Source organism: Macaca fascicularis, chromosome 9, assembly GCF_037993035.2.
Source record: "Macaca fascicularis isolate 582-1 chromosome 9, T2T-MFA8v1.1".
NCBI lineage: Eukaryota > Metazoa > Chordata > Mammalia > Primates > Cercopithecidae > Macaca > Macaca fascicularis.
Genome location: NC_088383.1, coordinates 66,678,603 through 66,739,550, shown reverse-complemented (window position 1 = coordinate 66,739,550; position 60,948 = coordinate 66,678,603). Strand labels below are relative to the sequence as shown.

At 43.7% G+C, this 60,948-nt stretch overlaps 1 protein-coding gene across 19 annotated transcripts; it reads left to right on the top strand.

Moving 5' to 3' along the window:
- The first annotated feature begins 10,418 nt into the window (after positions 1-10,418).
- TMEM254 (transmembrane protein 254) lies at positions 10,419-32,189 on the top strand. Of its 19 annotated transcripts, none has more exons than XR_012417748.1 (6): positions 10,419-10,539; positions 11,091-11,167; positions 13,601-13,704; positions 13,905-13,964; positions 24,164-24,274; positions 24,831-25,935. XR_012417748.1 is itself a non-coding variant. In XM_074001677.1 (5 exons), the coding sequence occupies exons 1-4, from the start codon at positions 10,450-10,452 to the stop codon at positions 24,276-24,278; spliced, it is 369 nt and encodes a 122-aa protein (XP_073857778.1). In that variant the 5' UTR covers positions 10,419-10,449; the 3' UTR covers positions 24,279-24,296; positions 31,051-32,189. The 19 variants fall into 19 exon arrangements, 15 of the variants coding, with proteins under 15 accessions (XP_073857778.1, XP_005565359.1, XP_073857777.1 ...); XR_012417747.1 differs by having other exon boundaries at positions 24,164-24,296; XR_012417749.1 differs by lacking the exon at positions 24,831-25,935 and adding an exon at positions 23,420-23,471 and having other exon boundaries at positions 24,164-24,334.
- Positions 32,190-60,948: the final 28,759 nt, after the last annotated feature.

Genomic DNA, 60,948 nt, shown 5'->3' with positions numbered 1-60,948 from the left:
GAGATCGAGACCATCCTGGCTAACACGGTGAAACCCCGTCTCTACTAAAAATACAAAAAAAAATTAGCCGGGCGAGGTGGCGGGCGCCTGTACTCCCAGCTACTCGGGAGGCTGAGGCAGGAGAATGGCGTGAACCCGGGAGGCGGGGCTTGCAGTGAGCTGAGATCCAGCCACTGCACTCCAGCCTGGGCAACAGAGCCAGACTCCGTCTCAAAAAAAAAAAAAAAAAAAAAAAGACCAAGAGTTCAAGACCAGCCTGGCCAACATGGCAAAACCCTGTCTCTCCTAAAAATACAAAAATTAGCTGGGCATGGTGGCATGCGTCTGTGATCCCAGCTACTCAGGAGGCTGAGGCACGAGAATTGATTGAACCCAGGAGGCGGAGGTTGCAATGAGCCAAGATTGCGCCACTGCACTCCAACCTGGGCGACAGAGCAAGATTCTGGTCAAAAAAAGAAAGAAAGAAAGAAAGAAAGAAAAGAAAAAAGAAAAAGAAGAAAATACATTGGTTTGGTCCAGAAAGGTGAGACAATTTGAAGCTGCAGGTGGCTGGGGGGGAGGGGGGAGGGGGGCGCTTCCAGCTTATAGATAGATTTAAAATTTTCCTGGTTAACAATTGGTTGAGTTTATCTAAAAACCTGGGATCAACAGAAAGGAATGCCTAGGTTAAGACAAAGGATTGTGGAGACCCACATTCTTATTTACAGAGGAAGCCTTAGGTAGTAGGTTTCAGAGAGAATAGCTTGTAAAATGTTTTTTATCAGACTTAAAGTCTGTGTTGATGTTAATGGCAGAGATGTACAGTGAGGCATGTCTCACTGCCACTTCCCATCATGGTCTGAAACAGTCTCTCAGGTTAAATTTCAAAAGAGCCATGGCTGAGGAGGAAGTACATTCAGATGGTTGGAGGGCCTTAGAATTTTATTTTTGGTTTACAGTCTCCCCCTTCTGGCCAATATTTACCAGGGGAAACATCAAAGGCCATCAAATTTTTTTTTTTTTTTTTTTTTTTTTTTGAGACGGAGTTTCGCTCTTGTTGCCCAGGCTGGAGTGCAGTGGCACGATCTCTGGCTCACCGCAACTTCCACCTGCTGAGTTCCAGCAATTCTCCTGCCTCAGCCTCCCGAGCAGCTGGGATTACAGGCATGTGCCACCACACCTGGCTAATTTTGTATTTTAGTAGAGACGGGGTTTCTCCATGTTGGTCAGGCTGATCTTGCACTCCCAACCTCAGGTGATCTGCTCGCCTCGGCCTCCCAAAGTGCTGGGATTACAGGCGTGAGCCACTGCGCCGGCTGCCATCAAATCTTTGTTTTGTCTCATAGCATTGCCAGGGTGGCATGGCTGCCTGCCCCCCATCCATCCTGTCCCTTGGTGGGACTTCCTATGGCTGAGGGCCTTAAGAGTCAAAAGACTGCACAAGCGCGGTGGCTTACACCTGTAATCCCAGCACTTTGGAAGGATGAGGTGGGCAGATCACCTGAGGTCAGGAATTCAACACCAGCCTGACCAACATGGAGAAACCCCGTCTCTACTTGAAATACAAAATAAGCTGGGTGTGGTGGTGCATCCCTGTAATCCCAACTACTTGGGAAGCTGAGGCAGGAGAATCGCTTGAACTCAGGAGGCAGAGGTTGCGGTGGGCAGAGATTGTGCCATTGCATTCCAGCCTGGGCAACAAGAGTGAAACTCTGTCTCAAAAAAAAAAAAGGTCAAAAGACTTATAGCCAATTAATTGTTCTAGGCCAGATAGGAAGGATGTGGACAGGCATTCATTACCTCTTAAATTATTATTTTAAGTAAAACGCCAACAAACAAAAAACCAAAAGGCAGGCCGGGCGCGGTGGCTCAAGCCTGTAATCCCAGCACTTTGGGAGGCCGAGATGGGCGGATCACGAGGTCAGGAGATCGAGACCATCCTGGCTAACACGGTGAAACCCCGTCTCTACTAAGAAATACAAAAAAAAAATAGCCGGGCGAGGTGGCAGCGCCTGTAGTCCCAGCTACTTGGGAGGCTGAGGCCGGAGAATGGCGTGAACCCGGGAGGCGGAGCTTGCAGTGAGCTGAGATCCGGCCACTGCACTCCAGCCTGGGCTACAGAGCGAGACTCCGTCTCAAAAAAAAAAAAAAAAAAAAACCAAAAGGCAAAGTTACAACACTGACTTATTTCAACTTCTATATGTTGAGCTACTGTAAGCTTGGTTTTATATACTTATAGCAATTAGCCATATATAACATTGGCATTGTTCTGAAAGAAATATTTTAAATGTGTGTGTGTGTGTGTGTGTGTATGTATATATGAGAGACAGAGAGATTTATGTTCTCAACTCATAAGTGGGATAATTATACCCAGGAGGCTTTGTTATAAGGTATCTTTATCCTGTTAGTAAATATTTTCCTTTAATTTTACAGGAAGCAAAAAATTATTGGCCAGGTGCGGTGGCTCATGCCTGTAATCCCAAAACTTTGGGAGGCCAAGGTGGGTGGATCATCTGAGGTCAGGAGTTTCAGACCAGCCTGACCAACATGGTGAAACCCCATCTCTACTAAAAATACAAAATTAGCCGGGTGAGGTGGTGCATGCCTGTAATCCCAGCTACTTAGGAGGCTAAGCCAAGATCACGATGCCATTGCACTCCAGCCCAGGTGACAGTGCAAGACTCTGTCTCAAAACAAACAAACAAACAAACAAAAATTATTTGTGGTTGGGGTGGATGCAACAGTGACACATAATAGTTTAGAAGGCAAAGTTCCTTGTTTTACCAGCTGTTTAGGCATCTTTGTACCCCTCCTTGATTTGGAGGGTTTGACCTTGACCTAATTTTAGCCCTCAAAACCAGCTCTTACAGTCTCATGTGCCCAATTCTTCCACAACCCTGGGTCTAGAGGGAGGGTGCTTGTACAGTTTTAGCAGCAGGGCATTTGCAGTGAAAAACACACTGGGGTCCAGTGAGATGCCAAATGAGGGAGATTCACACCTCTGGTTTTCAGAATACCATGATTTTGGTTTCCTTGGAAATAAAACAAGGAGAAATAAATAACGCTCATAGTTTCTGTCAGGCCTCTGAGCCCAAGCTAAGCCATCATATCCCCTGTGACCTGTACAGATACATCCAGATGGCCTGAAGCAATTGAAGATCCACAAAAGAAGTGAAAATAGCCTTAACTGATGACATTCCACCATTGTGATTTGTTTCTGCCCCACCCTAACTGATCAATGTACTTTGTAATCTCCCCCACTCTTAAGAAGGTTCTTTGGGCCGGGCGCGGTGGCTCAAGCCTGTAATCCCAGCACTTTGGGAGGCCGAGACGGGTGGATCACGAGGTCAGGAGATCGAGACCATCCTGGCTAACACGGTGAAACCCTGTCTCTACTACAAAATACAAAAAAAAACTAGCTGGGCGAGGTGGCAGGCGCCTGTAGTCCCAGCTACTCCGGAGCCTGAGGCAGGAGAATGGCATAAACCCGGGAGGCGGAGCTTGCAGTGAGCTGAGATACATCCAGCCTGGGCGACAGAGCGAGACTCCAACTCAAAAAAAAAAAAAAAGCTTCTTTGTAATTAATTCTCCCCACCCTTGAGAATGTACTTTGTGAGATCCACCCCCTGCCTGCAAAACACTGCTCCTAACTCCACCGCCTATCCCGAAACCTATAAGAACTAACGATAACCCCACCATCCTTTGCTGACTCTCTTTTCAGACTCGGCCCGCCTGCACCCAGGTGAAATAAACAGCCATATTACTCACACAGAGCCTATTTGGTGGTCTCTTCACACGGATGCGTGAGACAGTTTCACAATCAAAAGAGTATTTGTGTGTCAGAACAGAAAAAGAAACTTACTCTATTAGGACACCAGCTAAAAATATGAAGAAAAATTATCATCTGGTATGCTCTAGAGGATTATTGTAGCCAATAAATAATAATTCAGTCTGAACTCAAAAAAGCAAGGCGTTAGGCCTGAAATCTAGTATTAACTGTTACACTTTTCCTTTGAAACAATTTATCCAGCCTCTTTTTTCTATTAAGAATTTATAGTACAACCAAATTTGTGTGCAAAGTAAGTTTTAGGCTTCCTATACTAGCCTGATTATTTGCATAAAATGCAGCAACAATTGATTGGCCATATAGGCTCCTTTTAAGTTCGCTTTGATGGAAATTTATTTAAAAATATGCTACTTTGGGCACACTGTTTCACACCTGTAATCCCAGCACTTTGGGAGGCCAAGGTGGGTGGATCGCGAGGTCAGGAGTTCGAGACCAGCCTGGCCAATATGGTAAAACCCCGTCTCTGCTAAAAATACAAAAATTATTCAGGCATGGTGGCGCACACCTGTAAGCTCAGCTACTCAGGAGGCTGAGGCAGGAGAATCGCTCGAATCCGGGAGGCAGAGGTTGTGGTTGCTGAGCTGAGATTGCACCACTGCACTCCAGCCCAGGTGACAGAGCAAGACTCTGTCTCAAAAAAAAAAAGCTACTTTAGTTAAAGTCTTGGTAAGAAAATGAGTGTCTTCAATTGTTCTGTTTCAAAAGACTTACTGAACTTATCCAAATAACTATACTGTAATAAAATTACAATCCAAATTTTGAAGAACCTAGATAGAAAGGTAAATTTGCTTACAAAAACATACTTCTCCTGGCCAGGGGCAGTGGCTCATGCCTGTAATCCCAGCAGTTTGGGAGACTGAGGCAGGAGGATTGCTTGAGTACAGCCTGAGCAACATGGCAAAACCCCATCTCTACAGAAAATATAAAAATTATGCTGGGTGTGCTAATTTTTGTATTTTTGGTAAAGACAGGGTTTCACAATTTTGGCCAGGATGGTCTCGATCTCTTGACTTCATGATTCGCCCGCCTCAGCCTCCCAAAGTCCTGGGGTTACAGGAGTGAGCCACTGCACCCGGCCGGTCTTCAGAAATATTTCTTGACTATTTGAGTGAATGATTCCTTGGTTTCCCTACCTAAAAAATGTAGCATTTTCCTTCTCCATTCTCATTATACTGTTTCAATGATGTTTCCTCTTCTCCTTCCTTGCTTCCAATTTTACCTCCATTCAATGTACACAGATATTTTCACTCCACTGATTAAAATAAACAGACCAGGCGTGGTGGCTCATGCCTGTAATCCCAGCATTTTGGGAGGCCAAGGTGGGAAGATAGCTTGAGCCCAGGAGTTCAAAACCAGCATGGGCTACATAGTGAGACTCCATCTCTATTAATAATAATAATAATAATAATAATAGTTAGCTCAGCACGGTGGCCCAAGCCTGACCTGTAGTCCCAGTAGTTTGTGAGGCTGAGGCAGGAGGATAACTTGAGTCCAGGAGTTCAAGACCAGCTGGGCAACATAGAGAGACCCCATGTCTACAAATAATACATTAATTAAATAAACAATTTCGCTGACTCACCTTGGCTAAGGGATCAAATCAAAACCCCTCAGTTTGATAACAAATGCCATTCATGATCAGGACTCCGTCTTTGCAGCCTCAACTTCCTTCACTCAATTTCTTCACGTTGTTTTTTTCTAGCAACAAAAATCTTCTCCTAATTCCCTGGACACACAATATTCTATTCATATTTCTGTAAATTTGTTTAGGTCGCCCTTCCCCCATCCTATAATCCTGGGAAGGTGTGGGAGTTTTTGCTGTATCTCAGCACATGTCCATCCTATAGCCATCTCATCATAACTCCCCAAGGAGGACTACTTATTAATACCTCTGCATCTCTCAATACTGCATTACTTGTGTATGTGTGTTTGGGAGTGGGGAATATTATTTTAAATATTTTTTCTGGAATAGATAACTAATTGCCACAAAGTAATTTGCTGAATAATCCATTATTCCTTCCTTAATATGAAATGCTACCTTTATTATAAAATAAACGCTTGGATACGTATATACGAGATCCATGTCTAGAGTCTGCATTATTCTTTCATTGATCCATTTGTTGATTTCTGCATGTCAAATGCCAAATTTTTGAAATTATTACAGCTCTTTACAATGTGTCTGGATATCTAATAGGTCAAGCTTATGGGGAAAAACAATGTTATTTTTGCTTTATTTTACGTATCCCATAGGGCCATTAAAATTGAACCATCCTTTCATTTTTCTTGGCCTCAAGTTTTCTCTTCTGAGGATGCCCAATTCATATCCTTTAATCATTTGTCGATTACATATATTGGAGAATTCCTTCTTCCAGGTCTTTCAACTTTATTTATGGTGTCATTCATATGAATGAAGCTTTTCGTTTAGATGCAGTTAAATTTTCAATCTTTCTTTCTATGGCTTTTAATTTTAATAACATGCTAAAAGGTTACTTTCCCCTCTCTCAAAAGCTGTAAAACTATTCTCCCAGACTTTCTTCATTGTTTTTCATATGTAGGTCATTAATCCATCTAGAGAGGGGAAAAAAATGTCCAGGGATATTTCTCTGCTGATTCAGATGGGATGGCAGTGGAGGGTGCCTGGACATTAGAGAATTCAGTCACCCCTGCCATGTGTGAAGGGTGACTTTAATGAAGAAAGGAATCCCTTCTGAACATCCAGTGGACTGTAGGTTCTTCATGAATTGACATAAACTACTCACATTTGATTAAAGATCTTCTGGCACTGTCTTCTGGATTCCTTATCTGTGCGTGAGGCGCTAACAGTAAGATGTTTAGTGCTGTTGGTGGCCAGGTACGGCCTCTAACTATAATCCCAGCACTTTGGGAGGCTGAGGTGGAAGGATTACTTAAGCCTGGGAGTTTGAGATCTGCATGGGCAACATAGTGAAACCCCGTCTCTATTAAAAAAAAAAAGTGTGGAGTTGGAAGACACAGGACACTAAGTAACAAGCTGGGCTTCAAGCAGGGTTGTAGAAGACATGAAACTAAAACCTGGCTCCATGTAGTCTGTTGACCCAAGCCATTTTGCCTCTCCAACATTTATTGTAGCATGAATTATTTCTCCAATATCTCCCTCATTGCAGATTTAATACCTAAATAGAAATAATGAAAAACAGTAGCCTAAAATTAAGGAAGTTTTTGAAAAGTTTTGGTAGGGTAGGCTGGGCATGGTGGCTCACACCTGTAATCCCAGCACTTGGGGAAGCCAAGGCGGGCGGATAACCTGAGGTCAGGAGTTTGAGACCAGCCTGGTCAACACAGTGAAACCCCATCTCTATTAAAAATACAAAAAATTAGACAGGCGTGGTGGTGCTCGACTGTAGTCCCAGCTACTAGAGAGGGTATGGCAGGAGAATCACTGCCCATAAACCCAGAAGGCCAAGGTTGCAGTGAGTTGAGACTGCACTACTGCACTACAATCTGAGCAATAGAGTGAGACTCCGTCTCAAAAAAAAAAAAAAAAAAAAAAAAAATTTGGTATGGTAAAGGCTTGATCAGAACTGTACTTGAAAAAGATCCTGTCATTTGTCAGACAGATTCAATAAAGGGACTGCATGTGGGCTGAAGTGGCAGGAAATAGGAAGGAGTGACTGACTCATTGAGACAGTGGGGATTAAACCATGATTTAATCCAGAAGGATTAGATATTGTATTACCCAATCAGTAGAACTCTTGACAGCTGATTAGTCTGCAATCTTTGTATGATATGGGGGAAGTCAAAGCAAGGAATCTGGGTACAAGGTAGAAGGAAAGTGCTGTGAACATAGACAGGGTAGGCCAAGAGAGTTGGCTCATGCCTGTAATCCCAGCACTTTGGGAGGCCAAGGTGGGCAGATCACCTCAGGTCAGGAGTTCAAGACCAGCCTGGCCAACATGGTGAAACCCGTCTCTACAATTAGCCAGGCAAGGTGGCACACGCCTGTAATCCAAGCTACTCAGGAGGCTGAGGCAGGCGAATCACTTGAACCCGGGAGACGGAGGTTGCAGTGAGCCAAGATCACAACACTGCACTCCAGCCTGGGCAACAAGAGCAAAACTCCGTCTCAAAAAAAAAAAACCAAAAAACATAGGGTAGCCTTGGTGAGGATGGACTCTGTGGATAATGATAATGGACTTCTTGTCTTTGAGGTGTAATCCTTGGTAAAGGTGACCAACTGGGAAGAGGTAAGGGCTGAAGAGATTGTTTTAGTCATCTGAAGGTGAAAATTGAATCTGAAAGGTACTGAAAACACAAAGAAGATAATAAACAAAACTTATTCTAGGAGAGAAGAAATAAAAGAAAAGCTGAGAAAACGAGTTATTCAGAGGGAGGAGAAGAATAAAGAGGGTAGTGTGATCAAGGACGATAAGGACTAAGAAAACAGCAATTGTTACTGTTAATCTTTATATTCAAGGGCACTGTGGTCTACCTGGGAAACGGATTTCCTCACATATTCTGAAATTCATTCTTTAAGACTTTATATCCCAAGATACTTAGGTAAAAAATGAGGAAAGAGAACCTTGGCTGGTTTCAGAGTGCCCTCTCTGGAACTGGAACGCTCAGCTGCCACTTGGTTTCCAGTATTCCTCACCTACTTGGGCATGACGGGACCCTGTGCTGTTTCTTCTTCTTTGAAATAAGGACAATAGTTTACTGCCTAGGATTGTTTTAAGAATTAAATGAATTAATTCTTGTATAGTACTTAGAACAATGCCTTGAACATAGTAGGTGTTCAATAAATACCAGCTATAGTATAGTAACTTTTTTTTTTTTTTTTTTTTAAGAGAGTCTCACTCTATAGCCCAAGCCGAAGTGCAGTGACGGATCTTGGCTCACTGCAACCTCTGCCTCCAGGGCTCAAGCAATTCTCGTGCCTCAGCCTCCCAAGTAGTTGGGACTACAGGCACGCGCCACCACCCCCGGCTAATTTTTTGTATTTTAGTAGAGATGGGGTTTCACTATATTCCCCAGGGTGGTCTCAAACTTCTGAGCGATCCACCCATCTTTGGCCTCCAAAAGTGCCAGGATTATAGGCGTGAGCCACCGCGCTCGGTCAGTAACCCTTTTTTTTTTTTTTTTTTTTTTTGAGACGGAGTCTTGCTTTGTCACCCAGGCTAGAGTGCAGTGGCCGGATCTCAGCTCACTGCAAGCTCCGCCTCCCAGGTTCACGCCATTCTCCTGCCTCAGCCTCCCACGTAGCTGGGACTACAGGCGCCCGCCACCTCGCCCGGCTAGTTTTTTGTATGTTTTTAGTAGAGACGGTGTTTCACCGTGTTAGCCAGGATGGTCTCGATCTCCTGACCTTGTGATCCGCCCGTCTCGGCCTCCCAAAGTGCTGGGATTACAGGCTTGAGCCACCGCGCCCGGCCCAGTAACCCATTTTTAAGGCCCAGGTGAAATAGTCTTTCTCTCACGTTTCATCAGACACTTCAGCTCCATATGCCTCCCACAGTTCATTGATGATACAACAGTTCGCATAGGGCCTGGCACACATCCTAAAGGCTCAGCAGTATTGATATTGACCCACACTTACAAAGCACTGTGGGCCAGACACTGCTGTGCTTTCTTTACAGATATCAACTCATTTCACCCACCCTAAAAACCTCGAGGTTCCAGAAACTGGCATATCCTCATTTTACAGATACAGAAACTAAGACACAGCCGGGCTAATTAAACTAAGCTTACACAAAAAGCCAAGACAGAGCCAGGACTTAAATCTAGGCAGCCTGTTTCACAGTCCCTGCTCATAACCATGGTGCCGTATAGTTCCAAACATCTTAACTAATGAGGACAGCATTATTTCTCAACATGCACAGCACAGAAAACCTCAAAACTTAGACTCTCAGTAAAACACCATCTATTCTTTTTTTTTCTTTTCTTTTTTTTGGAGACAGGGTCTTGCTTGTTGCCCAGGCTGGAGTGCAGTGACGTGATCTCGGCCCACTGCAACCTTCACCTCCCAGGTTCAAGAGGAGGTGCAGCCTCTGGAGTGGCTGGGACTATAGGTGCACGGCACCGCTACCACCTAATTTTTTGTGTTTTTAGTAGAGACGGGATTTCACCGTGTTGGCCACGCCGGTCTCAAACTCCTGACCTAAAGTGATCCACCAGTGTCGGCCTCCCAAAGTGCTGGAATTTATTCCAACATATCATTCATTCATTCATTGCTGGAATTTATTTAAACACCTCATTCATTCATTCATTCGAGACAGAATCTCGCTGTGGTGCCCAGGCTGGTCTCAAACTCCGGGGCTCAAGCGATCCTTCCGCCTCAGCCTCCCAACGTGCTGAGATTACAGGGGCACATCACCGCGCCGGCCCCAACATCTTTATCTCAAACCCAGAAAAGTGACAGAGGAGAGTCTCCCCTACAAGATGATGACCAGCCCTCCAGACCTGAGCCCAGGTGGGATTCCAAGGCCCCTGTACTGGGGCCAGACAGGGAGACTCGCTCTCCAGAGAGTTCCGAAACCGCACCACCTTCTCCCTGCGGGGATGGCGGGAGGAGCGCGGGCCCGCCCCGGCCCTGCCTCCTCTCTCGCGCTGGACGGAGTCCAGACGCGCGCTCCCGGGGAGGTGTTGCAACCATGGCGCCGGCAGCAGGCGCGGCGGCCTACTTTCAGCGAGGAAGTCTGTTCTGGTTCACAGTCATCACCCTCAGCTTTGGCTACTACACAGTAAGGGCAGCCGCTGGAGGGCTACGGTCTGGCGAGGGAGCAAGCGCTCGGTTCACCCCAGGACCTAGGCCCACAGGCGAGGAGCCGGGGGAAGTCGTGCAAGCACAATCCCTACTCCCGCGCGCTCGGAACGCCAGACTCCGGAATGAGACGCAGGCATATCGGTCCGCCAGGGTCTTGGGCCGGCGCCCAGCGCCGTGAGAAACCGGCTAGTCAGGCTTTTCTTATATGGGGGCGGGGACGGCTGGAGAGCTCCCGGTTAACTCTGTGTCTGGGTTTTTCAAGAGGATGGCGAAGTCGGAGGCTAGCAATGCCGCTACCGCCTATTTCCGTCCAGCCAGACCCTTGCCCTCTCTGGTCACAGTCCTGGGGCTGGGGTACTTCGCGGTGAGGCGTAGGGCAGGGCGGGCTTCTGTTTTGGCCCACCGGGCCCTCGTAGGGCGAGGGGCGCTGTGGGAACGAGGCCTGTGCGCACGCGCCTCTGACGGTTGTCTAGGTTACTCATGTAAGCGGAAGTTTGGTGGGCTGTTAGGATGGTTTCTGCTTTGCAGTGTTCCTGTCTTTGGGTCCTCACCTCTGCACGGTTACTAACGGATTTTCCGAGCTTAAGCCTCTCACGAAGCGGGAAGTAAGTTGACCGACTGCCATAGGCCTGCCAAGTCAGAATAGGGCTTCCGAAGCAGAATGTTTGAGCCAATAGGAATTGTTTGGAAAACGAGGATAAACCTAACGGATGGGTAGGATTTAAGTGTTAAGGGGGGATAAAGAGGATATCACTGTTGTGACATAGGTGTGGAAGCAAGAAGAAAGCTGTACCTAGAAAAAGAGCGACGTTTGTTTGGCTGAGAAATAATCTGTTTAAAGGATAACGAGAAAGATGCGTGGAAAAGTAGGTTGGGGGCTAAGGTGGTAATTTTGGTTTTTTTTGTTTGAGACGGAGGCTGGCTCTGTCACCCAGGCTGGAGTGCAGTGGCGCGATCTCGGCTCGCTGCAACCTCTGCCTCCCAGGTTTAAGTGATTCGCATGCCTCAACCTGTAGCTGGGATTACACCACGCCCGGCTAATTTTTTGTATTTTTAGTGGAGACGGGGTTTCACCACGTTGGTCAGGCTAGTCTCGAACTTCTAACCTCAAGTGATAAGGTGGTAAAATTTTGAAGGAAGGCGAAGCTATTTGGATATACCAGTAGATCCTGGAGATTGGGAATGGGAGATTATGTCCACGGTGTTGCTTGTTGTTGTCAAATCTGACCGACTCTGTCCTGATTTCATCATGTGTACAATGAAGGCGTTGAATTGAAAGTTTTCAAAGGTGCATTTCTATTCTACGATTTTGTGTCTGTGACTAGTTAGAATATAGTTGGAGGAAAGCTTTGGGGACTTCAAATTGGGATCTTGTGGAGCTGGCAGATGCTCCCCTTCCCCTTGGTTTGGGAGGATGCAGTGATATTTGTGCATTATTTAAATTTCAGATGTGAAACAACATCGTGAAAGAGATAGTACTGCTCTTTACAAAGATTTGAATGGGACAATACATTTTGAAACTGTTGGCAGTCATTCTCAGAAAAGTCTAAGCTGGCAGAAGTTACAATACAGAGGCTGAGAAAAAGTTAAGATTACGAAAAATTTATGTAATTAAGCAGTTGCTATTAATATGTCACAAACCTTATCTCACTTATTTTCCATCTCAATGCAGTGGATCATTCTCAGTTTTAGAGGTACAAAAAGGGAAAGCCAAGAAAGGAATTCTAAATTAAACAGAGGTTTGGCTGGAGCCAGTTTCTGCAGTAAAGACACTAGCCAAAGCACATAAACTCAAACTTTGCTAATATCTTTTATAAAATAATGGTTTTGGTGGAATGTATTAATAGGAGTCAGCCAGGCATGGTGGTTCTGTAATCCCAGCACTTCGGGAGGCCAAAGTGGGCAGATTGCATGAGCCCAGGAGTCCAGGAGTTCGAGACTAACCTGGGCAACATGGCAAAACCTCATCTCTACAAAAAAAAAAAAAATTAGCCGTGGGCGGTGGTTCACGCCTGTAATCCCAGCACTTTGGGAAGCTGAGGAGGGCAGATCACCTGACGTCGGGAGTTGGAGACCAGCCTGGCCAACATGGTGAAACTCCGTCTGTACTAAAAATACAAAAATTAGCCAGGCGTGGTGGCATGCACCTGTAGTCCCAGCTACTCTGGAGGCTGAAGCAGGAGAATCACGTGAACCCGGGAGGCAGAGGTTGCAGAGAGCCAAGATCGTGCCACTGCACTCCAGCCTGAGCAACAGAGTGAAACTCCGTCTAAAAAATAAATAAATAAATAAAAATTAGTCAGTCGTGGTAGCCCATGCCTGTATTCCCAGCTACTTGGGGGAGCTGAGTTGGGAGGATCACTTGAGCCCGGTAAGTTGAGGCTGCAGTGAGCCGTGATCGTGCCACTACACTCCAGCCTGGGTGACAAAGTGAGATCCCTTCTCTACAAAGAAAACAAAAGAAGAAAAGGAAGAATAAAAGACTAGGAGTCATCCACCATGAGCACTGAGTCTGATAACCACATATTTGCCTCAGCATAAATCTCCCAGTAGAGTTGCTTTTAGAAAATAGAAGTCATCCTGGCACAGTGGGTCATGCCTGTAATCCCAGCACTTTGGGAGGCCAAGGTGGGAGAATTGCTTGAGCCCTGGAGTTGGAGACCGTCCTGAGCAACACAGTGAGACCCCATCTCTATATACAATTTTTAAAAGTAGCTAGGTATGGTGGCACCCATGTGTAGTCCCAACTACTTGGGAGGCTGAGGTGGGAGGATGGATTGAGCCCAGATGGTGGAGGCTGCAGTGAGTCATGATCATGCCACTGCACTCCAGCCCCAGCAGCGGCATGAGACCCTGTCAAAAAGAAAAGAAAAGAGAAGAAAAAGAAAGAAAATAGAAGTCAAGAATGGAGGCCCAAATGACTGTTGAGAGTTTCTTTGGTCTGTAGTTACTTTTGTATCGTTTCACAGCCTTTCTCAAAAAAACAAACAGGTTTTAAGTGGCCTAATAGGTATTCTGTGTCTCTGGTTCTCTTTCAGTGGGTTGTCTTCTGGCCTCAGAGTATCCCTTATCAGAGCCTTGGGCCCCTGGGCCCCTTCACTCAGTACTTGGTGGACCACCATCACACCCTCCTGCACAATGGGTAAGGAGAGCTGCACAAATGGATTGTGGACACTGGAGCTGTGGTCTCACGGGAGACCTGGTAGGCCTGCAGCTGCCTTTTGGTATCTAAGAGTAGTGTTAGTTCACATTAAGGCACTTTTCTTTTTGAGATTGCTGTGTTAGATTTCATCAGCAGGTAACTATCACCTTAAAAAATATTCACTTTTTTTTTGGTTTCAGTTATTGGCTTGCCTGGCTGATTCATGTGGGAGAGTCCTTGTATGCCTTAGTATTGTGCAAGTAAGTCTTTGAAGTATCTGCTTCTTGCCTTTCTCTTAGTAGCTAATATAAATTGAGAGTAGCCACATTTAAATAATTCACACACTTGTAGGCTGAGAACATTCTCAGGGTGGAGCAGAATCCCCATGCCTGATACTGAGCCTGGTGCAGAGGGAGTACCCAGTAAATGTTTGATGAATGCATTCATTTTATGTTGGTTAACCAATTACTTAGTTATCTAATTCAGATGACTTTTGTTATTTTATTTTATTTTATTTTTTTGATACAGAGTCTCGCTGTGTCTCCCAGACTGGAGTGCAGTGGCGGGATCTCGGCTCACTGCAAGCTCCGCCTCCCAGGTTCACGCCATTCTCCTGCCTCAGCCTCCCGAGTAGCCAGGACTACAAGCGCCTGCCACCTCGCCCGGCTAATTTTTTGTATTTTTAGTAGAGACGGGGTTTCACCGTGTTAGCCAGGATGGTCTCGATCTCCTGACCTCAAGATCCACCTGCCTCAGCCTCCCAAAGTGCTGGGATTACAGGCGTGAGCCACCACGCCCGGCCGACTTTTGTTATTTTTTAACAAATTTTCTGGGTAGCCCCAACTAGACCAAAAGACTAGGAGCCTGGCTTCCAGTTTATAGAAGAGCTAAGTGACTGACCTAGGCCGATGACTCACAGTCCTCGTTTTACAATTGAGCCACCTGAGGAGCTTTTTCAAAATACACACATCTGGTTTCCAGACCCAGAGATTCTGATTGGGTAAGTCTTGCCTCAGAGATAGGAATGTGTTCTTTTTAAAAGCTCCACAGATAATTCTAGGATGCAGTGCTAGTTAAAAGCCCCCAAACCAGACCCCACTCGGCAGATGCTAGTGTAGCTTAATACTGTATGAGAATACTAGAAAAAATTATCTTTATATTTGTACTAAAGTATATACAGAAAGTATGGTACAATGAAAAAACACGATTATAGAAATGCCAAATTGCTTTCCAATTAATTTCTGGTCAAGATATTAATTGAATTAATTTCTGGTCAAGATATACTGTCTCCTCTATTATTTTTCTATTCTAAAAGTGGAAAATAAGATACTCTATTACTATTACTATGTTTCAATCATAAAAATAATCAATATTGATTGGGCACTACTATGTCAGAGACTGCTAAGTATGTTAAATAGAATTATCTTACTCTGTTTTCTTGTTTATTAAACAAAGAGGCTAGACCTTTTTTTTTTTTTTTTTTTTTTTGAGACAGAATCTTGCTTTGTCACCCAGGCTGGAGTGCAGGGGCACAATCTTGGCTCACTGCAATCTCTGCGTCCTGGGTTCAAGCGATTCTCCTGCCTCGGCTTCCCCAGTAGCTAGGATTACAGAAGCCCACCACCATGCCCGGCTAATTTTTGTATTTTTAGTAGAGACAGCGTTTCACCATGCTGGCCATGCTAGTCCCAAACTCTGACCTCTCAGGTGATCCACGTGCCTCGGCCTCCCAAAGTGCTGGGATTATAGGCATGAGCCATTGTGCCCGGCCACAAGCTAGACTTTCTATGAAGAGGGGCAGAAAGTAACTTTATTATTTCTTTTTTTTTTTTTTTTTTTTTTTTTTTTGAGACGGAGTCTCGCTCTGTCGCCCAGGCTGGAGTACAGTGGCCGGATCTCAGCTCACTGCAAGCTCTGCCTCCCGGGTTCACGCCATTCTCCTGCCTCAGCCTCCGGAATAGCTGGGACTACAGGCGCCCGCCACCTTGCCCGGCTAGTTTTTTGTATTTTTTAGTAGAGACGGGGTTTCACCGTGTTAGCCAGGATGGTCTCGATCTCCTGACCTCGTGATCCACCCGTCTCGGCCTCCCAAAGTGCTGGGATTACAGGCTTGAGCCACCGCGCCCGGCCAACTTTATTATTTCTTTCTCACCCCTCTCCAAGTAAATTTGTTTTGTAGATTGTTTCCCACCTTCCAACTGTATCTCTGGATGGAATTTCAAGCAGATCATAGGCTTTCCAGTCACCATCTGATATTATCCATTCTAGCTCAGTCTATTTGTTAAAACTATAAACTTTCTTCTAATTCAAAATGTCTGTTCTCATCCAGCTGGGGCTCAGGAGCCTGCAATGGGGAGAAGGGTACAGTTGATGTCTTCTCTTGCACTTCACCTTCTCCTGTATTCACTAATAATCGCTGCTTGCAGTCCCTTGGGATAGTGGGAATAGTTAGGGAGAAGGAGGCTTAGCCTTAAATAGCTGCTGCTGGCTGGGCTCAGTGGCTCACACCTATAATCCCAGCACTTTAGGAGGCCGAGGTGGGCGGATCATTTGAGGCCAGGAGTTTGAAACCATCCTGGCCAATATGACAAAACCCCATCTCTACTAAAGATAAAAAAAATATTTTAAAAGCCAGGCATGGTGGTGTGTGCCTGCAGTCCCAGCTGCTCAAGAGGCTGAAGCACGAGAATCACTTGAAGCCAGGAGGCAGAGGCTGCAGTGAGCCGAGATCGTGCCACTGCACTCCAGCCTGGGTGTCAGAGCAAGACCCTGTCTCAAAAAAAATAAAAATTAAAAAAATAACAGCTGCCGCCTTGTGATCAGGCAGCTGGGTGCTGTGTGTATTGCATATCCAGTATTGGCTCTTTCTCTCTAGAGGGGATGTGGTAGATTTTTGAGACACTGTTCCTCACCTGGATCTCCCTTCTGCAGTTTCCTTGATGATTCGTTTAGATACCTCCTCCAGAGTGCCACTTGCAGTTTCACCCTCAGAGTCTGTTTGCTGCGGAGAATTACCCTTTTATTGAGATCACTTCCATCTTTCAGGTGGGCCTGTGGTACAGGGTCCCTTTTAAAACTACTCGTGTCCAGTGCCTTCTTTAAGATCTGTATGGCTCACAGTAAACAACTGCCATATCCCTCCAGTGGGATAATCTGCAAGTGCATGCAGTTCTTAGTGTGGCAGTGCTTCCTTCTCTCCCAGCAAGCAGGCCAAACAGTGTTTACTCTTTGGAATCAGAGATTAAACCCTTCCCCAAATTCCAGAGGACTCATGTCAAGCTCTACAAATGATTCTGTTGAAGCCGTTCTCTGGGCTTGACTTGTGGGAAATGCCACAGTCCACTAGGACCTCTTTCCAATGGCCTCTGCAGCGTCCCAGTGAAATCTCAGATTGGAAGTGTGCGGTCCAGCCCCTCAACTTGGAATGTAGGAGTGCCTGACACCTATTTTGTTGTTAGCATTTGGAGTATCTGATGAAAACCAAAATACTCAAATTTTTATTTTTATTTGTTTATTTTTTTCTTTTTTGAGACAGAGTCTCACTCTGTTGCCAGGCCGGAGTGCAGTAGCGCGATCTCGACTCACTGCAACCTCCACCTCCCAGGTTCAAGCGATTCTCCTGCCTCAGCCTCCCGACTAGCTGAGATTACAGGTGCCTGCCACCAAGTCTAACTAATTTTTGTACTTTTAGTAGAGACAGGGTTTCACCATGTTGGCCAGGATGGTCTTGATCTCTTGACCTTGTGATCTGCCCACCTCCGCCTCCCAAAGTGCTAGGATTACAGATGTGAGCCACCGTGCCCGGCCTTCAAATTTAATATAGAATTTTTTTGAAGGGCAGAGGGAGAACAGGCATAGAGGTTAGGTCACTATTATTATGTTCTTGAAATCATTTCTTTATAGTCTAACATGTTAGAATGTATCATTAGTCACTAGAAATCAGAATAAATACTCCTTTTGAACTATGAGATGATGACTGGGCATGGTGGCTCCCACCTGTAATCTCAGCACTCTGGGAGGCTGAGGCGGGTGGATCATCTGAGGTCAGGAGTTTGAGACCAGCCTGGCCAACATGATTGAAACCCCGTCTCTACTAAAAATACAAAAAAAAAAAAAAAAGATTAGCTGGACATGGTGGCACATGGCTGTTATCCTAGCTACTCAGGAGGCTGAGGCAGGAAAATCGCTTGAACCTGGGAGGCGGAGGTTGCAGTGAGCTGAGATCACACCACTGCACTTTAGTCTGGGCGACAAAGTGAGACTCTGTCTCAAAACAAAAAAAGAAAAAGAAAGTACCATTTTTGGTGGGGGGGGGTGGGAGGCAAAAACCCTTTGCTATTTTGGTAGATTAAAAAGGGTATCTAGCCATTTTAACTTGTATTTATTTGATTACAAAGTGAGGTTCAACTCTTCTTTGAAAGGTGCTGGTAGTTCTTGTTACATAATAATATTTTAACAAGAAAAATAGAACCGTTTTTCCTTAGGGATAAATAAATTAGAATCTCTTTGAGGCCAACATTCATGTTCATTGTTACCATTTTACAGTCTGGAGTTTTCCATTCAGAATATATAACTTATTCTCTTAGTTCAGAAATTAGATTCTTGCTGCTTGCATACCTCGGTTGGCTCTGCAGCCCTTAGAAAGGTTTTTCAGGTTTTGCAAAAATTTATATGTACAGTAGATTTTATTACAATGGAGAAACAGAAGTTCTTGACAAGTGGAAGTACTCTGTGACAGGGCAGCCTCGAGTGACCAAAACAGATAAATTGTGAAATTTTTCAAGTGTCAGAGGTAACATTTTTTCCTAAGGCAGGAAAAATGTACTCACAAAGATATTTTTACATGTGCCTGGGTCTTGGTGGAATCGTTAAGGGACATGTGAATTAAATTAAGAAAACTCTTAAAAGGGTTTTGTCTTTTAAATAGGCAAAATGAGCTAAGAATACAGATAAAGGTGTGTGAATGAGAACAAGTTACGAAGACCCCGGGAAAACCCTTCTCTGGGTTACCTAGCCACCAACTGTGACCCCTCTGAAGGAGGAGGAAACAAGCACTGCTGTTCAGTGAGCCTGCTCTTCCAAGATGGCAACTCTTCTTTATTTTTCTTTCCTAAGTATCTTACACATTACAGGATCATATAAATTTACTTTCCACAACAAAATATTTTTGTTGTTTTGCCTATTTCAAAACAAACATGTTTGTTTTTAAAAGTTGATAATGTTCGGCCGGGCGCGGTGGCTCAAGCCTGTAATCCCAGCACTTTGGGAGGCCGAGACTGGTGGATCACGAGGTCAGGAGATCGAGACCATCCTGGCTAACACGGTGAAACCCCGTCTCTACCAAAAAAAAAAATACAAAAAACTAGCTGGGCGAGGTGGCGGGCGCCTGTAGTCCCAGCTACTCGGGAGGCTGAGGCAGGAGAATGGCGTAAACCCGGGAGGCGGAGCTTGCAGTGAGCTGAGATCCGGCCACTAGGCTCCAGCCTGGGCGACAGAGCGAGACTCCGTCTCAAAAAAAAAAAAAAAAAAAAAGTTAATAATGTTGTGCTAAAAACTCAGCTAATAAAATTGAAAGTTGGCCAGGTTCAGTGGCTCACGCCTGTAATCCCAGCGCTTTGGGAGGCCGAGGCAGGTGGATCACGAGGTAAGGAGTTTGAGACCAGCCTGGCCAATGTGGTGAAACCCTGTCTCTACTAAAATACAAAAATTAGCCAGGCGTGGTGGTGGGAGCCTGTAGTCTCAGCTACTCAGGAGGCTGAGGCAGGAGAATCACTTGAACCTGGGAGGCGGAGGTTGCAGTGAGCCGAGATTGTGCCACTGCACTCCAGCCTGGTCGACAGAGTGAGACTCCATCTCAAAAAAAAAAAAAACAAAAGAATTGATAGTTGCTGGGCGTGGTAGCTGACGCCTATAATCCAATTTTATATATACATATAGTTATCATCTCTTTTATAATTGGTTTCCATGGTCATCTGTGCCTATTTTAAATTTTATTTTATTTTTTTAGAGATGGGTCTTACTGTGTTGCCCAGGCTGACCTTGAGCACCTGTGCTCAAGTGATCCTCCTGCCTCAGCCTCCCAAGTAGCTGGGACTGTAGGTGTGCCACTGCACTGGGCTAACATATCCCTATTTGTCTATGTCTATACATATAAACCTACCCATCCATTAATAATAGTGCATAGCATTCTATTATACAGATGTGCCTTAACGTATTTTTAAAATCCCCCTTCTGATGGGCTTTTAAGTCTCTACTTTTTTACTATTATAAGCAATACAGCAATGAACATGAATTGCATGCATTTGTCCCACTTTGGTATTTGTTCTCTTAGAAAAAATTCCAAGATCTGGAATTTGAAGATTAAAGAATGAATACTTTTGGCTGGGCGTGGTGACTCACGCCTGTAATTCCAGCACTTTGGGAGGCTGAGGCTGGTGAATCACCTGAGATTAGGAGTGTGAGACCAGCCTGGCCAACATGGTGAAACCCTGTCTCCACTAAAAATGCAAAAAAAAAAAAAAAATTAGCAGGCCATGGTAGCAGGTGTAATCCCAGCTATTCAGGAGGCTAAGGCAAGAGAATCACTTGAATCTGGGAGGCAGAGGTTGCAGTGAGCCGAGAACACATGACTGCACTCTGGCCTGGGCGACAGAGCAAGACTCTGCCTAAGAATAAAACAAATGAATGAATACTTTAAATTATGATATGTATTGCCATATTGCCTTCAAAACTATGGGACTAATTTATGCTTCTAACATAAGTAAATGATAGTGCCCATTTCCCCACAATCTCACCGATACTTTTCAAATGGGCTGGCTTTTCTTACCTGTTTATAGGCACTCCTTGTTTTTTCTGATCTTGAGTACTTTGTCCTTTAGGTATCTTGCAAATATCCTTTCTCACGGTCTTTTTGTTCTGTTAGGTCTTTTGATAAACAGAAGTTTATCAATGTAGTGAATTTTATTATTTATATTAAAGTTATATTCGTTTACAGCATCTTCTAACAGTTTTAGAATTTTTTTCTTTCACATTAAAATTTTCAGTCTACCTAGAGCTTATTTTTTGTAAGAGAGAAGTTTCCAACTTTACCTTTTCCATCTGGATGCTCAGTTATCCCAGAGCTATTTATTGAGACATTCAGTCTTCACTGATGTGCCCTACTTATATCATACATACTTATATGTATAGATCTGTTCCTGAACACTATTCTGTTCCATTGGCCTGTTTATCCTTGGGCTAACACAAGACTGTCTTAATAGCAGCAGTTTTATAATCATTGTTATCTGACAAAGCATGTCCTCTCATCTTGTTCAATAGGATTGCCTTTTCTTACACCTTTCCATATTCTATGCATTGTCTTGTGCTACAAAAACAAAAAGTAAAGATGTTGAGATTTTCATTGGATTGACCATGTGAACGAATTTGGAGAACATTGGCATATTTCCGTTATGTTTTTTTTTTCTTTTTTTTTCTTTAAGGTCAGGAAAGCATCAAATATTTCTATTATTGAGTCTTCTAAATGATGAAATGGTCTGTTTCCATTTATTTAGATCTCCTTTAATATATATATAATTTTAAGAGGTTTTGTTACATTAATTTCCAGCTACTTCTACTTTGAGATGTTATTATAAGTGCCTTTAAAAAAAAAAAAAAAAAAAAGATGGGGTCTCCCAGAGGCTGAGGCAGGAGAATGGCGTGAACCCGGGAGGCCCCAGAGCTTGCAGGGAGCCAAGATCGTGCCACTGCACTCCAGCCTAGGCGACAGAGCGAGACTCCGTCTCAAAACAAAACAAAACAAAAGATGGGGTCTCGCCGGGCGCGGTGGCTCACGCCTGTAATCCCAGCACTTTGGGAGGCCGAGGCGGGCGGATCACAAGGTCAGGAGATCGAGACCACGGTGAAACCCCGTCTCTACTAAAAATACAAAAAATTAGCCGGGCGCGGTGGCGGGCGCCTGTAGTCCCAGCTACTCAGGAGGCTGAGGCAGGAGAATGGCGTAAACCCAGGAGGCGGAGCTTGCAGTGAGCCGAGATCGCGCCACTGCACTCCAGCCTGGGCGACAGAGCGAGACTCCGTCTCAAAAAAAAAAAAAAAAAAAAAAGATGGGGTCTCACTATGTTGCCTAGGCTGATGTCAAACTCCTGGGCTCAAGCAATCCACCTGTGCCGGTCTCCCAAAGTGCTGGAATTATAGGCCCGAGCCACCACACCTGGTCAACTTTTGTTGTTGTTGTTTTTGTTTTTTGAGATGGAGTCTAGCTCTGTTGCCCAGGCTGGAGTTCAGTGGCATGATCTTGGCTCACTTTTTTTCATTTTCTAACTGTTTGGTGGTAGTTTGTATGAATATAGTCAATTTTTTATATTGACCTTATACCCAGCACCTTGCTAAATACATTTATTAATTGTAAGTTTATAGATTATTTTCAATTTTTCAGGTATAAAACTGTCCAGAAATACAGTTTTATTTCTTTCTTTCAATTCTGTCTACCTTTTATTTATGTTTCTTCCCTTATTCTACTGGCCAGAACTTCCAGCAGTGCTGACTAGAAGTGTGCCTTCTTCTTGACCTCAAAGGAGAACTTTCAACATTTTGCATCATGTTTGTTATAGAGTTTTGTAGATCTCTTCTATCAAAATTAGGAAGTACCATTGTATTTCTAACTTTGCTGAGAACTTTTATTAAAAATGGATGTTGGGTGTGGACGTAGGTGGCTCACACCTGTAATCCCAGCACTTTGGGAGGCTGAGGCGGGAGAATTGGTTGAAGCCAGGAGTTCAAGACCAGCCTGGGCAACAAAGCAAGACACTGTGCCTACAAAAAGCAAATAAACAAAAAACCTAGCCAGGCATGGTGGTGCATGCCTGTGATGATCCCAGCTACTTGGGAGGCTAAGGTAGGGGGATAGCTTTAGCCCAGGAGTTTGAAGCTGCGGTGAGCTATAATTGTACAGTACACTCCACTATAGGGGACAGAGTGAGACCCCATCTCTGGGGAGGGGGGGGGCGGTGGAAAAGGAACGGATGTTGAAATTTGTCGAATGCCACTTCTGTATTTATTAAGATATTCGTATGATCTTTCCCTTTTAATCTGTTACTATAGAAAATTATATCATTTTGCCGGGCGCGGTGGCTCAAGCCTGTAATCCCAGCACTTTGGGAGGCCGAGACGGGCGGATCACTAGGTCAGGAGATCGAGACCATCCTGGCGAACACGGTGAAACCCCGTCTCTACTAAAAAATACAAAAAACTAGCCGGGCGAGGCGGCGGGCGCCTGTAGTCCCAGCTACTCGGGAGGCTGAGGCAGGAGAATGGCGTAAACCCGGGGGGCGGAGCTTGCAGTGAGCTGAGATCCGGCCACTGCACTCCAGCCCGGGCGACAGAGCCAGACTCCGTCTCAAAAAAAAAAAAAAAAAAAAAAAAAAAAAAAAAAAAGAAAATTATATCATTTTTACATATATGGTTTTTAAAGTTTATTTTAAATAAAAGTCATCCAAGTGAGACTTATTTATATACAGATGAGACTGTAGCAAGACATTCACTTCCATTGGGTCATCTTTTTTTTACACTTCGTTTTAGGCAGTTGAATTTGAATGACGATATAAGCAGGTGTTTATCATGACTGTGTGCCAGGCTCCTTCCTGAGCATGTTGTGTGTATTATCCCATAAATCATCTCAACACACAGTGAGATAGCTACTGCTATTCCTGTTTTTCAGATGAGAAAACTGATTTTGAGAGATACTGAGTGATTTGCCCAGGTCATAGCCGGTAGGTAGCCACACTAGGATTTATATCTGGTCTATTTTCAAAACATTTGCTCTGAAGCCATACCAGTGCTTTTTACTCCATCCACTCATCAGAATCACATGAGAAACAGTCTTATAATACTGTGCCCTAGACAGTAGCCTGACTAGTTCTCAGGGAATAGTGTACCATCCAAAATACATTTATTAGAAAACAAGAAAGATGAAAAATAAACGAATCATCCAAGATAAGAAGCCAGAGAAAAGCAGCAAAATAAATCCAAAGAAAGTAGTGGAAGGTATAATTTAAAAAAAAAAAAACTATATAGAAAAGGCCGGGCGCGGTGGCTCAAGCCTGTAATTCCAGCACTTTGGGAGGCCGAGACGGGCAGATCACGAGGTCAGGAGATCGAGACCAGCCTGGCTAACATGGTGAAACCCCATCTCTACTAAAAAAATACAAAAAACTAGCTGGGCAAGGTGGCGGGCACCTGTAGTCCCAGCTACTCGGGAGGCTGAGGCAGGAGAATGGCGTAGACCCGGGAAGCGGAGTTTGCAGTGAGTTGAGATCTGGCCACTGCACTCCTGGGTGACAGAACGAGACTCCGCCTCAAAAAAAACAAAAACAAAAACAAAAAAAACTATATAGAAGACAATAACTCCCATGAAACTGTAAGATTAACATCTGGTGTTTAAATTTTGTTTTTTCTTTTTTAGGCATAAAGGCATCACAAGTGGTCAGGCTCAGCTACTCTGGTTCCTACAGACTTTCTTCTTTGGGATAGCATCTCTCACCATCTTGATTGCTTACAAACAGAAGCACCAAAAGTAAACTTGAAGATGTCTGAAAGTTTGTTCTACACTTTTACTTTCATTCTCACCTTTTTTTTTTTTTTTTTTTTTTTGTGGGCTAGAGAAGGTGCAGTAGTTACTCAGTGATCTTTCTACTTTCTAGAAACTGTCTGTCCTTCGGAGCTATTTAAGACCCCCTCATTAGTCATTTTTTTCTCCTATATGCTCTTGTTGAGCTTGAATAGACCAGTTGTTACTTAAGAAACAGAGAAAGATTTTAGCTTTTCAGTCCTATTTGGCAGAGGACTTCAGCTACCTTCCTAAGGTCTTTAGCTGTGTTGGCGCCCTTGTGTGCTCTGAGCTAAGTCACATACTAAATTGACTTTTTGATTTGTATACCCTTGTTCCCGCCTTCTGATGAAAACACCTTACCCTCACAACCACCATCTTTCCTCTCCTTTCCCAAAGCTCTTTCCGCCTTGCTGCACTAAGATAAAGTGACACTTCCACTATATGTCAATTCCACACACATTTATTAGACACCTGTGAGGTAGGATCCTATCCTCTCAAACTTCCATTTCTCACGCTACAGAGAAAGATAAGGAAGATGAGCAAGTGCCTGGAATGGGGCAGGCTGAGCGGTCACACAGGCATAGAGGCACGCTGAGAACCTGGAGGCGAGACTGCAGAGTGCCTTCCCGGATGCTGCAGCCAGAAGTGATCCTTCCCTCCACCTGGCCCCTGGGACACTGTGCTTCGTAGTGTGCAGGGTCTGATGGCACTGCTAGATTGCTCCTTCAGCTCAGGGCCACGGCTTAAACAGCTTCACCTTTCCCCTCAGCACCTGTCCCACTACCTTGCACACAGGTGCTCTAACCATGTTTATTGAACAAAGGAGGGAAACTGATTTCACTTTCACCTGTTCAATTATCATTCCAATTTTTATGTGAAAATGGCACAACCCATTTGGGGTACCCTCATCCCAAAAGAAAAGTCCAAGTCTACCTTTGACTCATACCACCTTTTTTGTGGGTTCCTTGGTGAGAAACCTGTATCTTTTTCATACCTTTCTATTATCAATCACTTCTCCAAAAGTGTCTCTTTCCAGCTCTGATTTATTCAAAAACACACAAGCATTCCTGTTTAGAGATTCTAGCCTATGGGTTATCTGGCTAGTTACTACCGCTCCTGTTCACTTAGTTATACTTTATTATTGCTCACAGGTTGGGGAGGCAGAATGACTCTGTCACCACTAGGAGCCGTTAGGGCTTCTTCCCTGGAGGACTGCCTGCGTGCTCTCTGGGGACTAGCCCTCATTTCCCTTCTGTGGTACAGTGGGGCAAGTTATTTGTATTAAACAAACATTTATGAGAAACAACCTCCTCCCCAAAATGGAACCCCCAAGTAAAGCACAAGCCTGAAAGATTATGAACTATGAATTGTCTCTAATGGAGATAAATTTTTGCAAATATATCTCAGTCTTTCCTTGTGTTTTTCTGGTGATTAAGAAGTTGCTTTTTGGTAAGGAAAAGGATTTTTGACCATAGAGTTAGGCATCATGGAAATTCAAACCAGATTTCTTAATACCTGATCTTCCTCAAAGAGAAATAATAACAGTAATAGTGGTGCTGGGAACAATACGGCAGATTATTGAATGAAATGGATTAACTTGAATAAAATGCTGTGAATTATCTCCAGCTGAATGCTTTTCTTGTATTTGTCAGTTTTGACATATTTGATTCTTCTTCTCAAATAAACTGTACTAGGGAACTGTTTATACACTTCAGATATGTTTGTTTTTCACTGATAAAGAAATGCAAAACACAGTGGTTGTTGGGTATATACGTATTATATTTTAGAACTGTCCATGCCCCACTTACCTCCTCCACATACAAGGAATCACTAGGGTAGACATGAGTGTCTCCTTTTCATTGTAGGATTGTCTCCTTTTTGTTTCTGTTTTTATTCAACATTTGATTAAGTCTATGCACTAAGTAAGGAGTGTTCTGGCATTTTTTTAAATGCACGAAGTCCAGTATGCATCATTTAACAATGGGGATGCATTCTGAGAAATGCACTATTAGGTGAGTGCATCGTTGTGCAGATGTCATAGGGTGTACTCACAAACCAAATGGTAGAGCCGAGTACACACCTAGGCTATATGTTACAGTCTGTTGCCCCTAGCTACAAACCTGCATGGCATGTAGAGTACTACTGAATACTGAAGGTAATGGTAACACAGTGGTAAGCATTTGTGTACCTAGCTTTTCTTTAGGATGGGATTAAATATATCCCCGTCTCTACTAAAAATACAAAAATTAGCCAGGCGTAGTGGCGGGTGCCTGTAATCCCAGCTACTCGGGAGGCTGAGGCAGGAGAATTGCTTGAACCCGGGAGGCGGAGGTTGTAGTGAGCCGAGATTGCAGCATTTCACTCCAGCCTGGGCAATAGAGTGAGACTCCATCTCAAAAAGCAAAACGAAAAACAATAGCTAAACATAGAAAAGATACTATAAAAATGTTTTGTTCTAATCCTATGGGACCAGCATCATGTGTGCTGTCTGTCATTGATCAAAACATCAGTATGCAGGCACGCCTGTATAAAATCCTATCATCTTATTTGGGGTATTATCATGGCTTAGACGCAAAGCGGGATCTAGTGAGCAAATGGTGCAGATCATTCCTTTCATAGACCCATAAACATCTCAGCGAGGTGAAGTAACTTGCTCAATATCACACAGAGAGGTATGATTCTGGGCCTTGTGTTGCCCACCTTCCCCATCACCTCTGAGTAAAAGTAAGTCTGTGAAGCAAAAAAAAAATTAAAAATGGAGACAGCCGGGCGCGGTGGCTCACGCCTGTAATCCCAGCACTTTGGGAGGCCGAGGCGGGCGGATCACAAGGTCAGGAGATCGAGACCACGGTGAAACCCCGTCTCTACTAAAAATACAAAAAATTAGCCGGGCGCAGTTGTGGGCGCCTGTAGTCCCAGCTACTCGGGAGGCTGAGGCAGGAGAATGGCGTGAACCCGGGAGGCGGAGCTTGCAGCGAGCCGAGATCGCGCCACTGCACTCCAGCCTGGGCGACAGAGCGAGACTCCGTCTCAAAAAAAAAAAAAAAAAAAAAAATGGAGACATACTGGCTTTGTGTGGTAGTCATGGTGGTGATATGGGAGAAACAGCTTTATGTTGAGTTTGGATGCGAAAAGACCAGAGAGGCATCTCGGTGGAAGCAACCATGGAAAAAAAAAAAGACTAAACTTTTCTTACCCACCCCTTAGATTTCCAAAGCACATATAGTTTGGAAAAATAAGAAAGGACAAAAAAAAAAAAAAAAAAAAACCCTCAAATTAATGACCTCAGAAATTAATAGCAGGCCCAATTTATAAACTAACGGTGTTTCCTACATTCAACATGTTTATGATTCCACGCAATCTAAGCATAGTTTATGAGCCACGTTGTTAACATAAACCTGGGTTAGGTTTAAGAGGTTACATTCCGGATATGTGTAAAGAGGCTTCTTAGAAAAACAACTTGCTATCTCAGAGAGTCCTTATATCTTTACACTGAAGGTCTAAGAACACAAAAGAGAAGTCAGATAACCTGCACTTGAGGTCAGAGAACACAGTGCAATCACATTTTTATCTTGCTAGGTCCCTTTCTGGTGTCTCATTAATTAAAGCTCTTAGTTTAGCAACTTGGTTGTGAATATTTTTCCTTTCCTTTCTTGTCAGCACGGTGAAAAAAATGCTGGTGGGGTAGCTGGGTAATACACTTGTAAGACCATGGAAACATTCTCTCTGCAAGGCTCCTTGTCTGCAACAAATTGTGAATTATGTTTCTATTTTCATCCACACTGGATGATAAGAGTCTTTAATGTTCATATTTCTCTTCTTGAAAAGGAGATTTGTGCTCTGAATCCACAGTAAACATTTGAAAAATCTACTCAAAATACTGTATTTGCAATTTCTGTGAAACATTTTAAGATGACTTCTAAGCTTTTATAAAGGATTAAGTACACCAATTGCCTCATTTCTATTTGTAGTAAGTCATAATGTTGGATTAAGGGAAATATTTTTGGTATACAACAAATACTGTTCAGTTACATTGGTGTTGTGGGAAATGGAAAAGTAATTTTCAAAAGTAAAAAAGAAATGCTGTTGAGGGAAGTATTCATGAAAGAACTTTTACTTACTTTTTCCTTATATTAATACATTGCACAGGATGAATTGCTACTAAAATTGATGAAATCTTAACATTGTTGTAAATGAGAGAAATGGCATCTATAATATAAGGTAGGGAAGAGTTCCCTAACTCTCAAGCACATAGAGGCCACCTCCACAACTTTAATCATGTCTACACTCCATCTAAATTTATTATTTAAAGCAATTCACTTTTTTTTTTTCTTTAGACTGAGTCTCGCTCTATTGTCCAGGCTGGAGTTGAGTGGCGTGATCTCGGCTCACTGCAATCTCTGCCTCCCAGGTTCAAGTGATTCTCCTGCCTCAGCCTCCCAAGTAACTGGGATTACAGGTGCCCGTCACCACACCCGGCTAATTTTTGTATTTTTAGTAGTGATGGGGTTTCACCATGTTGGCCAGGCTGGTCTCAAACTCCTGACCTCAAATGATCTGCTGGCCTTGGCCTCCCAAAGTGCTGGGGTTACAGGCATGAGCCACTGCACCTGGCCAGAAATTCACTTAAAAAAAAAATTTCCTACACAAGATTAACTATGAAGTCCCAGGCTTGGTTTCTTCATTATATTTTTTCTAATGCATATGAGAAGAAAGGATAATTATTACCTAAAATACCGTGTGTACTAGTGATGTATTTGACACACTTAAAAATCAGAAAGTGTTGCCCTACTAGTTGAGACTGAAGCATGGGGTTTAACCTGGCTCTAGCCACAGGATTTTAGACAAGTTTGTCACCTTCCTGGACCTCAGTTTCATCATTAAAAGAATTGATGTTTTAGACATGAAGCCTTTGCCCATGCCTATGTCCTGAATGGTATTGCCCAGGTTTTCTTCTAGGATTTTAATAGTCCTAGGTCTTACGTTTACGTCTTTGATCCATCTTGAGTTGATTTTTGTATAAGGTGTAAGGTAGGGGTCCAGTTTCAGTTTTTTGCATATGGCTAGCCAGTTTTCCCAACATTTATTAAATAGGGAATTTTTCCCCATTGCTTGTTTGTGTCAGGTTTGTCAACAATCAGATGTGTGGTGTTGTAGATGTGTGGTGTTATTTCTGAGGCCTCTGTTCTCTTCCATTGGTCTATATATCTGTTTTGGTACCAATACCATGCTGTTTTGGTTACTGTAGCCTTGTAGTATAGTTTGAAGTCAGGTAGCACGATGCCTCCAGCTTTGTTATTCTTGCCCAGGATTTTCTTGGCTGTGCGGGTCTTTTTTGGTTCCATATGAAGTTTAAAGTAGTTTTTCCCAATGCTGTAAAGGAAGTCAGTGGTAGCTTGATGGGGATAGCATTGAATCTATAAATTACCTTGGGCAGTATGGCCATTTTCATGATATTGAGTCTTCCTATCCATGAACATGGAATGTTTTTCCATTTGTTTGTGTCCTCTCTTATTTCCTTGAGCAGTGGTTTGTAGTTCTCCTTGCAGAGGTCCTTCACATCCCTTGTAAGGTGTATTCCTAGGTATTTTATTTTCTTCGTAGCAATTGTGAATGGGAGTTCAGTCATTATTTGGCTCTCTGTTTGTCTGTTATTAGTGTATAGGAATGCTTGTGATTTTTGCACATTGATTTTGTATCCCAAGACTTTGTTGAAGTTGTTTATCAGCTTAAGAAGATTTTGGGCTGAGACAATGGGGTTTTCTAAATTATACAGTCATGTCATCTGCAAACAGACAATCTGACTTCCTCTTTTCCTGTTTAAATACCTTTATTTCTTTCTCTTGCCTGATTGCCCTGGCCAGAACTTCCAATATTGTGTTGAATACAGTGGTGAGAGAGGGCATCCTTATCTTGTGCCGGTTTTCAAAGGGAATGCTTCCAGTTTTTTCCCATTCAGTATATTGACTGTGGGTTTGTCATAAATAGCTCTTATTATTTTGAGATATGTTCCATCGACACCTAGTTTATTGAGAGTTTTTAGCATGAAGGCTATTGAATTTTGTCGAAGGCCTTTTCTGCATCTGTTGAGATAATCACATGGTTTTTGTCATTCGTTCTGTTTATGTGATGGATTACGTTTATTGATTTGCATATGTTGAACCAGCCTTGCATCCCAGGTATAAAGCCGACTTGATCATGGTGGATACGTTTTTGATGTGCTGCTGGATTCAGTTTGCCAGTATTTTATTGAGGATTTTCACACTGATGTTCATCAGGGATATTGGCCTGAAATTTTCTTTTTTTATTGTGTTTCTGCCAGGTTTTGGTATCAGGATGATGCTGTCCTCATAAAATAAGTTAGGGAGGATTCGCTCTTTTTCTATTGTTTGGAATAGTTTCAGAAGGAATGGTACCAGCTCCTCTTTGTACCTCTGGTAGAATTCAGGTGTAAATCCGTCTGGTCCTGGACTTTTTTTGCTTGGTAGGCTATTAATTACTGCCTCAATTTCAGAACTTGCTATTGGTTTATTCAGGCATTTGACTTCCTGGTTTAAACTTGGGAGGGTGTATGTGTCCAGGAATTTATCCATTTCTTCTAGATTTTCTAGTTTATTCATGTAGAAGTGTTTACAGTATTCTCTGATGGTAGTTTTTATTCCTGTGGGATCAGTGGTGATATTCCCTATATCATTTTTTATAGCATCTATTTGATTTTTCTCTGTTTTCTTCTTTATTAGTCTGGCTAGCAGTCTATCAACAAAAGCTAACATTGACAAATGGGATCTAATTAAACTAAAGAGCTTCTGCACAGCAAAAGAAACTATCATCAGAGTGAACAGAAAACCTATAGAATGGGAGAAAAATTTTGCAATCTATCCATCAGACAAAGGACTAATATTCAGAATCTACAAAGAAATTAAACAAATTTGCAAGAAAAAAACAACTCCATCAAAAAGTAGGCAAAGGATATGAACAAACACTTCTCAAAAGAAGACATTTATGCAGCCAACAGACATATGAATAAATGCTCATCATCATTGGTCATTAGAGAAATGCAAATCAAAACCGCAATGAGATACCATCTCACACCAGTTAGAATGGCGATCATTATAAAGTCAGGAAGCAACAGATGCTGGAGAGAATGTGGACAAATAGGAATGCTTTTACACTGTTAGTGGGAGAGTAAATTAGTTCAACAATTGTGGAAAACAGTGTGGCAATTCCTGAAGGATCTAGAACTAGAAGTAGCATTTGACCCAGCAATCCCATTACTTGGCATATACCCAAAGGATTATAAGTCATTCTACTATAAAGACACACACACACGTATGTTTAGCGGCACTATTCACGATAGCAAAGACTTGGAACCAAACCAAATGTCCATCAATAATAGACTGGATAAAGAAAATATGGCACATATATACCATGGAATACTATGCAGCCATAAAAAGGATGAGTTCATATCCTTTGCAGGGACATGAATGAAGCTGGAAACCATCATTCTCAACAAACTATCACAAGAACAGAAAACCAAATACCGCATGTTCTCACTCATAAGTGGGAGCTGAACAATGAGAACACATGGACATAGGGAGGGGAACATCACACACTGGGGCCTGTCAGAGGGTGGGGGGCTAGGGGAGGGATAACATTAGGAGAAATACCTAATGTAGGTGACGGGTTGATGGGTGCAGCAAACCACCACGGCACATGTATACCTATGTAACAAAACTGCACGTTCTGCACATGTACCCCAGAACTTAAAGTATAATAATAATAATAATAATAATAAAAGAATTGAAATGCCACCCAATACCTGTTAGAACTTATAGACAAATTCAATAAAGTTGCAAGATACAAAGTCAAAATACAAAAATCAGTAGCATTTTCATACACTAACAACAAGCTATCCACAAAAAGAAAGCAAGCAAGCAATCCCATTTACAGTAGTTAAAAAGAAGTTAAATACACAGGAATACATTTAACCAAGGAAGTGAAAGGTTTCTACATTGAAAACTACAAAACATTGACAAAAGGAAGTGAAAACACAAATAAATGGAAAGACATGCCATGTTCATGTATTGAAACATTTAATATTGTTTAAATATCCATACCACTCAAAGCAATCTACAGATTCAGTGCCATCCCCATCATAATTCCAACAATATTTTTTCTCAGAAATTAAAAAAAAAAAATCCTAATATTTATATGGCACTTTGGGAGGCCCAGGCAGGTGGATCACTTGAGGTCAGGAGTTCGAGACCAACCTGGCCAATATGGTGAAACCCCATCTCTACTAAAAATACAAAAATTAGCCAGGCATGGTAGCACCCACCTGTAATCCCAGCTACTCGGGAGGCTGAGACAGGAGAATCGCTTGAACCCAAGAGGTGGAGAGAGAGAAAGAAAGAAAAAGAAAGAGAGAAGAAAGGAAAGATAGAAGAAAGAAAAAGAGAAAGAAAAAAAAAGAAGGAAAGAGAAAGAGCAAAAGGAGGGAGGGAGGGAAGGAAGGAAGGAAGGAAGGAAGGAAGGAAGGAAGGAAGGAAGGAAGGAAGGAAGGAAGGAAAGAAAGAAAGGGAAGGAAGGAGAAAGAAGGAAGGCGGGAGGGAGGGAGGAAGGAAGGGGAAAGAAAGGGAAAGAAGGAGGGAGGGAGGGAAGGAGGAAGGAAGGAAAGAAAGAAGGAAGGAAGGGAGGGAGGGAGGGAAACTTCGTAAACTGTAATGTGTAAAGCAGGAGTAGTTTTCCTGTAAAGTTTGGGATTGCCCACTATGCAGCCTGTGCTCCTCAAACTTGACCACACGGATGGATCACAAGGGATCTTGTGAAAAGGGGAGTTCTGATAAAACACTGAGCCAGTAGGAGATTCTGCATGCCAGTGTGTCAGGAATTGGTTCCTTCCTGTGGGTTCTTGGTCTCGCTGACTTCAAGAATTAAGCCGCAGACCCTTCCGGTAAGTGTTACAGTTCTTAAAGATGGTGTGTCTGGGGAGGCCGAGACGGGCGGATCACGAGGTCAGGAGATCCAGACCATCCTGGCTAACACGGTGAAACCCTGTCTCTACTAAAAAATACAAAAAGCTAGCCGGGCGAGGTGGCCGGCGCCTGCAGTCCCAGCTACTCGGGAGGCTGAGGCAGGAGAATGGCGTAAACCCAGGAGGCGGAGCTTGCAGTGAGCTGACATCTGGCCACTGCACTCCAGCCTGGGCGACAGAGAGAGACTCCGTCTCAAAAAAAAAAAAAAAAAAAAAAAAGAGATGGTGTGTCTGGAGTTTGTTCCTTCAGATGTTCAGTTATGTCCGGAGTTTCTTCCTTCTGATGGGCAAGTGGTCTCACTGACTTCAGGAGTGAAGCTGCAGACCTTCGCAGTGAGTGTTATAGGTCATAAAGATAGTAGAGACCCAAAGAGTGAGAAGCAGCAAGATTTATTACCAAGAGCGAAAGAACAAAACTTGCACAGCGAGCAAGGCAACCCGAGCAGGTTGCCATTGCTGGCTCAGGTGGCCTGCATTTATTCCCTTATTTGGCCCCACCCATATCCTGCTGATTGGTCCGTTTTACATAGTGCTGATTGGTCCATTTGTATTACAGCATGCTGAGTGGTCCGTTTTGACAGAGTGCTGACTGGTGCGTTTGCAAACCTTTAGCTAGACCAGAGCACTGATTAGTGCATTTACAATCCTTTAGCTAGACAGAAAAGTTCTCCCAGTCCCCACCTGACCCAGAAGCTCAGCCAGCTTCACCTCTCACTAGCAGGCTCCCTGGTGATGTTAATGCTGCTGACCTGTGGAGCACTTTGAGTAGCAAAATAGAGAAAATTTAAAACTAGAAATCACATGGTTCGGCCTTGATTTCTGAGTCTTAGGGTTAATTTCTGTATGTACCAACACTGTCAATAAGAAAAACTGCTAGGCACTGTTCCTGGGAGCTTAGTAGTTAATGCAAATAGTATTTGGAGTCATAACACAATCTGGCAAAGAGCGTTGTTCCAGGGCTGAAAATGCTGATGGAATTAGCCAACTGACCTATCTGCATACTCCTCCCTCCTGGAGAAGAAAAATTAGGGATTGGGTCTTTTGAAAGTAAAAATAACTCAATACGTTTCAAATATTTATTTTGTTCTAGACACTGATATTAAATATCCAAAATGCACAACTGCTCTTTGAGGTAACCATTATCCCCACTTCATAGTTGAAGATACTACAAAATACTATAGATGAAGATACTGGCAGGGAGCCGTGACCCACACCTGGAATCCCAGCACTTCAGGAAGGTGAGGCAGGAGGATCGCTTGAGCCCAGGAGTTCAAGAAAAGCCTGAGGCAACATGGCCAGACCCAGTCTCCGTATAAAAATTAGCCAGGCGTGGCAGCGCATGCCTGTGGTGCCCGCTACTGGGGTGGCTGAAGTGCGGGGATCATCTGAGCCCAGGGAGGTCGAGGCTGCAGCGAGCCGTGATCACGCCACTGCTCTCCAGCCTGGGCCACAGAGTGAGATCCTGTCTCAAAAAAAGAGGGGGGAGAAAAAGACAATAACACCCCACCTCATTTATTCGTTCTAAATAAATACATATAAATAAGATACTATATGGCGGCCTGATGCGGTGGCTCAGGCCTGTAATCCCAGCACTTTGGGAGGCCGAGGCGGGCGGATCACAAGGTCAAGAGATGGAGACCATCCTGGCTAACACGGTGAAACCCCATCTCTACAAAAAATACAAAAAATTAGCCGGGCTTGGTGGCAGGCGCCTGAAGTCCCAGCTACTCAGGAGGCTGAGGCAGGAGAATGGCATGAACCCCGGGGGGACGGAGCTTGCAGTGAGCCGAGATCACACCACTGCACTCCAGCCTGGGCGACACAGGGAGACTCCATCTCAAAACAAAAATAATAATAAGATACTATATGGCAGAGAATCCCTGCCAAGATCCTCAAAATCAATCCTAAACAAATAGTGGAAGGACAAGAGAGAGACACATGAATTCCTAACACTAGGCGGAGGAAATTAGGGAATACCTCACTCCTGGCCTCTGAGACTGAAGACTATTGAAATTGGTGTGGGGGTGGGGAGGGCTAATGGCTGTAGCCTGGGCATCATGAAGAACTGGTTGGGCAGCCTTTACATTGTGCTTTTGTTCCCTCAAGTTGCCTTGAGAGAGACAGTCATCAGCCTGACTCCTTTAGCATGACAGTTAATAGTGGCCGGAGCAGTGTTCTCCCATATCAGCAACACAAACTCTGCGGGGGTATGGGAGAGAGTTCACAAAAACAGAGGCTGACAGCCCTCAGGTGGTTTCCCCGCACTGTGCTTCCAACCAAATCGCCAGGACTGTGGATTATCTTACTTTCTCCTAAGGGTTTAAAGGTGAAAACTCCAGTCAAAGGAGTCACTGGTGGATTGGTGGTCCCTGGATCCTTACATTGCAGGGACCAACACAGATGAGGCTGGCCTTGGCCCCTCCCAGTACGTTTTCCCAAGGGAAAACAAGCCCACAGCCAAATAACCAGACAGCTGGGGAGGACAAGTCTACACAAGCAACATGTGTCATCTGATCACACATGTTGAAGCAGAAGGACCCAAAATCTAAAAATGCTCCTTAAATAGGAGGTAAGAGAAAATGTCAGTAACATGTCTTACCAAGAGCAAGACATCCTAAAAAAAAAACAAAAAAAAAAACTGAGTGAAAATGTTAGGTAGGAAAAATAAAATAGTTAAAACAAAGAATTTGATAAATGGAAATAACACAAATGAAATAGAATGGATATAGTTGAAGAAATAATATGTGAACACACGATTGTGGCAGTCTCACAATAAGACTAAAACATATGAAATAGAAAAGAAAAGCTTGGAAATGTAGATGATTAACATAAAAGTGCAAACACCTGAGCAATTGTTCCAGCTGGAGTAAGAAATATAAATAAAGTGGAGGAAATACTTGAACAAATAATGGAGCTACATTTCCAAAAAATGACCTTATTTGAAAGGACTTATGAAAAGCCAACAAAAGATAAGGAAAAATCAATTCCTAGGTGCAACTATAAAATTTAAAAATAATAAGTAAAATAATAATAATAATAAAGAGACTGGGCACAGTGGCTTATGCCTCTAATACCAACACTTTGGGAGGCCAAGGCAGGAGGATCACTTGAGGCCAGGAGTTCAAGACAAGCCTGAATAACATTTTGAGACCTTATCTATCTCTACAAAAAAAATGAGGCCAGGAGTGGTGACTCACGCCTGTAACCCAGCACTTTGGGAGGCCGAGGCAGGCGGATCACAAAGTCAGGAGATCGAGACCATCCTGGCCAACACGGTGAAACTTCTTCTCTACTAAAAACACAAAAAATTAGCCGGGCATGGTGGCACACGCCTGTGGTCTCAGCTACTCAGGAAGCTGAGGCAGGAGAATCGCTTGAACCCGGGAGGGGGAGGTTGCAGTGAGCCAAGATCACACCACTGCATTCCAGCCTGGGAGACAGAGCGAGACTCTGTCTCAAAAAAAAAAAAAAAAAAAAAAAATTAGCTAGTTATGGTGGCACTTGCCTGTAGTCCTAGCTACTCCAGAGGCTGAGGCAGGAGGATCACTTTAGCCCAAGAGGTCAAGGCTGCAGTGAGCTATGATCACGCACCACTGCACTCCAGCCTGGGCCACAGAGTGAAACCCTCTCTCAAATATAATAGTAATAAAAACAAGGAGAAAGTTCTAAAAGCTTCCAGAGAGAGAGAGCAGATCACCTCCAAAGGCATGACAATGAGATAGACATCAAATAACTACATGAGATGCTGGGAGACAGTGTAGTATAATGGTTAACTGTAACTACGTAGTAGTTATTAAAGTATTAGGAGACAGTAATTTTGAGGGTAGAATTTTATTTTTACTTTTTATTTTTTTGAGACAGAGTTCCCCTCTGTCGCCCAGGCTGGAGTGCAGTAGTGAAATCCCAGCTCACTGAAACCTCTGCCTCTCGGGTTCAAGTGATTCTCCTTCCTCAGCCTCCTGAATAGCTGGGATTACAGGCGCCTGCCACCATTCCCAGCTAATTTTTGTATTTTTAGTAGAGACGGGGTTTCACCATATTGGCCAGGCTGGTCTCGAACCCCCAACCTCAGATGACCAACCGCCTTGGCCTCCCAAAGTGCTAGGATTACAGGCATGAGCCACCACACCCAGTTTTGAAGGTAGAATTTTATATTCAGCCAAATTATCATACAAATGGGAGAGAGTGATGGGAAGAATCACCTGCATTCAAGGGCTCAGAGCACTTGCCACACCCAGACCCACATTAAAAACACTTTCAGAAGAAGATCTCAAAAAATAAAAGGAAAAAAACTCAGGTAATTCTGCAGGAGGCATAGGGGAAGAAGAGAGGAGAGAGTCATCAAAGAAAAATAAAAAGTTAATAATGTTTTCAAAACAACCCTGGTTTAAAACTGTATTTGTTCTATATAACTTCTATGGTGGCACATGGTGTGTGTATGTGTGTGTGTGTTGGGGTGGTGGGGGATAAATTAACTGGGCAGGAAAGTAACGCTGAACTAGCTGCATTTATTTATTTATTTATTTATTTATTTATTATTTGAGACAGAGTCTCACTCTATCTCCCAGGCTGGAGTGCAGTGGCACAATCTCAGCTCACCGCAGCCTCCGCCTCCCGGGTTCCAGCAATTCTCCTGCCTCAGCTTCCCAGGTAGCTGAGATTACAGGCACATATTACCACTCCTGGCTAATTTTTATATTTTTAGAGATGGGGTTTCACCACGTTGGCCAGGCTTGTCCCGAACTCCTGACTTCAAGCGATCCGCCCGCCTCAGCCTCTCAAAGTGCTGGAATTATAGGCGTGAGCGGCCATGCCTGGCCTGTACTGGCTGCATTATTAAGGGCAATATAGATGCTAATAAATGTAAGAAAGCAACTGAAATAAATAAACATGAAATGAAGAATTCAATGCAACTACCATAAGAATAAAAATAGAATTATGTATAATTGTTTTTATTTGGAAAAAAATATTTTTCCTTTACTTCTTGACAATTTTCCAACAAGAGCTAAGTTGTCTACATTCCACGCTGCTCTCTTGGAGGGGAGAAATCTGTCTTCAAGAGAGCGTGAGAGCCAACTGGATCTGCATGGTGTGTGAACAAGACGGGTAACAATGGAAAAAGAAAGTCCAGGCTGGCCACTTAGCGTAGCTCATCTTCGATGCCTCCAAAAATCTCTTAATGTTGCTCAACTTAGCTGGAATTGCATTAAACAACACAGGATAAGAGATGAAATCATGTTTGAGCTCCACTTGTAATCAGAATGCTGGAAGGGATGGTAGAAATCTCCTCCCCCAACTCCCGCCACGGAGGAAACTAGGACATGTGAAGGAAGACAACCACGAACGCCACCCAGCTAGCTAATTTGGTGGCAGACCTGGGTCCCTGACACCTCGATATTTCACCAAGCTGCCTGTCAGCGGTGTTGGATGAAACATCCAAAGTAATGTTCTCAACAGCATGCCTTACCTCCCAAATAAATTACAAATATTATCCAAGAATGATGTATTAAGAATGAGAGTAGTTTCTATGATTGTTAACTGCCTTAAACCCCCACATCCTGTTCATGTTACTGGCATCTGCCTTTGATACTGTATCCATAGCAATGTGCAAATATTGTAAACACTCTGCTGACCCAAGGGTTTTCTTGCCATTGGCTAAAGGTGCAGCACTAATATGTTGCACATGTACACAGAATGGCAGTATTTACAGCATTTCTGAAGCTTTAACATCTGCACAGCCAGAGAGCTTGCTGGCTTATGTTCTGCATATCAGAGTATTTCCTAGGAAACTGAAAATAAATACATTATGAAATTTCAATTTTCAATGTGTCACTGGTGTTGTTCTGGCGTCCTGTCATGTCTGCTGCAAAACACACTTTGACCAGGAAGGGATGCCTTATGAAATCTCATTATATCCTTTCAATCTGCAGGAGTCCACAGAATTCCTTCTGTGTCAATAACAGGAAGATCAAACATGAATTAAAAACTCACTATGAGCCAGGTGTTATGCTAAGAGCCTTGCTTGCATTCTTTCATTTAATTATCACTTTAAACCCTAGGAAGTAGGTGCTGCTAACCCGTTTTTCCCAGTTAGAAAACGGGGGCCAGCCCGGTGTGGTGGCTCACACCTGTAATCTCAACTCTTAGGGAGGCCGAGGCAGGCGGATCACCTGAGGTCAGGAGTTCAAGACTGTCTCTACTAAAAATACAAAAATTAGCTGGGCATCGTGGTGCATGCCTGCAGCCCCAGCTACTTGAGAGACTGAGGCAGGAAAATCGCTTGAATCTGGGAGGTGGAGGTTGTAGTGAGCCAAGATCGCTCCACTGCACTCCAGCCTAGGGGACAGAGTAAGATTCCGTCTCAAAAAAAAAAAAGAAAAGAAAACTGAGGCCAAATGAATTGAGTACCTTGTTTATAGTCATAACTAGTGAGTGTAAAAACAAAAACAAAAAGAAAATCTAGTGAGTGGTAGGAACCAGGAATCAAACCTAGATTTCAAGGCCTGCATTTATATCATGTGTTCACAGCCTAACTATTGTACATGGTAGAGGTGACTGTAGCATAAAATCGCTCCCCAGTATTAATATATTCACAGTGAAATAGGTTTTCCTGTTGCTATGGTCTGAATGTGTTCCCGAAAAGTTCATGTGTTGGGAACTTTGTTCCCAATGCATCAGTGTTGAGAAGTGGGCCATTGGGAGGTGATAGGGTCCTTCATGAATGGATTCATTCATTCATAGATTAATGGACTAATGGACTAATAAGGGAATATGTTAGTTACCACAAAAGTGAGTCTGTTATAAAAGCCAATTTGTTTGCCCCCATTAAAGTACAGAAAGAAAAAAAAAGAGAGAAAGAGAAAAGAAAAGCCTGTTTGGCCATCTCTCCTGAGCCTCCTTGCCATGTGATGCCCTGTATTGCCTTGGGACTCTGCAGAGGCCCCACCGGCAAGCAGGCCCTCACTAGATGTGACCCTTCAACCTCGGGCTTCCCAGACTCAAGAACTGTAAAAAATAAAAAATTTTTTTAATTTATTTATAAAGTACCCAGTCTCAGGTATTCAGTCATAGCAACAGAAAACAGACACCTGTAAAAGACATATTTAAAATGGACTCTACCATTTCATTCCTTATGTGGAAATTATTACATTTCTACCTCATGATTCTCCTCCTTTCTCATCATAAGGAGTTAATTTAAGAGGAGGAGGAGGCTGGGTGTGGTGGCTCACGCCTGTAATCTCAGTACTTTGGAAGCCCAAAATGAGTGGATTACCTGAGGTCAGGAGTTCGAGACCAGCCTGGCCAACATGGTGAAAGCCTGTCTCTACTAAAAATAAAAAAATTAGCTGGGCATGGTGGCAGGTGCCTGTAATCCTAGCTACTCAGGAGGCTGAGGCAAGAGAATCACTTGAACCCGGGAGGTGGAGTTTGCAGTGAGCCAAGATTGCACCACTACACTCCAGCCTGGATGACAGAGCAAGACTATGTCTCAAAAATAAAATAAAGTAAAATAAAATAAAATAAAAAGAGGAGGAGGGGGCAGCTCAAGGGTATAGGGCTGGGTAGGGAGGGTTGACATGGCCACCAGGTGTCAATCCAAGTTCATGTCAGTGGCCCTGAGGGCTTCTGGGAGAGGTGTGGCCAGGCCCCTCCCCTGAGCAGGTACACATGCCATTCTCCCATGGTCACTATGGGGGAAATGGCCCCAAAAAGATCAGCTATAACTGCCCACAGGGTACCACTTCTAGTATCAAGTTATGTACAGACTAAGTGGAGCAGATCAGTAAATGGATACTGGCCTTCTGGGGCTGTGAACCAGAGACCAGGCATCTTCAAGCAGGTGGGATTAGAGAGGGCTGGGTAATCCAAGAAGTATGCCCAGGTGCAGGGCAGAGCTGAATCACCCCTATGATATTGCAGGGGTAGGGGCAGGATTGTATTGCAGAATGTAGCAGGGTGAACTTGGCCTTCATCATTTAGAAGTTCTGAACAAAGGGTCTTTTCCTGGGGTCCACAGGTGAGTCAGTAAACTTTTTTTTTTTTTTTTTTTTTTGAGATGGAGTCTTGCTCTGTCACCCAGGCTGGAGTGCAGAGGCACGATCTCGGCTCACTGCAACCTCTGCCTCCTGGGTTTAAGCTATTTTCCTGCCTCAGCCTCCCAAGTAGCTGGGATTGCAGGCACCCACCTGTTGGGAGAAAAGCTGAGTGTTGGGAGAGAAGCTGAGGCAGGGCTTGGAACATGTCCAGGGTCCAGGGTAAAACCCCTCGTGGCCTTTGGAATGTGTCCAGACTTGCTGGCTCCTTGCTTCTAGCATTCCCATTATCTCAAGTAGCCATATGTTTCAAAGAAAATGCTAAACCATCACAGCTGTATCTCACTGGCTTGACACACTGCTTCCTTTCAACACCCATATCCTCACCACCTGTTTCTTTGTTTGATCACCAATAAATAGTGTGGGGTCCCAGAGCTCAGGGTCTTCACAGCCTCCATACTAGCATTGGCCCCCTGGTCCCACTTTCTCTCTCAACTTGTCTTTTCTCATTCCTTTGACTCTGCTGGACTTTGTAGCCCCCACAGCCTGGTGTTGGGTCCAATCACCCCAACACCCACCACCATGCCTGGCTAATTTTTGTATTTTTAGTGCAGATGGGAGGGATTTCACTATGCTGGCCAGGCTGGTCTCGAACTCCTGACCTCAGGTGATCCACATGCCTCAACCTCCCAAAGTGCTGGGATTACATGCATGAGCCACGATGCCCAACCATCAGTAAACCTTTAATATTGTCTGGGATCCAAACAGGCCCAGCAAACAAACAGCCTTGCCAGGAATTGTTCTTCATGGGCGGGGATTTGTGGATGCAGTGCCAAGGCTCTCAAATGGAAAAAAGTAAGGACTTAGAGAGCAAGATTAGAAGGCAGAAGATGTGGCACTTCACTAGCTACTCAACCTTGAACAAATTATTTCACCTCTTTTTCATTTTGAGACAAAGTCTCTATCACCCAGGCTGGAGAGCAGTGGCACTATCTCAGCTCACTGCAACCTCTGCCTCCCAAGTCCAAGTGATTCTCATGCCTCAGCTTCCGAGTAGCTGGGATTACAGGCATGCACCACCATGCCCGGCTAACTTTTGTATTTTTAGGAGACATGGGGTTTCACCATGTTGTCTAGGCTGCTCTCAAACTCCTGACTTCAGGTGATCGCCCGCTTCGGCCTCCCAACGTGCTGGTATTATAGGCATGAGCCACCATGCCTGGCCTCATTTCACCTCTTGAACTTGGGTTTTCTTGTGAGGCAGTTACACTTGATTTATAAGATTCCTCTCAGTTTTAAAATTCCATAAAACTCCAGAAGCACTATCTGGGAGAAGTAGTGAGTCCCCTGTCTCTGGAAGCATTCAAGCAGAGTGAGAATAGTCAGTTATCTGATACACTGTAGACAGAATTCCTACATTAGGTAGGAGGCTAATCTTTGATTTGAGTAATTAAGTCAATAATAAAAAATAGCATTGAGTATGTAATATGTGCACAGCACTGTTCTAAGCATTTACACACGTCTCATTTATTTGATCCTTTCAGTAATTACAAGAGGGGGTGGATACTATCCCCATTGTATAGAGGATAGTCTGATCAGAGGCAGCACTAACCAGAGATCTCACAGCTAGAGAGAGATGGAAATTGGAAATCAGGTTGCTGTGGCCCCCACCAAGTCCTAATCACCACCCAATTCTGTCAGCAGCCTTGGGGCTCTGGGGTGGGCATGTCTTCCCACTGGCCTGGGATCTGGGTGCAAGGTGACCTGCCTGCCTCCTACCCGTCTCCCTCTGAGTCAGGGAATTGAGCCTGGAATGCAGACAGCAGGCTTGCCAACAAAGCTGCTTTCCCACGGCCTGCAGCAGAAAGCTGCCTACTGCTGCTTGGACCCGCAAATGCTGTGAGCCCTTCACCAGCAGCCTTATTTTACAGAAGGCGAAACTAACACCCAGAAACGCCAAGCTACCTACCCAAGGTCACAGAACAAACAAGTGGCACAGTTGGGAAACATCTGCCTGGAGTCCTCACTTCCAGGACAGTGCTTGATGTCCTGTTTTGTTTTTATCTAAATCACATTACTGCAATCGCTTGCATGTGACAGTCCCTCGGTTTTCTGTTCTGAATATACATATTTTCTTTTTTTGTTTTTGTTTTTGTTTTTTTCTTTTGAGACAGAGTTTTGCTCTTGTTGCCCAGGCTGGAGTGCAATGGCGTGATCTCAGCTCACTGCAACCTCCACCTCCCCGTTTCAAGCGATTTTCCTGCCTCAGCCTCCCAAGCAGCTGGGATTACGGGCATGTGTCACCACACCTGGCTAATTTTGTAGTTTTAGTAGAGACAGGGTTTCTCCATGTTGGTCAGGCTGGTCTCGAACTTCCGACCTCAGGTGATCTGCCCGCCTCAGCCTCCCAAAGTGCTGGGACTTTGTGCGTGAGCTACCGCTCCTAACATGAATATACATATTTTCTAATCAAGGCCAATGCACCAACTACAGCAAATTGGAGATTCATAACAGCAGCAATTATTCAAAATGAAACTCTCTGCCTGTTATATTCTAAAAATTCTAATCTAACCTCACCCCTGTACAATAAGATGTTTATCTCTTGTTGGTCCTGAATCCACACTTGTGCTCCTTTGAGGCAAGTTTCCTCACTAACATTGACCCCCGCAATTGCATATTAACCTTTGCCCCAGCTGTCACCCAGCCAAGAATTCCCTCCGCGGTCCTCTCTGCTTATCTGGCCTGCTGGGAACTCTCAGGATCAAACAGCACTGATAATTCAACAATTATTTCTTTCTTCTTCTTTTTTTTTTCTCAAGATCTGCTTTTAGGAGAAGCAATCATTTCAACACTGCATTGCAAATGAATTTATACCTCAGTCAGAAACAAGAAACCCCACACCCGACTCCCACATAAGCTTTTTTTCTTTTTTCTTTTTTCTTTTTTTGGAGACAGAGTCTCATGCTGTTGCCAAAGCTGGAGTGCAGTGGTGCCATCTTGACTCACTGCAACCTCCGTCTCCCAGGTTCAAGCAATTCTCCCGCCTCAGCTTCCAGAGTAGCTGGGACTACAGGTGCATGCCACCATGCTAGGCTAATTATTGTATTTTTAGTAGAGACAGAGTTTCACCATGTTGGCCAGGCTGGTCTCAAACTCCTGACCTCAAGTGACCCACCCACCTCGGCCTCTCAAAGTGTCAGGATTACATGTGTGAGCCACTGCACCCGGCCTCTTTTTTTTTTTTTTTTTTTTTGAGACGGAGTCTGGCTCTGTTGCCCAGGCTGGAGTGCAGTGGCCGGATCTCAGTTCACTGCAAGCTCCGCCTCCCGGGTTCACGCCATTCTCCTGCCTCAGCCTCCCGAGTAGCTGGGACTACAGGCGCCCACCACCTCTCCCGGCTAGTTTTTTGTATTTTTTAGTAGAGACGGGGTTTCACCGTGTTAGCCAGGATGGTCTCGATTCCCTGACCTCGTGATCCGCCCGTCTGGGCCTCCCAAAGTGCTGGGATTACAGGCTTGAGCCACCGCGCCCAGCCTCTTTTTTGTTTTTAATGGGCAATATGTACTTTCAGATCACACATTGGTTTGGGGATCAACCTCAGTGTAAGATGCACTTTCACGTTCTGGAGGATGACAGTTAGGAACAGGCTTTAGAATCCAGTGTGACCTTGGGCAGATCTTTCATCTGTTCTCAATCACATTTGTAAAACATAGGCAAAGACTGTGGCAACCTCACAAACAATGTTTGCTGAAAGGAGAAATGAGTGGTTTTCTGGGCCACTCCGTTCTCATCCCGTCACTCTTATGTCTCCCTTCATCCGCAAGTGTAGTTGGAGATTGTCATCAACTTCATCCCTCCCTCCTTGGCATCAAGGTCACCTCCAGTGGGTCCTCCACACTAAGGAACTGTGTCCTCTGCCACTCAGCTGGGGCCCAAAGCTCTGTTCTCCACAAAAGTCATAAAGGGATACTAATGGAAATACTGGCAAATCTTACTATATAGAAATATGAAAAGCTCTGTGTTAAAACTATTGTAAGCAAACTGAGAAAATAATCCTGAAACTGGGAGAAATATGTGCAACTCATAGCACAGGCAGAGGTGAACTTGCCTAATACGTAAAGAACTTCAACTATTCAATAGGATAGAGCCTACCAACACAAAAAGAAGTAAAGGATATAAACATCTAGATCACAGAAAAGGAAATACAAACAGTTCTGGACATTTTATTTTTATATTATTTTATTTTATTTCCTTTTTTTTTTTTTTTTTTGACATGGAGTTTCACTCTTGTTGCCCAGGCTGGAGTGCAGTGGTGTGATCTCAGCTCACCACAACGTTCACCTCGCAGGTTCAAGCGATTCTCCTGCCTCAGCCTCCCAAGTAGCTGGGATTACAGGCATGCTCCACCACACCGGGCTAATTTTGTATTTTTAGTAGAAACGAGATTTCTCCATGTTGGTCAGGCTGGTCTCGAACTCCTGACCTCAGGTGATCCACCCACCTCGGCCTCCCAAATTGCTGGGATTACAGGCATGAGCCACTGTGCCTGGCCAGCCACTATGCCTGGCCAGACCCCAAGCCTGGCCTTATTTTTTTTAATTAAAAAAAAAAATTGCCAGGCACGATGGCTCACACCTGTAATCACAGCACTTTGGGAGGCCGAGGCAGGCAGATCACGAGGTCAAGAGATCAAGACCATCCTGGCCAACATGGTGAAACCCCGACTCTACTAACAATACAAAAATTAGCTGGGCGTGGTGGCGTGCACCTCTAGTCCCAGCTACTTGGGAGGCTGAGGCAGGAGAATCGCTTGAACCTGGGAAGTGGAGGTTGCAGTGAGCTGAGATCATGGCCACTGCACTCCAGCTTGGTAGACAGTGAGACTCCGTCTCAAGACAACAACAACAAAAACCTAACAAACAAACAAAAAGCAAAAACGACTGAACTAAAAGAACTATTTTCCATCATCTTGAGGAATGTATTTAAGAGTTTTATGGCCGGGTGCGGTGGCTCACGCCTGTATTTCCAGCACTTTGGGAGACTGAGGCGGGCAGATCACTTGTGGTCGGGAGTTCGAGACCATCCTGACTAACATGGAGACACCCCGACTCTACTAGAATACAAAATTGGCCAGGTGGGGTGGCGCATGCCTGTTACCTCAGCTACTTGTAAGGCTAAAACAGAAGAATCACTTGAATCCAGGAGGTGGAGGTTGCAGTGAGCTGAGATTGCACCATTGCACTCCAGCTTGGGCAATGAAACTCTGTCTCAAAAAAAAAAAAAAAAGAGTTTTATGTGCTGGTCGTGGTGGGTTACTCCTGTAATCCCATCACTTTGGGAGGCTGAGGCAGGTGGATTGCCTGAAGTCAGAAGTTCAAGGCCAGCCTGGCCAACATGGTGAAACCTCGTCTCTACTAAAAATACAAAAATTAGCTGGGCATGGTGGCGGGCCCCTGTAATCCCAGCTACTCAGGTGGCTGAGGCAGAAGAATCACTTGAACCTGGGAGGCGGAGGTTGCAGTGAGCTGAGATCTCACCATTGCACTCCAGCCTGGGTGACAAGAGTGAAACTCTGTCTCAAAAAAAAAAAAAAAAAAAAAAAAAAAAGTTTTATGATATGCTTGTTGGAACTGTGTGAGGAAAAAGGCATTTATATACACGGAGGATGACAGTGTATATTAAAGCCACTTCTGTAAGGCAATTTGGCATTATCAATCAAAATCACAAATGCACAAACCCTTTGACTCAGGAATACAGATATATTCTGATTCATGCAAAAAATGTATGGACAAGCTTTTTCTTTTTTTTTTTTTGAGACAGCTTCTCGCTCTCTCTCCCAGTCTGGAGTGCAGTGGCGCGATCTCGGCTCACTGTAAGCTCCACTCCTCTGGGTTCACGTCATTCTCCTGCCTCAACCTCCCGAGTAGCTGGGACTACAGGCACCCACCACCACGCCCAGCTATTTTTTTGTATTTTTAGTAGAGACAGGGTTTCACCGTGTTAGCCAGGATGGTCTTGATCTCCTGACCTCGTGATCCGCCCGCCTCAGCCTCCCAAAGTACTGGGATTACAGGCGTGAGCCACCATGCCTGGCCTGGACAAGATTTTTCATTGCAAAATTGTCATGTTATATAATAGGATTTTCTGCACCTGTAAAAAAAGAATGAGAAAGTTCTTTCATATACTGATAGGAAAGACCTCTAAGATGTAAGCGGAGACAAATGTGTATAAGTATGCTAACATACACACATGTATCTTCTTATACAGTGTATGAATAAAAGAACTCTGGAAATGTACAGGAAATGTACACCCATATTATTGTGTAATGCAAGCATACATTTGTATTTGGCTTGTATATGTTTTTCCCTAAACTTATACATATTTACTGACAAAATAAGCTAGCATTGCTTTTACATAATGTTTAAATATGTAAATTTCAATCTGTGTTTAACAAAATTGAATTATTGCACTAATGAATTTTATTTCAAAAGTTATATTTTGGCTGAGTGAGGTGACTCACACCTCACACCTGTAATCCCAGCACTGTGGGAGGCCGAGGTGGGCAGATCACCTGAGGTCAGGAGTTTGAGACTAGCATGACCAATATAGTGAGACCCTGTCTTTACTAAAAATAAAAAAATTAGCTGGGTGTGGTGATGTGTGCCTGTAGTCCCAGCTACTCGGGAGGCTGAGGCGGGAGAATTGCTTGAACCCGGGAGGCGGAGGTTGCAGTGAGCCAAGATTACACCACTACCCTCCAGCCTGGGCGACAGAGCAAAACTCCATCTCCAAAAAAAAAAAAAAAAAAAGTTATCTTTCATGGTATGTCTGCTTTAGAATAATTTCAAAGATCTTTAGGTAACTCAAAACCTTGTACTCATTTAATTGATGGATATTTGCTGGGTACATAAATAATTTCTAGGAAAAATGAAAGACTAAAACATGCATTATGAAGCATAATTTAAGTGTATATACTTTTGCTTCATTTTTATTTACTTATTATTTTTATTTATTTATTTATTTTACATTTGTGGTTGTTTTTTCTTTTCTTTTCTTTTCTTTTTGTCTTTTTTTTTTTCTTTTTGTGGATATCGGGGTTTCACTATATTGCCCAGCCAGGTCTTGAACTCCTGGGCTCAAGCTATCCTCCTGCCTCTGCCTCCCTGAGAATTGGGATTACAGGCATGAGCCACCACACCCAGCCTTATTTATTTATATATATTTTTTGAGACAAAGTTTCACTCTTGGTTGCCCAGGCTGGAGTGCAATGGCATGATCTTGGCTCACTGCAACCTCCACCTCCCAGGATCAAGCAATCCTCCTGCCCCAGCCTCCCAAGTAACTGGGATTACAAGTGCCCGCCACCACGCCTGGCTAATTTTTGTATTTTTAGTAGAGATGGGGTTTTGCCATGTTGACCAGGCTGGTCTTGAACTCCTGACCTCAGGTGATCTGCTGGCCTCAGCCTCCCAAAGTGCTGGGATCACAGGTGTGAGCCACCGCACCTGGCTTCTGTTTTTTAAGGAAAATAAAGAACTGTAGTTTTGTCTTAAAGCAGCAGTTTTGTCTTAAAGTACCACATTTGGTTTGGGGAGGGGGTTTGGGAGTTTATTTGTGGTTGGGTTGTTTGGTGAAAACTCTTTACACACTTCCAACATATTGAGGACACCAAAGAGCTTTTTTTGCAGATTATAGCTATTAGTATTTACTGTTAAACATTTAAACATAACTTTCTAAAAAATATTTTTTCATTCCCCTCAGCACAGACCTATAAAACATAATTTTTTTTTTTTTTGAGATGGAATCTCGGTCTGTCGCCCAGGCTGGAATGCAGTGGCATGATCTTGGCTCACTGAACCCGAGATCTCCCAGGTTCAAGTGATTCTCATGTCTCAGCCTCCTGAATAGCTGGAACTACAGGTACCTGCTGCCACACCCGCCTGATTTTTGTATTTTTAGTAGAGACGGGGTTTCACCATGTTGGCCAGACTGATCTTGAACTCCTGACCTCAGGTAATCCATTCACTTCAGCCTCCCAAAGTGCTGGGATTACAGGCGTGAGCCACCATGCCCTGCTGCTATAAAACATAACTTTTAGGAAAGCTTATTTAATGATTAATTTAAAAATAGCAACAATGAATGAAACAATAAATACACCTCAGCAGTATTATGAAATTTGTTCTGACCTCATGGGCCCCTTGAGGTCGGTCCTAGAGTAAAGGGTGAGTTTACTGTAGAATGCAAAAGAGCATGCTGACATGATTTTTTTTTTTTTTTTTTTGAGATGGTGTCTAGCTCTCTTGCCCCGGCTGGAGTACAGTGGCACGATCTCAGCTCACTGCAACCTCTGCCTCCCGTGTTCAAACAGTTCTCCTTCCTCCAGCCCCCTGAGTAGCTGGGAATACAGGCATGCACCACCATGCCTACCTAATTTTTGTATTTTTAGTAGAGACAGGGGTTTCGTCATGTTGGCCAGGCTGGTCTTGAACTTCTGATCTCACATGATCCACCCGCCTTGGCCTCCCAGTCTTGGAAGGAAAATATCAATCCTAGTCTAGAAGGGAAGAGAAGCAGAGCAGGTTTAAAACTTTTTATTGATGGATTACGTATATACATTTTAAGAATTAAACACACCCATGAAACCAGCACTCAGACCAAATGACAGAACATTACCAGCAGCTCAGAAGCCCCCTTGTTTCTCTCGCAGGAAATTGATACTGAGTTCATGGATTAATTTTGCCTCGTTTGTGCTTTATATAAATTGTATTATACAGCAATTTGGAGAAAATTTCTTTCATCAATTGTATTTTCATCCATAACGTTGCATGTAGTGGTAGGTCATTCATTCTTTAGTCTGATGTCAATGGGAATTTGAGCAGTTTCCAGCTTAGGACTTTCATAATAGTGCAGCTATGATCGTTCTTGGTTTTTTTTTGTTTTTTTTTTCCTTCCTTCCTTCCTTCCTTCCTTCCTTCCTTCCTTCCTTCCTTCCTTCCTTTCTCTCTCTCTCTTTCTCTCTTTCTACTTTCTTAATAGGGTCTCACTCTGTTCCCCAGGCTGGAGTGCAGTGACACAATCTCAACTCACTGCAGTCTCTGACTCTCAGGCTCAAGCCATCCTCCTACCTCAGCCTCCTGAGTAGCTGGGACTACAGGCACGCACCAACACACCCAGCTAATTTTTGTATTTTTAGTGGAGATGGGGTTTCGCCATGTTGCCCAGGCTGGTCTCGAACTCCTGGACTCAAGCAGTCTGCCTGCCTCAGCCTCCCAAAGTGTTGGGATTACAGGCATGAGCCACCACAACCAGCTTGATCATTTTTGTCCATATTTTTTATGACCATTCATTTCTGCTAGGTATGTGCCTAGGAATGGAATTACCAGGTCATATTTATTTCCACATCTGTCAATCTGTATATATATTAAATACCAGGAGCTCATGCCAAGGTCTCTGATTCAAATCTAACACAACAGGGTTCACTTTGCCCTTCCCTTTTTATTTGTAGTTCTTTCTTTGACAGTAAGAAGCCTACCTCCCACTAAATACAATATATTTACTTAATTGCTCAATCCCAGAATACTCATAAAATAGCTTCAGAGTTGGTAACCTATATTCCCTAGCTCTGTCTGCTGAGAGAGCCTAGACGCAGTGACACCCCAGTAACAAAGAGGACATCCAGCACTCAGATCTTAGTTTCTAAATACCATTCCCTCAAAAAAGGAAGCAGAGTTTTTTGGAGAAATGATTAAGTACAGGGCAGGGTCAGTTAAATTATAAAATAAAATTATAAAATAATCCTGGAACATCTTATGTCAGAAAGAAAGTGCTCAAAATACAATAGGGCATTTCAAACAAACACAGGGGGTGACTTGAAGACTCTCACAGTGGCTGTGCCTGGGACAACTGGAGCAATGAAACAAAGGATGTTGGTCATGGATTATCACTGGTAAAATAAATTAAATATCCACGAGTCTATACTGAAATAATTGCATAAGTAATCGGGAGACAAGGGACAGCTCTTCCTTACCACTGAATTACAATTAATAAATGGAGAAGGAATTATGAAAGTAGAAAAATCACCTGTTGGAAAACACAGTGGTAACGAATATTGCAGACAAGAATCACCAATGAATGCCAAAATTGGTGGGTGAAAGTATGATAGTAAACAAGATATTTGCATAGTCTCCAAGATACCTCCTCATAAGATACTCATTAAGTTCAAAAGGAAAAATAGGGCCGGACGCGGTGGCTCATGCCTGTAATCCCAGCACTTTGGGAGGCTGAGGCGCGTGGATCATGAGGTCAGGAGATCAAGACCATCCTGGCTAACACAGTGAAACCCCATCTCTACTAAAAGTACAAAAAATTAGCCAGGTGTGGTGGCGGGTGCCTGTAGTACCAGCTACTCGGGAGGCTGAGGCAGGAGAATGGCATGAACCCAGGAGGCGGAGCTTGCAGTGAGCCGAGATTTCGCCACTGCACTAGGTGACAGAGTGAGACTCCATCTCAAAAAAAAAGGAAAAATAGGATTTTGCAATGGAGAAATCTTTGCCACATCATCTCTCAAAGTTAACATTTCCAGTAACGGGATGCCACAATATTACATGTGCCTCCTGATATAATGCATGGGGAAGGGTATAACCTCACTTCTGTAGTGTTCTCACCAAAAACATATAACCTCATTCTCATTTTGAGAAAGCATTAGACAAACTCAAGTTGGAGGACATTCTACAAAATAATTGGCCAGTACTCTTCAAGAGTGTCAAGGTTACGAAAGACAAAATAGCCTAGACGCTTCAAAACTGTCAAAATTATGAGAGAAGGAGAAAGACTGAGGAGTTGTTCTGGATGGAAGGATCCTACTGAGACACGGCAGCGGAATGCCACGTGCAGTCCTGGATTGCATTCTGGACCAGAAGAACGACGTCAGTGGGGCCACTGGCAACACTGAATAATGCTTGTAGATTCACAGACAGTATTGCATTAATGTTCATTTCCTGACTTTGATAATTCTGTAGCTATGTAAGATGTTAATATTTGGGGAGGCTGGTGAAGGTTGTACAAGAATTTGCTGTACTCTTTTTGTAAGCTCAAAATTATTTCCAAGGAAAAAGACTTAAAAAGAAAAAGAAAGAGGGAATTGGAAGGGATCGTGTCATTCTTCAGCCAAAAACCCTGCTGGCACCTCTGGCTACAGCATGAAGGGTTACTCTTCTGAGATGGCATTTGAGGCTCTCCATAATCTGACCAAAACTTCCCCCAGATTTACTGCCCACTCTCCTGTCACCCACCTACCTTTGTTAATCTCCATGGCAGGCAGGATGCACTGCTTAGAAAACTCCTACTCGTGTTCAAAGACCCCTTTGTGAGGCCTTTACTTTACACCTCTTTCAGAAAGCACAGTTAGCTGCCAGCTCCTCCTTGGTCACCAATCATCTCTCCTGGAAACCTTGATCCTCCTCCAGGGCCACTGCAGGCCTAGCTGGCATTACTCACAACCCCTTCTGCCCTCAGGAGACTTATAACCTACAAGTACATACAGCAAAGAAAGCATAGGGACAGGCCCAGGAAAGCAGGTTAGAGGCAGGTGAGCAAGAGAATTTACATTCTGCTGTGACAATAGATGTTATTATTACTCCCTCTTTGTTGGTGAGGCTCAGAGCGAGGAGGTGAACTGCCTGAAGCTACACTACCAATAAGGACAAAGTCAGGATTTGAACTCAGTTCCTCTGCCTCCCTTACTAAGAGATACTAATTCAGAAATGCTCTGAACAGTCAGCCAAGCAATGTCTTCAGACGGTTTATATTTTACTTCAACTCTCACCTCAAGGAGCCAAAATAAGATCATCTCCCTAGAGAGCATTGCAGAGAAAATTCTCAAAGAGCTTGAGGGAAATGTCAAACCACTCCTACCCACCAAGCCCGCAGGGAATTCAGGAATCATAGGATTCTCAGGAAATAGTCATGGATTTCACAATGAGCTGAATTGACACTTAGCAATGTGAATCCACTGCAAAAACATCTCAAAACCAAGTAAGTGGATACCAGGCACTATGGGTGGCTGAGTTCTTTTGCTGGACCCTCGATTTAGGCCACTTTTCTTCTCTTCTAAATGTGGATTTATCACTTCAAAAGACCCTGGTTGGAAAACTATTATTGCTAAGGGATAATCACAGAACTCATCACATAGGGTAGCAGCCAAGATTAACTGAAAAATAGACTATGTAGCCATGGAATACTACTCAGCCATAAAAATGAATAAAATAATGGCATTTGCAGCAGCCTGGATGGAGGTAGAGACCATTATTCTAAGTGAAGTAACCCAGGAATGAAAAACCAAAGAGCATATGTTCTCACTTGTAAGTGGGAGCTAAGCTATGAAGACGCAATGCATAAGAATGATACAATAGACTTGGGGACTGGGGGAAGAGAGTGTAGGAGGGTGTGAGGGATGGAAGACTACACGCTGAATACCGTGTATACTGCTCAGGTGATGGGTGCACCAAAATCTCAGAAATTGCCACTAAATAACTTATCTATGTTGGCCAGGCGCAGTGGCTCACGCCTGTAATCCCAGCACTTTGGGAGGCCAAGGTGGGTGGATCATTTGAGGTCAGGAGTTCAAGACCAGCCTGGCCAACATGGTGAAACTCTGTCTCTACTAAAAATACAAAAATTAGCTGGGTGGTAGTAGTGTGTGCCTGTAATCCCACCTACTCTGAAGGCTGAGGCAGAAGAATCTCTTGAGCCTGGGAGGCAGAGGTTGCGGTGAGCCGAGATGGTGCCACTGCACTCCAGTCTGGGTGACAGAGTGAGAACTTGTGTCAAAAAAAAAAAAAAACTTATCAATGTAACCAAAAACCACCTGTTCCAAAAACCATTGAATATATATATAGTTAAAATGAATAAGATCTACTATTTGATGGCAAAACAGGGTGATTATAGTCAACAATAATTTATTGTACATTTTTGTGTTTTTCCTTTTTATTTTTACTGTACCTTTTCTCTGTACATTTAAAAGTAACTAAAAGAGTACAATTAGAAATGTTTGCAACACAAAGAAATAATAAATGTTGAGGTGATAGATACCCCATTTACCCTGAGGTAATTATTACACATTGTATGCCTGCATCAGAATATCTCATGTGCTCCATAAATATATATCTACTATGTACTCATAAAAATTAAAAATATTTCAATCAGAAGAAAATAAATCTATAACAAAATTTTTACAAATTAAAAAAACCAGACCATGTAGTACTTCACACCAGGTTGGACATGAAGTCAAAATCATGAATGTTGGCTATCAGGATTATAACTATTGATATTATAACTGTTAATATTCTTCTTATTATTTTTGAGATAGAGTCTGGCTCTGCACCCAGACTGGAGTGCAGTGGCATGATCTCGGCTCACTGCAACCTCTGCTCCCATGTTCAAGCGATTCTCCTGCCTCAGTCTTCCTGTAGCTGGGATTACAGGTGCACAGCACCACATCCAGCTAATTTTTTTAGAGTATTTTTGATAGAGACGGGGTTTCACCATGTTGACCAGGCTGGTCTTGAACTCCTGACCTGGAGTGATCCCCCTTCCTTGGCCTCCTAAAGTGCGGGGATTACAAGATGAACCACCGTGCCCGGCCAATATCTTTTTTTTTTTTTTTTTTTTTTTTTTGAGACAGTCTTGCTCTGTCACGCAGGCTGGAGTGCCGTGGTGCAATCTCAGCTCACTGCAACCTCCGCTTCCCGGGTTTAAGCAATTCTCATGCCTCAGCCTCCCGAGTAGCTGGGATTACAGGCATGTGCCACCACACCTGGCTAACTTTTATATTTTTTTTTCTTTCTTTCTTTTTTTTTTAGTACAGACAGGGTTTCGCCATGTTGGCCAGGCTGGTTTCAAACTCCTGATTTCAGGTGATCCGACCACCTTGGCCTCCGGAAGTGCTGGGATTATAGGCATGAGCCACCATGCCCAGCCATAACTGTTAATATTAAACCTCCACCCTCACTCTATACTTGGCTTCTCCCTGTACCAAGCAGATCTTCCCATCTTCCCACATCTCCTACCTGGGAGGATTCAGGGCCACATGTAAGAAAAGGGGCAGATTAAAGGGGGTAGGCTTACTGCAGCACAATTCATAATTCCCAAGGTACAGAACCACCTTAAGTGCCCACTGACCAATGAGTGGCTAAAGAAAATGTGGTATATATACACCATGGACTACTACTCAGCCATAAAAAGGAACGAAATAATGTCTTTTGAAGCAACTTGGATGGAGTTGGAGACCATTATTATTATTATTATTATTTTTTTTTTTTTTTTTTTTTTTTTTTTTTTGAGACAGAGTCTCGCTCTGTCGCCCAGGCTGGAGTGCAGTGGCCGGATCTCAGCTCACTGCAAGCTCCGCCTCCCGGGTTCACGCCATTCTCCTGCCTCAGCCTCCCGAGTAGCTGGGACTACAGGCGCCCGCCACTTCGCCCGGCTAGTTTTTTTTTTTTTTGTATTTTTTAGTAGAGACTGGGTTTCACCGTGTCAGCCAGGATGGTCTCGATCTCCTGACCTCGTGATCCGCCCGTCTCGGCCTCCCAAAGTGCTGGGATTACAGGCTTGAGCCACCGCGCCCGGCCGAGACCATTATTTTAAGTGAAGTAACTCAGGAATGGAAAACCAAACACCACATGTTCTCACTTATAAGTGAGAGTTAAGCTGTGAGGACACAGAGACATACAGAGGGATATAATGGACTCTGGAAACTCAGAAGGGAGAGGATGCGTGGGGAGTGTTGGATGAAATACTACATATTGGGTATGATGAACACTACTTGGGTGGTGCATGCACTAAAATCTCAGAATTCACCATTATACAATTCATTCATGTAACCAAATATAACTTGTACCCCCAAAGCTACTGAAATTTTGTAAAATTAATAACAATTTAAAAAGAAACAGGTCTCTTTCTGCCTCCACTGCTGCCATGGCACCTGTGAAAAAGCTTGCGGTAAAGGGGGGCAAAAAAAAAGAAGCAGGTTCTGAAGTTCATTCTTGATTGCACCCACCCCGTAGAAGATGGAATCATGGACGCTGCCAATTTGGAGCAGTTTCTGCAAGAGAGGATCAAAGTGAACTGAAAAGCTGGGAAACTTGGCAGAGGGGTGGTGACCTTCAAAAGGAGCAAGAGAAAGATCACCGTGACATCTGAGGTGCCTTTTTCCAAAGGTATTTGAAATATCACACCAAAAAATATTTGAAGAAGAATAATCTACGTGATTGGTTTGCATAAAAATATTTGAAGAATAATCATCTACATGATTGGTTTGCATAGCTGCTAACAGCAAAGAGAGTTATGAATCACGTTACTTCCAAATTAACCAGGACGAGAAAGAGGAGGAAGACAAGGATTAAATTTCATTTATCTGGAATATTTTGTATGAATTCTTGAATAAAACTTGGGAACCAAAAAAAAAAAGAAAGAAAAAGAAACAGGCCGGGCGCGGTGGCTCAAGCCTGTAATCCCAGCACTTTGGGAGGCTGAGGCGGGTGGATCACGAGGTCAGGAGATCGAGACTATCCTGGCTAACATGGTGAAACCCCGTCTCTACTAAAAATACAAAAAACTAGCCGGGCGTGGTGGCGGGCGCCTGTAGTCTCAGCTACTTGGGAGGCTGAGGCGGGAGAATGGCATGAACCCGGGAGGCGGAGCTTGCAGTGAGCCGAGATCACGCCACTGCACTCCAGCCTGGGAGACACAGTGAGACTCCGTCTCAAAAAAAAAAAAAAAAAAAAAAGAAACAAAAATCTTCTTATTTTTTTCTTTTTTTTGAGATGGATCTCACTCTGCCGCCCAGGCTGACATGCAGTAGTGTAATCATAGTTTACTACAGCCTCGACTTCCCAAGCTCCTGCCATCCTTCCGTATCAGCCTCCAGAATAGCTGGGACTACAGGTGTGTGCCACCACACCCGGCTAATTTTTAAATTTTTTTGTAGAGACAGAGTATGGTTGTGTTGTCCAGGCTGGTCTTGAACTCCTGAACTCAAGTCATCTTCCCGCCTCAGCCTCCTAAAGTGCTAGGATTACAGGAGTGAGCCACTGTATCCAACCCCCAAAAAACTTAAATCTCAACCCGTCGAGTCGCCCCCTCCTTTTCCTTCCCCCAAGAGAGACATCCACACTTCACTGGCTCACTTTCTCTGGCTATAACTTCTGTGCCTTGGTATAGTAGCCCCTCTCCATCTGTGCAGAGAGTGGGCTAGCCTTGCCCTGCGCCCACTGAGAGCTCTCCTGGCATGGGTCTTCCTGGTACCTCTGGAAATCCTCTCTTGTGCCCAAGGGAGAAGACAAGGAGGCTTTGTACAGCTCAGGCCCTCCCAGCCACTGAGGCTCTTTTAATTGGGCTGTGCTCTCACCCCATCTTTCTCCCCAGAGAGATGACCAGCCCCTATTTCCTGTTTCCTTTGGCCCATTCCCTTTGGGTATGGGTTGGGAGAGAAAGCCCCTGCCAGATTTCCCACCACTTGTGCCCCGGCCCAGTCAGGCTGGGAGGACCTGAGCACATCCTTTAGCATTGCCTGTGGAGGCAGCACAGGCGCCTGGGAGGCAAATCCCCAAATCCCTAACTAGTCTCTGTGTGCCCTGGGCCACCTCCTAACTTCTCCAAGCCTCACATTCTGTATGCTCCCATGGCCCTGGCAGGTACCGTCACAATCTGCGTGGTTTGTGAGGCTACCTGCCAGGGTCATGGAAGAATTAAGTGAAAAAGAAACGTCTGCACATTAGGGCACTTTATTCATGCAGGTGGTTATGAGCGTTCTCCCCTAACTGCACGGGGCTTGCCACTCTACACCCCCCGTATCCCATTTGTCCCTCTCTTACCTCCACTCTTCTTCAGATTCTCTATTTAGTGCCTTTCCTGGGACTTGAGAGTCAAGAGGCCTGATCATGCTGAGGACCATAAATTTTGGAATCAGATCTACCTAGCTTCCAAACTGGGATCAGCCACCCTCTACCCTTGAATCAGATATATTTAATAGATCTTATTCTTTTTAATGGGGATAAGGATATCTACTTGATAGGTTTACTGATGCAAGGATTAAATAGGATAATGCATATACAGCCTTAGCACAATACCAGATTCAGAGAAGTTTAGCAAATAATAGAATAATAATAAATAATAAGAGGTATGATTAGATCCAGCTGGCTACCCACCTTGCTTTGAGGCCTGGCATATCGTTGGCATATTTCTCTAGTTCCTGTCACTGATGCCAGTCTCCCCTATCTTTAATTTCACTGGTCACTTTCGAGAATATTAGAAGGGGGAGGTTTGTTAACTGGGTCCACTGGCTCCATAGTATCATTTTGCCCAGGAGTTTTCTTTTACATGTTTGGGCTGGTTTCTGTTGGTATACGGAAATAAATTGATTTCCAAACACTTATCTTAAATTTTTTTTTTTTTTTTTTTTGAGACAAAGTCTCACTCTGTCTCCCAGGCTGGAGTGCAATGGCACGATCTCAGCTCACTGAAACCTCTGCCTCCCGGGTTCAAGCAATTCTGCCTGGGCCTCCCTAGTAGCTGGGATTATAGGCATGTGCTACCACGCCGGGCTAATTTTTGTATTTTTAGTGGAGACAGGGTTCCATGTTGACCAGGCTGGTCTTGAACTCCTGACCTCAAGTGATCCACCTGCCTCTGTCTCCCAAAGTGCTGGGATTACAGGCGTGAGCCACCATGCCCAGCCAAACACTTGTTGATAATGGCATCTTTTTTTATTTTTTTAATTTTTAAATTTAATTTTAAATTTTTAAATTATTATTTTTTAGAACAGTGTCTCACTCTGTCACCCAGGCTGGGGTGCAGTGGTGTGATCATAGCTCACTGCAGCCTTAAACTACTAGGCTTAAGCGATCTTCCTGCTTCAGCCTCCCCAGTAATAGGTACGTGCCACAACGCCCGGCTAATGTGTGGTTTTTTTTTTAATTTTTAGTAGAGGTGGAGTCATGCTGTGTTGCCAAGGCTGGTTTCGAACTCCTGGGCTCAAGTGATCCTCCAACCTTGGCCTCCCAAAGTGCTGGGATTATAGGCATGAGCCACCATGGCTGGCCAATAATGGCATCTTTACCTCATTCCTGATTTAATAAAGAATACATTTCTCCTTTCTCTGGTATGTACATATGAACTATTTAAGATAAAAGTCGTTGGCCGGGCATGGTGGCTCATTCTTGTAATCCCAGCACTTTGGGAAGCTGAGGCGAGGATCACTTGAGCCCAGGTGTTTGAGACCAGCCTGGGCAACACAGCAAGACCCCTCATCTCTATTTTTATTTTTTTTAATTTGAAAAGCTATAAATATAAAAATTAAAAAGAGTTATCTTGTTAAGGAAATGTCCCATTATTTCCTTTATTTTTATCCTAAGTTTGTTGTTATTACTGTTTTTAAGTTAGGGAGGCCTGTTTAATTTAATCAAATATGGTTTCAGGATTTATTGAAATTATGTCTATTTTGCATTTTTGTTTCCTTGACCTTGTGACAGACATGATGCAGAGAGATTTTCCCAGAACTCCCCTTGGAAGTGAGTAGCTAGCAAACTACTTTATGTTCAAAGTAGTGGTAAAAGGATGGACTAGGCGATAAAGAGCATTAGGACATTTGGATACTCATTTAGGGAGAAATTTAAGTTTGATTCCTTCCTTGCAACCACATAAAAATTCTAGATGGATTAGACATTAGACCTTGAGAAAACCTTAAAACGATTTGAAGGAAACATAGAGAAATATCTTCACAGCCTTGATTCGAGGAATCATAAGTAAGTTGTAAACTCTATAAGCCATAAAAGAAAACATTGAGAGATTTGGCTATCTAATATTCAAAACTTCTGAATGCTGAAAGACACCACCAAGACACTTAAAGATAATGGAAGGCTGGAAGAAGACACTGCCAACATTGCCAACATATGTAACAGGCACTGCATTAATAATCTGAGCATATCAAGGAAAGGGAGGAAAATAGAAAAAAGTGATCAAAGAGGCAAATAAAGCTTAACCTCACTCATAATAAATAGCATGTAAATAAAAATAATAACAAGGTAACATTTTCCGTCATCAAGCTGTCAAAATTTTAAATAATAAATATCCAGTGTTGGAGAATGTAGGTGATCGCTAGGTTTACACTTCAGGTATCGCCAGTATTTTATGTAAATGGCGCCCCCTGCAGCCCAATTCCTACCTAGACTAACATATGCTCAGGTGCACCTTGGAACAGCGCTGGAAGACCCCTGTCCCTCCTGTGGGCTTTGTGACAATTTGGGGAACAGTTTTTGGCCTACCTGGCAAAATGTAAAAAGTCCTTTGATGCAATGATTTCTCTTCCAGCCTTTCAGAAATACATGAATATGTACTTTGTACTTAAAGATATATGCAAAAGTATGTTTATTAAAGCTTATTTTATATTGGAGAGAAAAAGGAAGCAATCTACATGTCCGTCAATAGGGGACTGTTTGGATAAATAATGCTACTTGTATCCATTCATGGGTTATTTTGTAACTCTTAAAAGGAATGAAGTGGATTTATCTGTACTC

Excerpts from the sequence above, each read along its gene's own strand:
- TMEM254 (XM_065520819.2), top strand. The coding sequence starts at position 10,768 with ATGGGGGCGGGGACGGCTGGAGAGCTCCCGGTTAACTCTGTGTCTGGG. Across the intron at positions 13,705-13,904 it reads CACACCCTCCTGCACAATGG|TTATTGGCTTGCCTGGCTGA; the intron begins GTAAGGAGAGCT and ends TTTTGGTTTCAG. Across the intron at positions 13,965-31,050 it reads TATGCCTTAGTATTGTGCAA|TCTGGCTAGCAGTCTATCAA; the intron begins GTAAGTCTTTGA and ends CTTCTTTATTAG.